The following is a 62,055-nucleotide window of genomic DNA, read 5'->3' on the forward strand; positions in this document are numbered from 1 at the left end:
CTAACAGATGCTGAAGCAGACTCTAAAATGCAAGGAGGGTTCAGGTTCAGATAAGATATTTGAATTTGCTGTTATATTTCCTTGTGAAAACAGTCTCATCAGCTTTGAGGATCATGTGTCAGCTTATCTAAGCTGAGGAATCCAGAGCTGAATTTAGACTGAGGTTAAAGACTTTTACCTCTTCAAACCCCCCCCCCCCCCCCCCCCCCCCTCCATAAAATACGCTGAGTCACCATGGGTGCAAGTCCGGCTACCGAATCCTGTTTGACCTGATTCGTCTCCCTGTGCACTGGAGAGGAATGGAGGACAATGTTTTACATTCCTTCTCCATTTAGAACATTTAGATGTGGGGCAGTCTGGATATCTAAATAAAGGAATCATTTATCAGCTCCAACGCTTACATAAACGCAGCGTATGCTGGAATATCAGATCACAAATTACAACTAAGATGGTCCGGGCAGCAACATGATCCAAGAACATAAAATTTATGATTCAAATTCCATTTTATCAAACAAACCAGAGATGAAATATCAAAATCATAAACAAGCTTCATATAAACAAACTGACAAAGCTTGAAAAATGACATTAATTTGTCTCATGCTAAAACTTTACCCTCTGAGTCAGTCATTTTGATTGGTTAAATAACCCTCTTATAAATATAACAAGGAGCCATATCCTCCATTCTAAAAGTGCTCAGGAGAACATAAGTGAGCAAGATGAGGAGGGAGAGAAGGAAATGGAAGACAGAAGAAATGGAGAGGGAGAGAAAAAAAGAAGGGCAGATAGCACGCTGCATACTATGTGTTAAGTGCAGACGCTGGCCAGACAATCGTCAGTCAGATGTTCGTCTGAGGCTGGAGCTGAGGGAAAGGCATCTCTCACTCTATTTTAAGGCCAACGCATCTAGACAAGTGACCCAGTTAGGTAACAGATAATATATATATATATACGTGTGAGTTCTTAGCCATATTAAAATGAATGAACTCATAATATCAGTTATGTCACTCTGAAAAAGATTCTTGTTACAGACATTCAAGGTACAGAACATTATTCAGTGAAACAAAAGCTCAAAAACACTCCAAAACACTATCAAAATTTGCTGATACCAAAAATGTTGAAACAGATGAGGTGTATGGCGTGTTGGTCCATTACGTTTGCATTCTCAAATCAGTGTATTAAGAAATATGCCACTAAAATGTTAAAATATCAAACTGGTAGGAGAGCAAAATATCTTCATTTAAAAATGAAAAATAATTAACAGAAATCTCAGTGACATTTTCCTTTAGCAACTGAGTCAGTCAGGAAGAAAGATGCAAACTACGGACATTGAGACTACGTTTATCAAAAGCATCAGGACCACTGGGGGTGGGGGGGTGGGGGGATTAGAGTAGGCATTGAGTGTGAATATCGATGAATCTGAGCCATAAATCACAGTTGGGGAAGAGATATAAAAAAATCTAAATCTAAATTCTTCTTCTTCTTCTTCTTCTTCTTCTTCTTCTTCTCCTCCCCCTTCATTTCAAGCCAGTGGCATAGTATGTCAGCCTCATGTCTGATAAGGTTTGTTTTCAGAGAACTTTAACCATTGTAAACACTTTGGTTGTAAACAGTCAGCAAAAGGAATCAGAAGTACAGTAGCATGCTTGACCTAGTTTGTTCCTGTGCACTTAAAGGTAGAATAAGGACATTAGTGGCATGACACCCTGATCACTCACAACTGTTATTGTTTATCTGTATCCAGGTAACCAGGTTCATCACTTGCAACCAGCGTGAGAAAAATTGCCACAGCAGTGCTGCCGTGTGAAAACAGAGGTCAGATTAATTAAACTGAGACGGGACAAAACACTTTGGCTGAGAGACATCAAATCAGGACTTTTTATGCTCCGGCTTTGTGAGGGCTTTTCATTTGTCAATCTTTTCTCTCCACGTTGAGATCCACTTTATAGGGTTGTATTTCCAAAAAAAGAAGTAACATTTGTTTTCACAGCTTCACAGAGGTCAGGCTAAAATTCTGTACAGTGAGCTCTCTTCAGCAACGTTCAATCATTTTAATAATATGGAGCAGTATGATGATTTGTGAAGGTACAGCTCCACAACACAAAGACACTCTCCTTAGACACATTCTCTGAGTGTTCACAGAGAGTGTCTTTTCTCTCAGATGACACTTATGTGTTTGTGTGCATGTCCCAGCCACGTGTTCCGCACAGGAGAACTGAGATGATCACAGAGTTTTGCTCTCCGACAAGTCCTCTGGCTCTACATTCAGGTCAGTTAAACAGCAGTAACACATGATCTGAGTGTATTTGGTGACAGCAGCTGGCAAGGGACAAGAGACAAAGAGAAAGAGAGAGAGAGAGAGAGAGAGGGAGAGGGAGAGGGAGAGGAATACAGAGAGAGAGAGAGAGAGAGTCAGGGTCAGGGCACAGATAACTAAAGTAATCAGAGTCGCACTATGTTGAGATCTGTGTTTCCTCTGAAGAGGTGATATTTGCAGTCAGTCACATAGTGTTCCTCTCTTTCTTAGGACCTGAGATTGAGTGAGTGAGTGAGTGAGTGAATGAGTGAGTGAAACTGAGGACGTGAGCACTGGGGTATGTGTCTGTAACGCTCCCCTCACTCTATCAACACGCTAAGTACACTTAACCATCACCACACATAATACTCTGTACTTCCATGAAAAAAAAAATCTGGATTCAATGTGGTCTAACAGTGTTTGTCATGGCTTCAAAGACCTCATCTCGTGACTCACAACACTGACTAATCGATAGAAGTTGAGATAATGCTGTAAAAGGCTCTTCAGTTCTTTAAAATCTTGTCTCTGTTCCCTAGACACCATGACAGATCAATACCTCATTCTTTCAATGTGAGATTCATGAACCATCCTTAATAAGAGCAGACATATCCTTTGGCTGAACTTTACTTCTGAGGTATTACCTCACACTTTATAAGTCAGTGTTAAATTAACGTAATTAAATTAACTCAGTGTGTTGATATTGTCCGTTTCTGGACCTGTTAGACACAACACACTCACTCTCAGAATTAATCTAACACTGGTCAATTTGCTGTATAAAAAACACACTGACTCACTCATTATCTAAGCCGCTTATCCTTGTATAATAAACAATCTGGTTAAATTCACCCACATCAGACACTAATGTTAAAGAAACCCTGATACAGGACAAATCTATGTGAGAGGTGTCGGGGATCTTGTAATATGTGTCCTCTGGTGAAAAATATGTACCCAAAAAATTTAGTATTTTTTATGACTCAGCAAAGCTATACTTGACTTGATGTCTTCTTGGGATATTCATATTTATTTATTTTGTAAAAGTAATTATGTCTGCTGTGTATAATAAAACAATAAATTCCATTGAGGAATAGCTTATTTTCACTATATACAGTATCTTTCTTTTTGAGCAAATACTGGAAAACTTGTAACAACTAACTGCAAAAAAATCCAATTACACAGGAAAAGTTCTTGTTGTGTGATGTGCTGTATTGCTGAATGGAGTAACTTGTTTTCACTGTAAAACATTCATTTTGAGCAAAAACAAATTTGTGTATAAGTACCACCGGTACTACCACTACTACTACTGCTTCTACTACTACTCCTACTAATAATAATAAATCAATATGCTCACCATTTATATGACTCATAAATTTGGGTCGTCTGTCCTCTGGGAGGTAAATACAGATGTAGTAGACAGGCACACCAGACAGAGCAATGGCTATGCCAATAAGTGAGTTAATGGTGTCACCATAGAGAGGCACAATGACCAGGAACAGGCTGAGAATGCAGTAGATGAATGGGAACAGGAGTGTGAGCTTAAAGAGAGAGGAGAGAGAGCACATTTCATCAGATTAATGAGAACTACGATTTTGGCCCTAGTGTGACAAAGTGTCCCCAGCAAAATGTTATGTTTTCATAAAATTTTCCTCCTAGCTCAAACACACACACACACACACACACACACACACACACACAGACACACAGAGGAGAATAATGCATGATGGTGTACAATAGGATACCTTCACAGGTCTATGTCTGTCAGGCTGGGTGATACGCAGGTATATGAGGCCGGCTACAGACAGACCCACATACAGCCAGTAACTGAAGCTGAAGTAATTGATGAGCTGGAACACGTCTTCCACACACAGGAAAATCAGACCCATCACACACTTCAGACAAAAAACACACATTCGCCAATCAGGACACGAGATCTGGCAAATCACATCATTTCAAGGAAACATGTACATTCAGTCTACTGTAGTAAAGGCAATTGTGTAATAACGGACAAAACCTTAGCATCAAGCGTAGAGCGTAAGTAACCTTAGTCAATATTTGCTTCTCTGTTTTTGAATGTCACTGGATAACATTACGCACTAGAGACTAAGAAAGCATGCTTCAGTCTGACTGTATAAAACAGACCTGAGGTCAGTGTGGGGGAGTTGATACTCACGTTAAAGAGGAGTGCAGGAACGGGAGTGTAACGGTGAGCATGGATCAGACTCAAACTATCAGGGAGGTGTCCCTCTCTTGCCCCAACAAAAAACAATCTGTCACGAGAGACTCCCTGTATTAATAACCAGAGCTGGGTCCAACTCTCAAATACTCAGAAAATTCATGAAGAAATTGCACAATTAAGGAATGACAAAATTTGGTTTCAGTTTACTGTTGAATCAGTTTAGCCTGAAGTGACATTGCTCTTCTGAGTAATATAGTAACAGTAACTGGCATTGTTCATGTATGAGCCATGTAAACAAACTGGAGTACCTGGAAGCTGCAATAATAGACGCGTTGAGTCCTCCATAGCAGGACATTGCCACAGAGATGGGAATGATCCAGCTGAAGGGCCCTAGCACCTGATTCCCAAAAGTCTGCAAACAGGAAATAATTAACATCCCTTATAAACTTATTCCAAAACAGTGGATATCTGTCTATGTATCTATCTATTAATCTATCTATATATGTATCTATATATCTATCTATCTATCTATGCTAATGTTGAAACAGAAAATGAATCACTCTGAAACACAGCCTCACCACAGCGACAGCATCACTGGCCAGCAGTGATGGCATGTCCAGCACTACATAGTACGCCACGTTAGTCAGCAGGTAGATAATGGTTACTATGGGCATGGAGACAGCGATGGCTATAGGCAGGTTCCTAAAGTGAAACAAAAAATAGTCACTTAAATGATCAGGTCTGAGCTGTTGAAACACAGTCAAAATTTATGCAAAGAATATTACTGAGCAATGAAATATTGAGGTCTGCTGGTTTTCACATCAACCAACCACGATAATATCTAACTGCCTGAGGAGTAAACAAAAACCTGCTCCCCTGGTAAAAGTAGGACAAAACAAAACAAAACAAAACAGCAGGACTTTCACCTGTTACAGCTGCATTTGGGAATCCTTGATATTCTTAAATAATTACTAATAGATTGTAATATTATATATGGTGGGAGTGTATGTGAAAAAGAAAGAGTAAAAGATAAAGTGTGTTGAGTTGGTAGGACCTCTCTGGATTCTTGATCTCTTCAGTGACAAAGTTCAGGGTGTCCCAGCCAGAGTAGGAGAACAATGCAGAGTACAGGGCCAGAGCAATACTCCCAGGCTCAGTAGAAGAACCTTCAAATGGGTTCTCAAAATTCTGTGTGTCCCCTGTAGGCAGGCAGTAGGAACAAACAAACAAATATATATAGTGATATATATATATATATATATATATGTATAAGTATATAAGTGATTTCAACTCTGATGTACCAAAATTTACCATGTCTTATTTGTAATCATGACAAATATTACAGCTACTTTCACATACTGAATAATCCTCACTCACTGAATATAAAAACAACATTCAGAGTTCAGTGAGTCACAATGAATAACAGCCACACCCATTATTGAATCTAGTTTCTATGTAGACGTCATGCGTCACACTGTTATGGCTTCCTTGTTTACCGCTAACGATCTTTATAATGCCCACTGCTATGACCAAGAACAGGGACATGAGCTTGGCGTAGGTGAAGATATCCTGGACCAATGTTCCCCACTTCACATATGCACAGTTTATAAAGATCAGTATACCTGAGGAAAGACAAAGAGTTAGGACACATACAGTGTAAACTAAATGCTAACGTCTGTTATATAGAGGAAGTCCTTAGCCATTTTTGAATCCCTGTTTTGCCAGGGAACTGAAACTGAAAGTTCTTTTGAATGAAAACTAAGCCATATAGCAGGAGAGGGGAGCAGTTCATACAAGGATAATGCCAATTATCATGTTTATTAAAAGACTCAAATGCTCTGGTCAAATCTGTCATTCTGTGGTACTTTCATCAGATCACCATGAAAGTTTGGCGGTGGTAGTTTGGGGCGGGTAACCACAGTGCTCTATCCTTCCACTGTACAAAGACACGCATGTTCTGGGAAGTGCTGCGTTCGTCCCCAGAGAAACTTGGCCTGGAACACATTTCATTCCTATTGGAATAGCAGCCTACACTGTAAGACTAATCTAAGCGCAGAGGGTTCAAGCACAGTTGTCTGTCAGCAATCAAGACAGAAAAAAAGCTCACAATTACAGCAGGGTAAGTGGTAGACTCAAGGAAGAAATATTACGTCAGTAATTGTATGAGCTTCCGCAACCTCCTTTACTAGCCTTACAAAAGTTGCATTTATGTGGATGTGTTTTTCTTTCTTGCTTCTGTCATGATTAGGTGTTGACAGAAATTGCGGTCAGCTATCATTTGTTCATACTTGGGATTTTCCCCTTTCAGGGTTCTGGTTTATTTGGAAGGATTGCTAATTTGGAAAAAAAATCCAATCTTTCCTATTCTCAGACTGCGCCACGTGCACTGAGGCCAAAAGAAGCTCAGCATAACTGTCGGCAAGCTCCAGAAATAGTCTGCTTAGTTTAGATAAGAACAATGTATTAGCTGGTGCCAGCAAAGTGGAGTCTGCACACAATACTGATTCACAGAGGAAATCAATTCTTAGATACGTAGGAGAAATGACTGACCACAATGACGTTAGCAGAATAGCACAGTGGCAAAATAACAAGGTTGATTTATTCCAGCTGTCCTCACATGCCTCTTATCTTTGCTTTGCTCCATGCTTAAACACCCCAAGTTTTTTTCCCTTCTCTCTTTCTTTATCTCTTCATGGACTCTTTTTCTGTGCTATCGTTACAAAAAAAAAAAAAAATCACAAGTTCAGGACCTATGACCACTTCTTGAATCACCCATTTCATCCTAGATTCTTCTCCCAGACACACAGGACTCACATAAACAGACAGCAGCTATGAGCCTCACAGCATCATATGGTGGCTGGCAGGTGGGGTAGAGTGCCTCCACCAGGTAGTTGGCAAAAGTGAGAGAGATGATGGCTTGACTGGCCGGTTCAACCAGCAGGATGGAGGTCCACAAACGAATGAAAGCCAGGAAGCTGCCGAATGCCTCCAGGATGTAGGCATAGCTGGCACCAGACTTGGTGATGGTGGTGCCAAGCTCAGCATAACAGAGTGCACCAAACACGGAGAATATACCACCTAACGCCCAGATGACCAGCGACAGGCCGTAGGAGCCACTGAACAACAGGACGCCTTTGGGCGAGACAAAGATGCCTGAGCCAATCATATTGCCCACAATCAGACAGATGCCGTTGGCCAAAGAGATCTCACGCTTCATAACCATCCTCTCCCGTGGGCCGGATGAATCAGTAGTGGTACTTCCAGTAGGTGGTTTCAGGTCTGGCTCAGACTCAGCTCTAGAGCCAGGACAAAGCACCTGACCCATTGCAACCAACTTCTGCCTCATGACAACACTGTAAGAGGTGAAGAATTTCATATTTAATTTTGTTTTCAAAGTAAACATTTACAACTTCATGAATGAACATTTTCACTTCACAGATTGTAAAGACGATGTTGTTCACATTATTGTTCACATTTTCTGCTGAACTATCTAGTTTAGTAATATTTTCGCAGCTTTACTCAGATAAATAACAATTTCATTGGCTATGTTCTCCATGTTTTGACAACATCCTTATACAGTATATTGCTTAATACAGCGTTTGTTAACAACAGTTACCATGTCATAGTGAAACTCTACATTTCCCGCTGCTAAAATTCGAATCCATCAGTCCTTGTTTACGGACAATAATATCATTTGATAATCTGTACCGACACACTGAGCAAACGTGAAATGTCAGGGATTCCTAGAGGAGAGACTGGGGAAACACTGGTCAAAGTAATAGGAGAACGTGTTTTTGACAGCGTGATATCGTTAACTGGGTTGTTGTTCGCTCAGACTGAACATCCAGCTCAGTGAGCAGTGATGACTGACTGCAACTAAGAAGAACTGAGATGGAATATATCATAAAGCTATGACTTATTTCATTATTTTTGGAAGCAAAACATTGACCAAAAAACAGAATGAAGATTAAGCTTAATCATTGACAAACTGAACATGAAAAATGAACTTAAGACATTTTCTATCACGCAACTCAAAATAAAAGATTTAGTTCCTTATTACATACAGCATAGCAACGGTGACTTTACAGCCCATTGGAAATTGATCCAAAGTGTAGGCTCAGTCAATAGTTATGAGCTTCATAATGTACCGTAAATGGCCACTGTGGAACACCAGATCAATGTATAGAACATAGAAAAACAGAACAGCACGAACATACCTTCAAGTCTCTGTGGTGATATACAGAAGGAAAAAAGTGAGAAATGTTTTAAAAAAAAGATCTAACTTCTCCCTTGTGAGACACACGGTTTGCTCAGGATGGAGACAGTGCTTGAGCTAATGACTGAGAGATGGTAACAGAGCGAGTGGTGTTGCAATCTGGGTGGCAGCGAGTTTCAGAGCTGTTTTCCACCAGCTGGCCTCTCGAGTTGCTCTAGTTATTTTTGGAGGCCTGTGTTCAGGGAATGATTCCCCCTCCTCTTTGTAACAGCAAGAGGGTCAAGTGCAGAACTGAAGCTCATTTAATCCAAGCAGGGAAGTATTCCACTAAGGAATACTTTTCAGTTAGCTGGACAAGTCATGTCTTCAGTCAGGACCGTCCAGTCAGAATGTTCCTTAGCCGATCTCCTGTTGGACAGATATGACCTTTAACTCAAGTCACCTTGGTATGTTAGAAACCCTTTTTGGTGTAATACCTCCCAGTTCTCTCATCTCATTTCTGCCATAACTGAAAAAATGCAGTAACTGCTCAATGACACTTGTGATTACTGGCAGCAGAAAATGTCTGTAGTTCTGAAAAGGTTTTCACATTTCATTATAATTTGTTGACAAAAGTATAAATTTATTGCATACTAACGATACGCAAAGCTTTGTCACAAACAAGAGGAAACGTCTGATTTTTCAAACAGATCAACATAATGAACCAGAGACGAAAGACAAGCAAAAGGAATTCTGCACAATTTTAATAACACTGGCTGCAAGGTAAACCTTGGCTCGAATGTCCTCACCACAAACATGTACAAACCCAGATTCCTGCTACATTGCTACTTGTACATGTGTATAGTTATGACATATGAGGAGAGAAAGGATTCCAAACAGAATGGCTGAATGAATCTGAATGTCAATGAGATAATAAGCTTTATTCAAATTCACATCACGTTTTTCATAAAAGAAATGAAATGAAAAGAATGATCCTCATAGGGTGAAATCGTTTGATAAAACATCTCCTAATAACATCTGCAGATCAGTTATTACAAATTTCACTTTGGTACATCAGTGTACTTATCTCTCGTCTACATGTATTTGTATCTCTCATGGAAAAACACTTGGGAGAATGAAAATATAAATGAACGTACATAATCAATGTCTATGAATTATTCATGCAATGTTTGTGAGGAGATGTGATGCTCTATGCAAATCGGTAAAAGGAAGGGAAAATCCAGAAGCTCCCGTTCTGGACTACATAGCATCATGTTACTGATAGTACTAACAATTACAACCAGAATAGTTTGTTGAACTCTAAACCTACTGAAGAAGAACTCAACATTTCATCATGTCTACCACAACGGATTCTCTTCAACACAAGAAAAATAGCTATTTACCTCAAGTACATCAACATGACGAAATACAGAACTAAGACCTATTGTACTGTCCAGTCATCCCCAGTTGTAGTCCTGAGAAGCCAAAAGACAATAAGTTTTCCACTGAACCTCTGTGATAGCAAACAGAATGGGACTTCTCATGTTGAAATGTCTGACAGACTAAATCCAACTGACTGATGAGAACTCTAAATTAGTTTATCAGACTGAGAAACAAACGCTCTTCCAGGCTGATTTGCTCATTAAGGGACAATAACAACAAAAGTGAGCTATTAGAGCTCCAGGGCTACAATAGGATACTGAAGCCAAGGTAGACTAGATTGAGCCTCAGATGTCTACAGAACTGCAGCAATGGTAAGGCCTGTAAGAGATTCAGTTTACTCTAGGTTCCTGCTAGATAGATTCAACATACACACATCATTACAGGAAGAAACTATTCCATCAGACCAGAGTCTGTGAAACAAAAACAAAAAGGCAGAGAAAAAGACACTTCCCCCTTATCAGAAACTGTCTAAACAAAAGCACGTATTGATATATAGTTATTTGTTTTCCTTATTGCGTCTGACTCAAAGTGAGACCATCAGAGAAATCCCAGCATCAAATATCAGCTGCAACCAAATGAGAATTCTCATAAGTAAATGCAATTTGCATGTTTTCTACCCTTTTTTTTTTAAGTGTACAATCTTAATTATTTGTCAGGCCAGAAGACTTCACCGCTCCATCCACACAGTGTGCAGATTAGTCATCTGTGTAGCAGTTCTACCTGTGGCCTTGTCAAATTTTGAATTCACAAGGCCATTTTAGAGAGCGTGGACACCCCCCCCCCTCCCCCCGAAAAAAAACCAAACAAACAAACACACAAAAACCCCTGAAGTCTAACTAAAGTGATAGAACGGAGATGCCAAAGAAAGGAAAATTGTGTGCAGTCTCAAAAGTGGTTTTAGAATATCTAGAGGAAAGTACCTTTGTATGTTCAGGTATTGCAAAAAAAAAAAATCATGACACAACAGCTGATGTTGCAAAACATTTTGGAGAAGTTTGAGAATGAGGTTGGTATAACGCCATTCAACTATCAAAGAAAGTGCAGATGTACCTCTTAAGTAAACATGAATGAAAATGAACACAAACACACACACGCATGCACGCACACATGCACACACACACACATGCACACACACAATCTCTTCAAAACATGTACAGTAAATGCACAATACAGCCAGACTTTGACACTGCACAAAAATATGGCACATCACGATTCCATAACAGCCAGTTAACATGGGTTTCCAAGACTACCAGACACATTCCATTAATTCAACGAGATGTCCACTTGAATATTCTCCAAACAAACTGAACCTCCCTCTGACCAGGCAAATGAAAGCCACAGAGTCCCACTCTCAACACTTAAACTGATGAGTTTGTCCAAAAAAATGCTTGGGGATTTTTCTTGTTAGCCAGTCTGTTTTTCAAAAATCCCTCAGTCAAATCCACATATACAGGTTAAACCCTCTGTACGTGTCCTTTTCTTCCATCTAGGAACTTTATGGAGTTTTAACAAGGCTGTATCAATTCCATAGTGTCAATCAGAAACACAGCTGGTTTATTTACATTCAAGCATCTGGAAGAAGGCTACAGTTTATTAAGGCTTTCCCACCATTTTTTCACTCCATACACACACTTCTCAAACAAACAAATGATAGGGAGCAGATAAACGCAGTTTGTCAGATTTCTATTGCATGTGAGCAGGATGTGAATGTAGCTACGTATCAGTGCATACTAAAATACAGCAGATGACCAGGTCTGAAAGTTCTGTCGGATTACAGCTTGATCGTTTGCCCTGCTAAATCAATAATTACTCTTCTAGCTCATTCTAAAAGGCTGGTGCCATGGCAACAGAAAGGCTATTCAGTTTTTGGCCCCTTTGCGATCAAAATAAATAACAACTCAATGAATTAGAGAAAAAGAGCAAATAAAAGTATGTGTTTAATACATACATTTAAAAACTAATGATATAAAACAAGTACTGTAGGCAAAATCAAGGCAAATAGAAATAAAAATACTGTAACATTAAAAGTAACATTGATAACAAGCTCAAAACTTGTCCACTAAACCGGTACCTAAAGTTTGTGGTTTGGCATGTACTCAGCCAAAGATTACAGGTAAGGGACAACAATGACATAATGATAATGATGGCTGATCTATTGAACATGTTGTAAAAAGCAGCATCCATTTTAGGAGAGCTCTCAACAATGATATGACTACAGAATCCAGTTCAACCAACTGATTCCTTATTGGGCAAACAAGAAGCAGTGGATTTTCACAAACTGGAAGAGTACACATGCATTCATAAGCCAAACTGTTTCTAAACAGTTTGCTTACAAGTGGAAGACGAATTCTTAATTTTTCTGCGGACCCTCTACCCTTTCAGGCCTCAGAAAAGGGTGCAAGTCTGTCCTGGTGCTAGAGGCTTTCGTTCCTCTATTTTTAACTAATGACATCAAGTACTTCAGTTCCTGAAGAGCAATCAAACAGGATTCGATGAAGCCTCCACTCTCTGAATGGAGATTTCAGTGTTTGAGCGGAAGACCTGAATGTACGCTGACCCTCCAGGACCAAGGCTGGCTATTCTCCATGGTACACAAATAGTTGTGATGTCAGTCTATGTCTGGGGCACAAATATGCACTAAGTGTAAAATGGAAACTTCCAACATCTGGACTATAAAAGTGAATAACAACAATCCAGGATCAAAAATCACTGACTACAAGTCCAACGAAAACCAGGAACTCAGGGTATTCCTCCACTATGGCAGTACAAAAGCTGTCCACGCCAGCCTCTGGAGAAGTCAGAAGATGTTACGGGTGTAGTTGTTGTAGGAACTGGAGAGAGAGGGAGCGCTAGGTACGGCTGGTGGGGGGCTAGGAGAGCTCAGGTCTGGGTAAGGCTGCAGACCCATCTGCTTGTTATCCTGCAGCTTACGCACCACCACGCGGCAGAACTCCTCACTGTGCCTATCACAGGTGTCAAGCAGCTGGCGGACTTTGGCAGTGCGAGTGGGCTTGTTAACCACCAGCTCATAGTCTTCACGCATGAGCAACTCGCGGGCCAGCAGAGCATCCAGGCTTTGGTTCAGGCAGGCTTCCGTCATCTGCTGTACCACTTCCTCCCGCCGGGCAGCGATCCAACGTGCTGCTGGTCCCTGACTGTCCAATGACATGGAGAAGTCTGCAGATGGAGGGTGGGACAAAGAGGTCAATAAGCAAATCAGAGGAAATCATAGGGCAAAGAACCATAGAGAACCAAGCGATGCTCAAGTGGAGATGAGATGAAATAATCATTTTTCTGCTACCTCCAACACCTCCTATGCATTAACACTTACTTTGTGCTTGTGGCTGCAAGGTAAGAGTGCTTATTGGCACTTCACTGTTGTTCAGAGATGGTTGGGGTTTGAAGGGGATGTTGTAGTCTGCCGTTTGGTGGCATACTGGGTTCACTGGATTCAGGTCATTTGGAGTGCTCTGGTCAACCAGGGGTTTAGGGGGGTCCAAAGTCAGGGACATGACTGATGACTGAGGCACAACTGAGAAGAAAAGCTTACTGTGAACAATCCTAAAAATACTAAGAATGCGACATAGTGCAGGAAGTTCTTTGTCTGATACATTTCACTCGTCATCCCAACTCTGGTCTACTCAACTACACCAGTCTGTGCTGGTCTCATAAGCACACAACACAGCCCTATAAAGGGCACTGCAGATCCTCTATTCAATGGTCTGAGAGGTGATGGGGGGGGGGGGGGGGGGAGGAGACAATGTAGGACATATAACAAAGGAGATGTGAAAAGCCTACCTTTAGAAGGTGGGGAAGAGATGGTAAGGAAACCTGGCTGAGAAATATCAGTGTCTTGGGAGGAACAGGAACCAGATCCAGAGGTGGAACTGTTATCCTGTCATGAAAAAAACAAAATAAAAACAAAAACACATACATGTCACCCAAATATCAAACTCATCTTAGGCCTTTCAAAGGAAAAAAAAAAGGATCCATTGAGTAACCGAGTGCAACAGCTAACCATGTTCCAGACTAGGAAGGATGGGTTGGGTTTTTCTTACTATTTGAGGATGTGAATATAATAGACTGTATGGACAGAGACTGTGTGGAGGCAGCAGGCTGGGGAAGTGGCAAGTGGTAACTGACCGGCCAGGGTACATTGTGCTCCTTTAAGCTTTTCTTTTCACACGTGGTCATTGACGAGCAGCAGACTGTGCGTCGCCTCAGCTAAGGGGGGAAGGGAGGGGAGGGGGTGGTCATACAGATGCCACAGACAAACACATAACTGAATCAATAACAGGTTGTAACAACTTAAAGCTAGCTGATGGTTTTCACAGAACTTTTTACCGAAGTAGTCTGTCTGGTCAGGTTTAGTGAAAGCTTTAGTGAAAGCTTTAGTGAGTTAGGGTGTTTTGTGCCAACATCTCATTTCAAGATAATGGAGACATGACCACCATTTTAACGTAAAGAAAGTCACATTCACTGATAAGTCCATATGCATGACTGAAAAAAATAACATTCTCCTCGAGCCTAACCTTTGACTTTTTGACCTCCAATACTGCCTCCAAGAGGTCGACTTCATCAAACCTCCTTAACATAGGTTCCAGTTCAATCAAACAGTCTGTGGACAAAACAAAAGGGAGACAGCAGGACATTATAAAGCCAACCAGTGAAAAGCCTGTATTTCACAGGTGTTTGTGCTGTGAGGACAGGTGAATTTACATTGAAAGCACAGTAAGAGGAACTCAGTGACTGTCAGTGGAAGTTAAGCAACCATAGTGAATTATGTAGGCCACTTGGGAGAGAAAATTAGACAGAAGTAGCGTGGGCTACTGTGACGAGATTCAGTAAAAGTCATGTAAAGCTTGGGGTAAGTGGGCCAAACATTTGAATCAGCTTATTTACTGGTGAGAATTAATCATAATTTGGGTCATAACTTATACATGAGTCAAGACACATAAATTCACATAATGATCCACACCTACAGTGAATACAGATAAGGAAATCTAAACTGCTGCATTAGCTGCATTGGTGATGAGGTCAGACGCCCACGGCACCGACCGGGTAAAATGTGCTAACTGATGACAAATCAGGAAAGTAGTCTTGCTCAAGTGTTAAAAGGTCAGAGGTTCTGGCTAAGGACTCGGCACTCACTGAGGAAGGAGGGTCGGTCATCGGGGTTAGAGGTCCAGCCACAGGTCATGAGGTTGATGAGGGTTTCTCGGTTGGGGATGTCTTCGGGCAGACTGTCAAAGCCCGTGTCAGGACGCACCCCACGCAGTACACTAAACATAATCTGCATGGGATTGACAGCCTCTGAGACAGGGAAAGAAAGAAAGAAAGAAAGAGAGAAAGAAAGAAAGAAAGAAAGAAAGAAAGAAAGAAAGAAAGAAAGAAAGAAAGAAAGAAAGAAAGAAAGAAAGAGAAAATTGTAACATATTAGAGGAAAGTGACCACTGATATCTTAAGGACTGTGAATGATTTGCCACGTTGATCAATACTTCTCATTCTTTGAGAAAAGGAGAGTGACAGCACAGAAAAGAGATGTGACTACTGTGTGGTGAGCAGTAAAAGAAGAAGGAAACAGCGTGCGGATGAGGGTTATGATTTGTGCTGAGAGTGATTTTGCTGTGTCATGTTTGTAAGGCCATCACTTTACACTGGAAGGCAAATGCTGATGAGTGCTAAACTGAGATTACTCCGGGTCACACCTAATGCAGCATTAATGTGGACAACTCAGACAAGGTCATGGGGTTTTGCTTCTAATCATATGTCAAAGACTAGCTGTGCAACACTAATGAAAGGACAGAAATGCTGCTATTTTCTAAGTCTACATGAATGCACAGGCAAATGGGTAAATGAGCAGACAAATACAAGAGTAGTTGAAGAGCCAGGCAGGGATGTGGATGAGGAAAATTACAAATGGGTAGACAGGTATACATGACAGCTGACAGAGTTTAGTCCTGCATTACCAGAACTGAATGTGTGAGATGAGTACAATGGTTTAAAAGAAATAAAGTTACAAAAAACCCTCACTCTACCTTCGAAGGGGATCCTACGTGACAGCACTTCCCACATGATAATGGCGTAACTGAAAGAGGAACCAAAAGTGAAGGAATAAATTGAGGGAAGATAGTTTCAGGGATGCCACACAAACCCACAGACAGAGCTGGCAATCCCCTGCAACAGGAAGATGTCAACTCTCACATCATTATGACTGTTTCAACAGTCCCCCAGTGACTAATCCGCTCAATCGGCTCCAAGTGTCGCAATCGCACACAGTCAGCTTTTGGTGAACCAGTCAAGCTAGAGGAAATTCATCATCTCATATCACTTGAGCAGATCCATTCTTATACAAAAAGCTTCTTTCATTAAGCCATTACTTTACAGTGGGCCAGCAAACACGGTGTAACGAAAGACCATTTAAGCTATGTAGGGTCAAGTTCAGAGTAACCTCAGTCTTCAGTCTCAGTTCTAGGAATGAAATTCAAATTTACTGGAGGCCAAAGTGAAAATATGTGAACCAGCTCAAGCTGAATGTAATCTCTGAGTAGGATATCTGAGAGAAAAAACTCCCACACTTGCAAGACTGTTAATAACTTTGAGGGCTGAAGAATATTCCGGCGATAAGCATTTGTTTTTGTTTTTTTCTGTCAGGCACAAGCAAGGATGTGTGTCCTGAGGGTATGTTCAGGACGATGAGAATGAGGGAAGAAATCTTATAATAATGTTTAACATGAGGGGAAATCCCTTGAACAAAGGGAAAATTCTCACTCACGTAGCCCGAGTTTGTAACTATGCAGTGTTTGTGGTAATGTGTAAGACATCAAGGCACGGCCCCACAATAAGGACACTTTTGTCTCATCAAGAACTTAATTTCAAATGAAAAGTGATTACATAACTAAAGGAGTGTCTCAAGAACAACTTGTTTAAAAATGACTGACAATCTTTGGTTGGTCGACTGACCTGTACATGTCGTGTTTGACGTCAGCGCGTCGGCTCTTGGAGGGTTCGTACTCCTCGGGAGGCATGTAGATGACTGTGCCGCCCATCTCGGACGGCTTAGAACCGGATCCTTTACTGATGGAGAGCTGACGCCACTTTGACAGCCCAAAATCTGCTATCTGTGCATGAACACGTTGGTTCGGAATTAGAAACTCGAGAGGGTGAAGAGATCCATGTTTACAAAGATAACGGAAAAACTCAGATAACAGGATCAGTTCTTGTCGAATGAAATGGAATACAAGAATTTGGTTGGATTCATCCAGTTAAAAGAATCTAAAATGCAATCATACATAAGGTGGTTTCTCCAGTTTAATAACAGCACTTTCTCAAGGGCTTACTCACGTGAAAAAACAAAGCTCATTTACCACAACTCTTAATGACTACATGCGAAACCAGGGTTGGTTTCATTAAACTCCAGCTTCCAGCCAAAAGAGGTCTATGATACATTGTTTCACTATTTCTTTCTAAATGGATACATATAAGGAAGTATTTGTAGCTGAATAATGAAGAGAAGAGAAGAGATCCTGTTTTCCCACAAATCCTTTTTCACATTCCCACTATGAACAGTTTCATTTGGCCTGTCTGAAATTTTCCCTCTCTGAACATTGACTTAAATATGATGATGCCAGTGATTAGGATAACAGAAGTTTAGCAGACAATAAAATGACACTCCAAATAACATAACATTCTGCAGCATTAATGAACACACTGAACCTAATTAACTCCTTATCCTTGGTAAAATTCATTTCATTAGAAAAAAAAAAAACGACACAGTCCATGTTTACATAGCATATAACAAAGAATATTGTGAAAAGTCACCTAAAATGTTCTAGGAATGTTTCACAACCATTTCAAAACAGCAGTGTATTAACACAAAGACCTCACAAACCTTGACATGGTACTCGCTATCCAACAGGATGTTCTGGGTTTTCAAATCATGATGAAGCAGTGGTGGGGACATGTTATGGAGGAAGTTAACCCCGAGTGCAATTTCATAGAGAATGCGCAGTCTCAGGGACCAGGCTAACACTGGATACATGTTTTTCTGTCATAAACAGAGAGAGGGGCAGGGAAGTGAGACAAGAAAACACAGAGAACATTAAATGAAAGTAGTAACTGTGCATTTTTGCAACAGTGAAGGGGTAACGAACAGGTCAGAGGACCAGCATTTGTCCTTGGGCCTCAGTCATACCTCATGCAGTAGCTCATCCAGAGAGCCATTACTCATGTATTCAGTAACTATACAGAAGAACTCAGGCTCATTGCACACACCGAAGATCTGGATGATGTAGTTGAATCTAGCTTTGTGAAGGACCTCTGCTTCTTTCAGTAAACTGTTCCTTTCTCTGTAAAGGAAGTCAAAGATTGGGTAAGACCTGAGGGAATCCCCTTAAAAACACCTTTATACTGAGTTTGCCGGATTGACTGAGCCGATGTAAGCAAGATCATAAAAAAAGACATGTAAAGCCATTAATTGCACATTTTATTGTCTCCTGCATGCAGTTTCTTTCAGCAAACTGAATTTTAGTCTATTTTTCAGTCAGACAGTAACTTGTGAATTTTTTGTGAAAAACAGTTTAGGTTACTAGAACATGACAGTGAGGGCTTCTGTGACGTTAAATTAATGATTTCATTAAGACATCTTTCTGTTATGGAAGCGAAAATTCCGCTATTAGAGATTTCAGCAATTTTGCAAAGTCATTGTGTCATTCATTTTCATCTCAAACCTTGTGATTGCTTTGTATGTCGTTTGTTTTTCTCACATCACACGTGTTAGATAGAGTATCATTCCTAAAATTAACATAAGATACTACCATGCATAAAAAGAGTGTCACAAATCTGATGCGAGAAAACCAGTGCGTAACACTGTACTGTACCTTTCACCGACTGGGGAATCCAGTTTCAAGCACTTAATGGCAACGGTTGTGCGCCAGTCACTGTGTTGTGCCTTGAACACAGTTCCAAAGCCTCCTTTGCTCAGATAATGTAAATCCGTAAGTTTTCGATAGGGGATCACTGGCAATGTGCTAGTGAGACTACAAATATTGACACAGCCTGTATGTTCCATGGTTACCGATATGATAACACAAAGGGCCTGACCAGCACCGTTATGTTGAAAACGAGAAAGAAACTTCAAGCTCGGGCAGCTGATTAGCCCAGAGCATCGTAGCATTCAAAATAATATATGTCCTACGACAGACAGGGATCTGATGCTTTGAATTGGCTCCGGTTAAATAGATCGACTTAGGTGTCGGATGAGTTAACTATCTTCCTCTCAAACGTCAGACTTCAAGAGAGCGAAAACAAAGTCAAAGGCTACACACAAAGCGATTCGTCTCAGTTACCCGCTGTCACACCCCCAAAAGAGGCAAAAACCACAGCACATCAGCGTCCACAAAATGATTCCAACTATGCCAGATCGCCTCGACACACTCTTTCAGAACACCGCGAACTGTAGATTTCTCGTCCAAAATACAGCAATATGTAGTTCCTGTCGAACGGTGGGACGCTGCAGGTCTAGCCCCTTGCTTCTCGGATTTTTGGCAGGTGGCTGGTCAGGGAAATCCAGATAAAACAAGAAAACCCAGTACTACATCGTTTCCGGGTTTAACAAGCGTAGGTTCAAAACCGTCGACACTTTATGACGTTTGTAATGCATGATTCCGGGTTCAAATAGCAAAACAGAAACGGCACGTTTGTCTGGCAGTTCTCTTATGTGTGAGGCCGAAAATAGAGTAGCCTGTTTGCTGAAGCGCACCTCTTGAGTTTAACATTCCGATAGGTCTCCTGTCAGTATGAACATAGTCAACGTGTGTTAATTACTAAAAGAATAAAGTTTTCCACATCCGTGTACGTAAGACATACAACGGTACAGTTTGAATGTATTGCTGTGCATGAATCAGACGACAAACAAGCACACCCCACGCTGTTGGTTTGGGTATTGTAATCTCTCACTGACTACTCGTTTTAGAATTGCACGTGAGTGAAAGTGTTGGTTTATAAACGTACCAGGATCTTAACGCAAGCACTCCATCTCTAAGCATAAACTTAACATGCTGCCGTCTTAATAAAACTTGTCTATCAAATATATATTAGGGAAACAAGTTATCTTATCTACCGCAGTACCACAACAGTGCAGTAAACATTTTTATATGGCGTTCTCGAAATGTCTTGTTGCAAAGACTCGGGGATTTCCCCAGGTTTCTGGGGGATTCAGCAGTTTTAATTCTTCAGCGTTTGTGGATGGCTGTCTGTGGAGGCAATGTTGTTTTGTTGTGGAGCTAAGGGTGCATCAAGCTGATGTTTTTTTTTTTTTTTATCAGTTTTTCTTTTACAAGGACAACTGAAAATTGAGTCTGATTTCGACATTTTAAAATGCTCTTTATATCAGCGCGTAGTTCTTCTATAATCTGTAAGTTCTGTGAGTGGCTAAGAAACGAATAGCTCATACATTGTATTTATTTTCCTTTCGTTTTATTATTTATTTTTGTTTGAGCCTGAGATATGTCTTTGCACTGATTTCAGTTGTTGCATGAGATACGGACAGAATCTTTTCAATCCCTCAAATAAGAACGCGTGTCTGTAAATAACATCATATCTTCTAAATTTGGGCATTGCGTACGTTGGTAAACGCTCTTTCCTCTTGCTGGTTAGGTTTTGAAGAGAGCCATCTTGTGGTAATATATTTTGATCGGGTAGTGACACAAGTAGTTTCACTGCCGCATTTCGCACCATCCTACGGCAAAGAGGAAAGAACAAAGTCTGAGACAGAAGTCTGAGTGAAGGAGAAAGGGAAAACTGGATTGCCTCTATTTGAAATAATTTTGTAGAGTCATCGGAAATACTTGAATCCTAGTACTTTTGTTGTTGTTGTTGTTGTTGTTGTTGTTGTTGCTGCTGCGGGTCCTCCCCCGTTTATTCTAAATGCTGACGTAAGCAATCTTGTGAATGTGAGTGTGAAATGCCTGCGACTTTATCAGCTGATTATAGAGTCCATCTCCTGCACCCTACTGGTTTTGACTTTAACCTACTGTATTAATCTCGTCCTGTTGCTCTGTTCCCTAGGTTTCCACATACGAATAAATCCACATAGGTAAGTAATTTGCTGAAAGCTAATCTGTTCATTGGTTAAATGTCTAAATAATATTTGTTATTTTATTGTTATCTTATCCCATTGGTTCTAGTAATACACACACAGCCAAAAGAAAAACGGTTTTGGATTTTACTGCTCGCACTAATTCGCAGTGATTCACAGACACTGATGACGTTTTTTTTTTTCTTTTGAGCAGCTTAAAATTTTTTTTTTAAATGTTTCAGTGTGAATTAGCATTTGCGCTATGAACCTAGAGTAATGTCAAACGTTATTTACGATTTTCAGCTGATATTCTGGAGTCCTTACATATCCTTCAAACTTAATATTTAAAATCGTATTGCAAAACTGACCGGGACAGTCATCTGTATAAACTTTAAATTAACATTAGTGACGCAACGGATTTAAGAAGATGTTATCAGGCTTTAGGCATGTGACTCAATAATATACCGTTGTAGGAGAGTTGTTTACGCCTAAGCACTTGGTAATGCGCGCTATTCAGGAGATTTTGCAACGTGACTGTTGCAGAGTGGGAAAATCATGGAGAAAATGAGCCTACTGTGGTTGTTCTACTGTTCACTGGCCAGGCACATTTGCAGATTCTCCTGACCAGTGTTTTTGTCTCCAATGACAGTAATTAAAGCTTTTGTTAAAGTCACATTCTGAAACTCAGCTGTTAATATAATGTTCACATAAGCCAAGTCACATGGCAGATCTTGCATTCTAAGTGTATCAAATGGATCTGTGCCAGAATGTGTGAGACATTGGCTTCATCCAGATATTAATTATGATGTATTTCAAATCTCTTTATCACTGGGAAAGAAGATTTGCTAGATTCTATGAAAGGGCTTGTTTCTTTGAGAGACATTTTTAGAGTGTGACCAGTTCTACCTATGTTTTTAATATTTTGCCACTGAAGTGTAATTGAGACCTAGTAGTTGTACCAATATGAGCAAGTCTATTCATTAGCTTGTTCCATCTGTAGACCAGTTAGTCTTAGTTGATTCACTTGTCAGAATGAGCTGGATTTTTCAGCAGGTTTTTAATATTATTCTTTCTCTCTACAGGTGTCATAGAGGGAGAGGACATGGCGTGTCCCTTTGTCCCAGTCTCTGTCCCTATGCAAAGGACCCTGTCAGATCACAAAAAGACTCAATCTGAGTGGACCTCTTCTCTGGACAGTCTGTCTGAAAGTCCAGACTCCACCTTTAGGAACTCATGGGTGAGAAGAGGTCCAGCCAGAACTTATTACCATCAGGATCCAGAGTTACCCATGAGAATGAACGGGGAAGAGTACGACAACTGCCTGGCCAGTGACGCTTTGAGCCATGACTCAGAAGAAAGACCACCTGTCCTCACTCTACTGGGCTATGAGATTATGGAGGAAAGAGCAAAGTTCACAGTAAAGGAGACATTTTGTCACTAAATCCAGGATCAGATGTTACCTTAAGTTATAACATATTTGGCACCAGTAACTGAGAAGAGTATGTTGAGTCAAGTTGTCCTACTGATTTGTTGAAGAGGAAATAAGTTAATAAACCTCTCCATTGTCTTTTAAGAAGTGTTTGAAAATAGCATGTGAGCGTGTGGTTTCCACTGAGATCTTTTTTTAAATTCCATAAAAAATGATGCATTTTTGCCCCCAAATTATCAGTTTTTAAGAGGGATGAGACTGTTGGCTTTTAAAAGAATGATAATAAGACAGTTGATTTGTTTTGGACCTTACATTCCATGCAATTCATGTAAGTTTTTTTTTTAACTGTAGATGTCCATGACATTATTTTCAGAGCCGATAATTCAAGAAGAAATTGATTATTAAAGACTTCAGAAGTACGTCTGCAGGCTTCAAAGGCATTGCTTAAGTCATACTCAGATGTTATCTCCAACAGTCTTTTTTCATTCCAGTCTGTCTCTGTTTCAGGCCTATAAGATCTTGGTGAGGAGGGTGCCCAATGAGAGTTGGGTGATTTTCAGACGATACACAGACTTTTCCAGGCTTCACGATAAGGTGACTCACTGACGGAGCAGTGACAGATCCTTATTCATACTCTCCCATTCTAGTCATGCATATCCAGCCCCTGAGTTGTCAGCGGTCTAGTATATTCTGGTATATTCGGTTTGTGCGGGAAAGGAGTTCTTTTTAAGGAATGCAGTTTTTAGAAATCATCTGACAGTTGTCATAGCCAATGACTGAATAACATAACCAATTAGCAGACAATTTAATAGGTCAACAGATATTGTTAATTCCATTGACAGAATTAAGTCTACATAGTTGTGAGATAATAATCTGTCATTTTATTGTGCGGTTTATGGGGTTGCTGCGTTATTCTTTCCTAAGGAAAACTAATCAGTGAAATAATCAGTGAAACTTGGGTGGCTACGTTTACATGATGCTGACTGGGTTAAAGGAGAACACTCTCTCTCTCTCTCTCTCTCTCTCTCTCTCCCTCTCTCTCTGGTTCCTGTGCCCTGCGGCCATAGCTGAAGGAGGTGTTTCCCAGATTTCGTCTCTCCCTGCCACCCAAGCGCTGGTTCCGAGACAACTATGATGTGGAGTTTTTGGAGGAGAGACAGTTTGGCCTGCAGGCCTTCCTGCACAGTCTCATGGCTCATACAGACATAACAGACAGGTACTTTGTGGAGGTTTAGCTTAATGATGATGAATGGAGACAATTTTTTTACCAGTCTCTCTCTTGTTGAGATGTGCAAACATGTGCAGTTCTTTCAAAGATACTTTCACTTACAACCTCACACAAAGACACTAAAAACATATTTTTGAAGCTCTTTATCAAAACTACAAACACTTCAAATATAAATGCAATGTATTTTTATATGTACAGGCATTTTTTTTTGGTTTTATTGTGGGGGTTGCTGATCTCAAGGGATTAATGTTTTAAATGAAAGAGTACTGTACCTTCTCTCTCTTGTGACCCTGACTATGAATTCTTTCCCAGCGAAGCAGTCAGACGGTTTCTGTGTCTGGATGATCCGCCTGGTCCCTTTGACAGTTTGGAAGAGAGTCGGGTGAGAATTTAAATTTACCCACTGAGAGTGTAGGAAAAAAGAAGAACTGTTTGAGAAAATACAGAGTATTGTGGCCATGTCGTATGATCATGAGTCATAAATGATGTGATATCGCTTTGTCTGTGACTTTGGTCGTCTCCTGATACAAAGTTGTTTTGTTGCTGATTATTATGAAGGCTTTTTGTGAAACCCTGGAGGAGACTAATCATCGTCTCCAGAGGGAACTGGGAGACAAACAGAGAGAAATTGTATCACTCAGGAAAGTGTTAGAAGATAGAGAGCTTCAAATCGGCATTCTTCAGAAAACACTTAAGTAATGTTATCTATGCCTTTCTGCTCTGTTGTTCATGTGTAGGACGCTAGAATTTTTCATAATTTATTTGAAACACAAATGTTCTGAAAGACTTTTTAAAGACACATTGCGTTGTATTACTGACATACATTGTTCCTCACAGCACTTGCATAGATGGAGAGAACATCAGCAGACAGTCAGCTCTGAACTGTGAAAGCAATGCTGGCATTTGTGCAGTCGCTTGTGCGGACGCTTGTGCAGACGAAGACGAGGGACTAAGAGGAGAAGAAGCTGATGATCAATCACCATTAGAGAGAAGGTTCCTATTCCTTATACTGCATCCTTGATGTGAACCACAGCTTTCAGAGAAACAGAAATGTCATATTTCTGTACTTTAGTAGATGTTTTTTTTTTGTACATACTAAAAGCATGAGAGACAGAGCCCAGAGAGCCAGGTAATGTGAAACTGACATTGTTTGTCAATAACCTTCTTTCATCAGGTGTGAGATCCAGCTACCAAAGAGGAGTTATGCAGCCTGCTGGTGTGGTCCAGCGACTCATAGCCACCCATCTAACCACATCTCAGTGTCCAAGGTCGTTGAAGACAAGGTTTAGAACTTTGGGGCAGGAGGCACAGAGCCTTCTCCTTCCAAGAGTTCTGAATCAGTCACCAGAGTCATCAACTACATGCTTCTCAACTCCATAGTAGCTTACATAGTAGCTCAGTCACATCACATTATGTGCAGAAACACTGCTGTGGTATATGAATGTATGTTGGGACTGACAGCTTTTTTTATATAATCCCCCTCTTTATACTTTTAAGTGGATCAAATCTATGTGATTGTGCATGTAAGTTTGTAATCCAAAGAGTTTCGTACATTCTGAAAGTCCAACGCTTCCTAGTTCTGTTTAAGATAGAAAGGTTGTAGCTAGCTTGATCAACTATGAACCCATTACGTATGTTTCTAAAATCAGGCCTGTGTGTCGTTCTACCTCAGTTTCACCTCCTATGTAAAACTTTCAGTAATACAGAGCAGGCGCATGCTCTTCCTCCTTTTTTGAATAATATGTGTAATGACATGATGATATGATAATGGTATCATTATCAGATGTCAAAGAGAAATGTTTCTTCTTATATGAAGGCTAAAAAACACATCCCAACCAAACATATGGAGTGGAGTATATATTTTGGGCTGAATGATTTCTATTCAGTGTTTGTAGTCAATTTTTTTTTCTCAGAAAAGTGTGTGAGTTCACAGGACTCTAACAATGTGAAAGTGTGAAAACTGATGAACCAGATGTAAATTTTGAAGAGAAATTTGAATTTTAATCCCAAACTTCAGCATTGTTTTTCTTTTTAGGCTCTCTTAACAGAAACGTTGATGCAACAGAAATATAGTGCATTCCAGGAAAGGAGAAACTTTAGGCCTATTCTAGCCTCTGCAATGTGACATTACACAATCAAAACAAAGTATTTCTGGTCCTCTAGATATCTCATCCTGTGTTATTTAAATAACCCCATATCTGACCGTGAATCTTATCTTTGGCATACCCATCTGTAAATTTATGCACCATTCTTTTCTGCAGCATTGACCAAAATATAATAGTATTATCATGCAAACTGTGCATCACATGCACGTGCATGAGTACATCACAACTGCCTTCACATTTTTTGATATATATAAATATATGTGTGTGTGTGTGTGTGTGTGTTTATGTTATTAAGTCTACTGAAAATATACTAAAAAATGAAAATTAAGTTAATTAAGAAAACTAAGAAAATTTTTACATATCTTTTTTTAAAGATTTGACATAGAAGTCACAACATTACATTATGATATGTTTATACAAATGTGATTGATTTTAATGCAATGAATTAAAAGCTCCTTGTCTTGTGGAGCATCTTACTTACAAATGAATCTCATTTGTTCAAGTCCTGAGGACTGTGAAAGAAACAGAACTTTCCATGGTATGGAAAAAATGAGTAACACTCTAGATTACTCAGTTTGACCATTTGGTGGCGCATTGTACCAATTTAGAGTGTTTAGAGTGTTTCAGCTTAGTGTGACTGTCATGTTTGTACTTTATGCTCTAAACATGCTCCATTGAATTGATTGGCTAAAAGAACTTTACAGAAGTAAGAAAATGGCTGTTCTCAAAGGTGCTCCTCTGCTCTGCAAGAAGTTACAGGACATTTTTTCACAAGGTTTTAGAACATGAGAAAGTCTCTCTCTTTCATGAGATTTGAGAATTTTTAATCGATGTCTCTGATAAAGACCTTTTAATTGAAATTGGAACAATTAAATGATTATGGGATTTTCTGTCTAAAACTAGAATTTAAAACTAGAACTTGAATTTTTATTTATTTTCATCCTTTTTTTCTTTTAGTATTTTAACCCAAATGATCTAAAATGCACTAAAGACTACATTGATATGCCATGTCCTTAATGGCTGTGGCTTTAAGTTTTCTGAGTGATGTGTAATCGTGTTGAAACTGTTCTGATTCGTTCTGACTAGAGAAAGGGCGAAACAGCATATTTTCTTATTGCTCTTTATGACAGGATGTAAAGCTCTCTTTACTTAGACAGCCTCATCTGCTTACTGCATACTAAAACATACACAACAGATACCCTTGGTAAACACTGATATATTAATGTAACATTAGAATTATTTCACTGATGATTTAATGACCATGAGGCAGTTGTCAAAATGAGTCTTTATGCCATGAAGAGTGAAGTGCCCCTTTAAGCCAGCACTAATGCAGCTAATGTAGATTTAACCTCCAACGCAGTCTTACTCAATCTGAGTGTTGTTCAGCCTGGGTTCCTGAGCTGATGATGACAAATCTCCTTCTGAGATTTTCTCCAAAATAGCAAAGAAAATGGAAATAATCCCTCTGAGCCAGTGATTACGTGTAGATCTTATGTAGGCAGGCAGACAGGAGACAGGAGTGAACCTGCTGATTACTTAAAATTAAACATAAATATATATAGATATAATATGTAAATATATGTGCAGTTGCAATATAACAGGTGGTATAAACTAACCTTATCACCACATGAGTACATACTTAAGGTGTTAAATATGAAAATTAAGGGATCATCACTGCATGTGCTTTTTTCTTGGTGGTTTTTAAGAAAACTGAGTAAGAAAAACACTGACATTTCTATTCTATCCAATATAGCATGTAATCACACTTATATTATTATGGTGATTAAAAAATATAAATATAAGAACAATATGTACTCTCTGCGTTAAAAAGGAGTACAACAATTTGAAAAAAAAAAACAAAAACACGGAAAAATAACATGAGATGTGCATCACAGCATGTAGCAGTGTCTTACTGTTTTCCCATATTAGTATGTCTCAGTGAGCATGGGAAGCAAAGATTTTACTGTGTGTCATAAAAGCTGGACAGCAGTTCAGTTGCTGTGCCCAAGGGATTCCATGAGGGATCCACCACAGAGGAAGAACACTGAAGTCAATGTGCCCCTGTCCATGTGAGTTTGAGTGCCTCTTTCTCTCTCTCTCTCTCTCTCTCTCTCTGCTTGTGCGAATGTGTGCCTGTTCATGTGGAAGTGGATGGGTCTTTAAGTTGAGAGAGTATGAGGCCATCCATATGTAATGTCTTAGAAAAAATAAATAAACAAGAGGATGAGAGAAGCCTTTAACATTTAATCTTCACTTGTGCAGAAAACTTCTCTTTAAAATGAACAGGCTCTCTTTTAAATAGATGTCTCCATGAGATGTTGACCTTATTGTAAAGTGCAGGTTATTCACGGGGCAAATTAATTACTACCGAGGAAAACAACCTCCTGAGCAAGGCGCACTCAATACAAGTGAGCCAACATTTGGGAATCGTCAAGGCTCATTTGTGTATCTGTGTGTGCGTGTGTGCACACATGCATATTTCAAGATACTCCAATCACAATTTCTGTATGACAGAGAAAGCTGCCCTTGAAGAATTACTGCTTTTGTCTGCAACAGCACTGCCTGCATAACTGTTCCCCTTAATGCCTGTGTTACAATTCCCTTGACACAAGTGGTTTGAACATTTGTTGTTGCAGTTCCTCAAGTGACCAATCAAAAATCAAGAAAACTTTCCTAGAATTTTGGGATATTTGGAACCTCTTGTCTGATCATTTTGTACGCAAAAGGATCTTATAAAAACTAAACTAATCATTGATAATTTTCACATATTTAAAATCTTAAGTACCCTGTCATTGTTTATTGTGGTGGCAATATTCTTGCTTGTATCCAGACTAATAAATGTTTCTGTCTGGTTTTTAATAGACAAGTACAGAGCTTTATTTCAGATATATAACAGATTTTACACATGGCATTTAATCATTATGTCTCAACTAAGATTAGATCAGTTACTCAGCTAAAATGAATATGCTTCCAAATACGTAAACAAATAAAGAAAACAAGGTAAAACCCGTTGTGAGAAATAAGGAAATATGTAGTATTGTTTGGTCTCAGTACACAGAAATTTAGTTTTATTTCAAAGATATTTTTTTAGACACACTAACCCCAAAGTAAGTATTGTGCTGTTTGAGGTTTATCCACCTGGTTTAACCTGTGGCTTAACCACGATGCAAAGTCTTGTACTGGGCATGGGGATTTTGTAGAACAAAGGGAACACATCTTTTATTTTAGAAAAACGTGTTCGGTTGATGTTTTGCCTCTGGAGTGCTTTTCAGATCAGCTAGCCTGATTGCCCTTGTGAAAGTATAGTGAAGTCAGTGACTGATGAACTCACAGCACAACCCGATACCTTGCGTCCCAACTGCGAAGTGGACAACTATGGAACTGATAGTAGAGTTACTTAGTCCGAATTTAGACAGGTTTAGAGCTGTTATTCTGACAGTTTAAGAATTTATGATTCGGTAACAGAAAACCTGAAATGCTATATAAAGGCGGGTACACGATGCTATGTGGCTCGCTGGAGCTCTGGGTTATTCACAGGATGGAAACAAACTCCAACATGGAAGCGAAATATGGTATTAATATACAAAGTCAGAGCATTAAACCATATGCTATGTATATATGCTCTCAGCTAGATCTCTCGCATTCGTATGATCTCAGCATGAGTTTGGGAATAAACACTCGTTTCACGGACTGGCATCAACAGGAGGATTGATGAGGCAAATAAATAAATAAATAAATAAGTGCATGTCCAAAATGAGATAAGACAGAGTTCCGTAGCACAGTGCCAGCAGAACTTCTCCAAAGATATATGCTCCGATAAGCCATACATGCAAAGTTTACACAGTCTTAAACACTTACCCCGACAGTCTCCGCGGGATCCTTCTTCTCGCTCTCTGAGGAACGCGGTTGACCCTCTCTTAGCAGAGAAGAAACAACATGTACCGGCCATACATTAAAATATTCTCACATGCTGTGTTCCGAGCCTGCAGATGATAGATAGCAGACTGAATGTCGGCCTTTTCACGCTGAGTTTGAATTGGTTGTGTCCAGCCTGAGGAGAGAAAACACATTGTGGGAACACTCGAAGAGATAAATTGTCCTCAGAGCTGGTGGTGAGTTTTTTTTTTTTTAAACATCTTATTCGTTGAATGATAAGAATACATCGTATTCACAATATGTTTTTGAGCTTCCCAATCTGCACCACATAGAAAAGAACAGACCTCTCACATGCTCTGTCCGGTCAAGCGCTCCCATAGGAAACCAAGAGGGAAAGCTCTGCAGTGGTAGAACCAAAGGTAATAGTTTTGAGGAAAGACCAGACAAACAAAACAAAAGCGGTTGCTTGAGGAAAGATAGGGTAAGCAGCTCACTTATTAAAAGCATTAAGTTTGGGTTTGCTCTGTGTTCTTTTAGAAAGTAGAACGATTAAACAAATGCAGCAAGACCAAACTGTCTTTTCTCATCGTGAAAATCTGTCCAAAATATGATACAGTTCAGAAGAAAAACAGACTGAAGAGACTGAACCATAACCATCGCTTGTCATTCCCTCTTTGCTTTGTTACATTGTTTTTGGAATGAACTGCATTCCAAAGGCTACAAGAATCAAACCATCACTTGGGATTTGAACCTGAGTCTGCTGAGTCAGTCTTAGTCCTGACTTTCTGTCTTAAATGGTTGACTCCAAGGCACTCATTTAAAATCTGTATACATCAATAAACACATTGTATTCCATACCAGTAAATGTTACTGAAACTTACAACTGACCATTCTTCTCTCTCCTGCACTGGTCATACTGCAAAGTGAATAAAACCAGCTTCCCACTTACCTGTCTAAGAATGAGGTGAGGTTATTTATTTTAATTTATTTTTTATTGGGTTTTTTTTATGTGAACTGAAATGATACTGATCTGCTAAAAAAAGATCTTTTGCCAACTGGGTAAGATGTCACACGAGCTCACCATAGGGAACAGTTTGGATTCTCTCAAAGAGGATGTCCTGTTGTTGCCACTGAGAACAAAAAACCCATCTACACATCTGCTCATGCTTACACACATCAGTAGTATAAGGTCTCTGGTCAGTAAGTGGTCAAGATGTGAATTCTTCAGTGAGGGTTGGGTTCTGTGTGGACCACCATGACAATGTGTGTGTGTGTGTGTGTGTGTGTGTGTGTGTGTGTGTGTGTGTGTGTGTGCGCGCGCGCATGCATGATGTTAGGAGTCAGCTGAAAGGTTGGCACCAAGCTTTGCTTGAGAGATGTATAGGCCATTAGTGGTAGTGATGGTCAAAATCACAACTCAAAAAGGTGTTGCACGATTTTTAGAGATTGTAAGTGAATGTTTTGTCTTGGATCAGGGTTGACCTCCTTTAAGTGCTTAAATTTTTAAGTTTTTGATACAAATATTATATTGATTAGAGCACATAATAAATTAAATGGAATGTATCAGTAGACAATAGCAACAATTTTATTTCTTGAGAATATCCACAATCAGAAACATTAATTTCATTGCAGGACAGAAAAAAGGCATATTTGTAAGGTTCTGGAAACAATTTTTTGGGGTGTTCCAAGAATGTCATAACCTTTAAAGCACTTCACAGCAGCATTCTGTACAAAACGTTTTATTGTTTATTTTATTGTTTTAATAAGGCACTCAAACATTGTTAAGTGTTCCTGGCATACTGTTTGGCATCAACTTCACATATGAGAGTCATGATGGGGCTGTAGGAACATTTATTATTTGGGTTGAGGAGAACCCCTTAGCTATTGATATTTTCTGCTTGACTGACATAGAAAGAACATCAGGGAGGTATTCCAGAAAGTGGGTTTAGTGAAAACTCAGAGTTTGTTAACTCAGAACAAGTAGTAAACCTCCTAATAGAAGAGCTCAATGGCTTTGTTTTGCTAGGAGAATGAATAACTCTGAGTTTTCACTAAACCTGCCTTCTCCAATACCTCTCAGGTGTCAAGAGTCACTACTGATTATAGCTCTGTTTTTAAACAACTTGAGAGACTTCCTTCAACCCAAAGGCATAATGTCTGAGATTCCATGTCTCATGTTCATGTAGAGCACCCCATATTAAGGCAATTATCTTGAAACATGACTTAGCCATTCACTTTATCAGGGCTACAGTTCTTGCAGTAATGTAAGCTGTAAGTGAAGTGTTTATGACAGCTTGAGCTGAATTTAATATGTGCGTTTCCCTTTGATCTCTCAGCCCTTCCAGTTCGTCACTGTCAACTTTCAGTAAGTATAATCCAAGTCTTGTGATGCTAATGTGTTGCAGTTATAGCCATGAGTTTCATTTGCAGTATTGCTGCAGCTGTGATACAGTGTTACACACGACACTGGACTGATCTAGCTGATGCACTGAAGAGAGTTACTGTTTACAATCCACAGAGGTCTGAGGTCTTTTGTCTCAGATGGACAAATTGCTCCAGCTGCACATATGGGCACTTACATGAAATGTTTTGTCTGGAACAAGGCAGAGGAGCAAACAGAAAAAAATAAAAATAAAAAACTTTAAAAAATTCTTATACTTATTTGTATAACATTATGGTTTGCAAACTATTTGTAAGCTTATTTGAAAGGCCAGGCTAGTTGATCTCATGGGGACAGAAACAATATCTGGAGTCCTCCAGTACATGTTAACTGCTGTAACCCTCTTTTAGAACTGCAACTCAAACACACCCGATGCGACTAAATGGGGTCCTTATGAGCCTCTGAATAGCATTTGGTGTGTCATAATTAGTGCTGAATTAAAATTCCAGCAGATGTCCATGTCTCAGGAAGAATGCTGCTTAGCCACATGGTAAGTGCATGTGAGTGAATCCAAGAAGTACGTCATTGGCAACTGGACTGTGACCCAGTAATGTCCCCCATAAGGGCACAAAATGTACTCTTACAATGTGTTTTTTGTGGAGTGAGCAAAAACATTTCTTTGCACAAAGATGTATTATCATATATATGAAAGTTTTTTCATGTGATTGCTTACATATTGATATTGTGCTTTTGCTGAAACTCTTGGGTAGCTTTTTGATAATGTGTCACTGTTCGCAAACTCATAATTACGGGGCAGTTTTGACATGGCTTAATATTTACTGACCTGTATTAAAAATCACTAAGTAATGTTTATGTAACCTACCGTATAGTGGGAGTAGGTGCTTTGAATTAATGAGGCTAAATGCCAGTATGTTGAGTGCACTTCTGGCTGACCTTAAAACATATCCCAAAGTCCTCACTACACCTCCCTAAAAATCTCACTACTCGGGGTTCTTTAGTCAAGCATTCAGGGGAAATGTCTTTCCAAGAATTTCCATTGACTGAAACTGATAGTGGCTTTATTTTTAAAGATGTAAACTCAGATCACTCAGATGAAGTCAAGATGTTTCTCTCAAGAAACTGTAACTGCACACCAAATGTGTTATTTACAGAGAACTTGATGTGAGGTGAGCGTATTTCATATTTTGCATGTGACAGTGTGCAGTTCATTCTTTAGATATTTGTGTTATGTAAGTGCTTTTATACCTTAATGTCTATCAAACAATTAAACGTCACATCAAATCAGTGTTTACTCCCAACTGTTACTTTGAATGAACTCCAGTTTGGATGCCTTGGTGAAGGAATTTACACACAGGAATTTATGTAATGATGACATCTGTGGAATTTACCTGAACTGTCCCCTGTAAGAAATCAGAGTGCAAATCAAACTTGCAAATCAGTCAGACTAGACATGAGTAATTCAATACTAAATCACTTAATCTGTGTGGCTCTATCACAAACCAACTGCTTTGACCTGACCATAACCTCGTCAGTAAACCAGACAGCAACCAACAGGCAAAGTATGAACCTTTTCAAACAGCCAAATGCCTTTTTTTAATTTAGCCCCTAACATCAAGCCAATGCAATAAAAAAATCCAAACATATCAGTATAATAAATCAGGATACAGGGATGAACAACATACAAGAAATCTACAGCCCTGTCTTTTTTTTAAAAGTATTTCAGCAATGTAACCTTCTATTGGATTATCTAAGAGAAATCAGTAAGTTCATTATGTCTCTCTATGGATAAAATACAGAAAGATTAAAAACATACTGAATTAAGCTGTAAAAGGGGTACATCTTTTAAGCAACACTGGATATGTGACGATATATTGACTCTACTCTGAATCTGAATGTCATTTATATTCATATATTAACAGGCGTATAATAGTATTTATGTTATTTTATGTATGCAATATGTAAAGACGAGTACGTGTACAGGAATTTAAACAGCTTCTGAGCTCATCTATATATTATTTCCTCAAAAGTCAGTTTGTAGGACTCATTGTTTTGTCAGCTGCATTGAAGATTTTGTCCATCCATCTACCATCTATGGACGTTGAAGGCGTTCGTCGGTGCCCCATCGGACAGCTCGTCTTCATGTTGTAACTGTCATCGTAAAATAGACTGGAGAGCTACATATCATCTCAGTTCATTATGAGAAAATAAATTCAGGTGGTAACAAAATGTAGCCCAGTTCTTAAAAAAAATCCGCAAATTGATCCAAAGCCCATTAATACACCAGAGTGGAAACTATGGGGAAAGGAGTTGAGATCATTGAATTGTATACAAGTTGAGCGTAGTGGGCGTGGGTAAATTTTGCGGTCAATAAAAGCGGCAATGGCAGACCCGAATCCAGACAGCGCGTATCTCAAAGACCCTCAGTCAACGCGCGCACTCTATATACATATATTTTTTTGGAAGTTTCGGACCACATTGAAAGTATTCATTTGTTTTATTTCATTTTCTAGTGGTGGTAGTGCAAGGTGCACGGCTAAAAATGAATATGACGTGGAAATTCTTGCTCTGTATTTGCATACTATTTGTCGCAACTCAAACAGCTCTGGCTGATAGAAATAGACTTGATCTGCACAGAAAGCATGAAAATGATGTCTCAAACGCTCCCGCTACCGGTAAGACAAAACCTATTTTCTGTTACAAGCAGCACTACTAATTGCAGTGTTTGCTGTGGTTATCGGTGATTTTTAGCCCAAATAGCAATTTTGGTTTTGCTGTAGATTGTTGGACTAATATCCTATCCAATTTCTCGGTGAAAGGAAAGTTACCTTAAAGGTGTATGAAGCACCCATGAAATCCACTGCCTAATATCTAACACTGAGTGAAATGCAGGGTTTGTACCCCCTATAAACCTTCATTCTTTAAAACACCAAGGTGTTGCTGTTTCCACAGCCCTGCTTGCCCCACATAGAGAGTGACTGTTCTTTATTTTTTTTATTTTATTTTTTTGTCGGTCACCCACACAATTATTTAGTGGAAGTTCCCAAGGGCTAATTCAATGACACAGACATAGATAGATAGTTATTTGATTTATGAAAGACTCTTGTATTATACCAAGAGAGACTCGATTATTTATATGAATGTGAGGTCTGTCGTTCCCGGTTTAAATTTTATTTCCTCTGGCGTAGACCTATTGTCAGTGTCTTTTTTCATGGTACAAGGAGCACATCAAAGGCCTTAACCCTGTTCTAGAGGTCAGAGCGATATCAGATCGACAGTTCGGCGTATTCAAAACACTATTTTGATCATTCTGTGTTTGGCTGTGGGGTCACCTAACCTATATCACTCAAAAAATAAATTCGTTTTTTTGATAGGCTATTATCGGGTACACAGCGTGTGATGGAGGTAAGAATTCACTCCGGTACTTTCTGTAAAACTGGTGAAAGCACTTCACCATGGAAACAGAATGTATGGTCAGAGTGATGCATTAGGCCTATGTTCAAAGTAGTGAGCGTCACGTGACCGAGGACTTTAATTCGGAGCGGATGCCTGATAATTAGTCCAAAGCTACGCCACCTCTGAAGGGAGAAGGCTGTGGGTTACAGAGATTACGCATATTCTCTCAAGAATTCAAAGGTCCTATTCTTCGTAAGGATTTTCATCTGCTACGTCATCATTTATCCTTTTCGCCTAAGCTTGTGACGAGGCTGATTTACGGGATATTAATGCTTAAAAACAATCAGACCTTTCAAGACTGTTTTGACTGAGACACCAGGGAATCAAAGAACCAAAATGTCTAGATTTTAGCGTAACTCTGAGAAATTTTAATGAGAGCAGATGTCACTGCAAGTCTCGGTCCAAATGCCTGAGGATCTTGGGTGCCTCCCAAATGGGTCAGTGTTGCGGGCGCTGTTCAGTTTACAGTGACTCATGCGAGACAGACAACAAGTACTTTATCTAGTTGTTGCTTATCACATAAATTTAGCAATAATAACCATTCATTTCAGTAAACTGCACGATCTAATCCATCAGTTCCGTCAATAGCGACAGTCCAAGGTTGTCTACATACCCTGAACTGGCGCTCTCTCGTATTGCAATATGTATGTTTGTGGCCTTCTGCTTTTGGATAATATATAATCTGAAAAACATAGTGCAAATCCGATTGAATTTGTCATATAATGGCTTTTAATCAACCATTAAGGCAAGGATTTGAAAACTACTCTTGATTCCACATTTTGCCGGCTTTTTTCTTTTCTGCAGGAGTCTTCAATCAGGATAAGCCCAAGAGGTTGTTTGCCAGAACCCGGTATCTCTCTCACCAGAGGCCCCACATGACAGTATGTTTTGCAGTGTGAAAGTGATGATGGGAAATAAGGCAAAACTGAGTCAAAACTTGCATCTTCCCGTTTCAAACATCATTAGAATGACGAAATAACTGGTTCTTTGTCAGGACTACGAATGTAACTTGGATGTCCATTTTGTGCCTTTTTGGGTGTACTGAGAAGACAGCATTAGTGACAGCAACATAAATTAAAATGTAATGAAATGCTCTGTTTAAGTCTAATAGCGCTTGGATCTTTCCATTCAGTTTGTAATCCAGATGGTCAAGAATATTTGCCATTTAAATATATATTGGATCCAGGTGCTAAACATAGAGCTCAGAGTGTACTATTTCTCCAGCTAAGAATTTCCGTCATAGACTTGACCCAAATTCTCAGCGTGTTTTCTTTTTTTCTTGCTTTCGTTTATAAGGATGTGTGAATGTTCAGATAGTGTGGGTGTAATCAGAGTTGTCGTTTGTTTTCCTCCAGAGGCCCAAGCCTGAGCCAGCAGCCCCAGCACGGCAGTGTGCTGGTTTGATGGAGAGCTGCTCTGCACACACGCCGTGCTGCGACCCCTGTGCCTTCTGCCACTGCCGGCTCTTCAACACCATCTGCCACTGCTGGAGACTGGGCCATTCCTGTCTGAAAAAGACCTGAAAACCTCAGATTCTCAGATATACAGTAGACTGTACTGAAACAGACACACACACACACACACGCTCATATTCGTCCATATATCCATATCAACTATACTGATATGTTCATAAAACACTGAAGTCTTTAGGGATATGAAAAATGTCCCCACAAGGTCAGCTTTGTTATTTTCATATTTTCACTATCCATGCATTTCCGCGAGTTCTGTAAAACTTAGACACACATTCATTCATCACATGTAGACTATACACTCGCGCCACCCCAGACTATTCATAGAGTTTTCACTTTCAGGCACTTAATTCAGCTCATATTCATGATTTGCAGCAGATACTGAGAGGGCAGGCTGACCTTGATGAGTAAAGGAGAAACATGGCAGAACACAGTTACGGTCACATTGAATACAAACACACACATAGTGTTGTCTCACTAATGATGACTCCACAGTAGCTATTGTGGAAGTTGCTCATTTTGACATGTTCCAGACAAAAAGATTCCAAAAAAAAGCATAATTGGTTGTATGATTTATTAGAATTCTGTTAAAAGTAAGATTATTAAATGTAAGTCCAGCAGTTGCTCAATCCTCTGTTGACACAGTTTGAGTGGATGAGATGGTAGTTAATCAAGCTGCAAAAAACTGTGTGTTCTTTCTCAAGTCAAATACTTAACCTCCATTCACTTGTACATATGTTTTATGAACAATGTTGTACAGTTGCCATAGCAAACCTGTCACAGATAAAATACTCTGATACATACATGACACACACTATTTGTGAAATCCGAGTCATTGACTTGATACCATGCAAACTTGTTACCTAGACCAAATCAAGAAAGTTTTTTTTAGTTTTGTAGTGATAGTTTTTTCATACCGTGTTGTCCGGTTAGGTTTTCCTAGTACAAATATGACGCAGAATTACAGACTCAGATTACAGACTACAAACAAATACACACACACACAGGCACACATACAAAAATGTTAAAGAAACATTCAAAATTTGAGGAATTTTTGAGTATCTGTATAGGCTTTCTTTGTACCATGCATGCTTTTTTTAAGTGACTTAAAGCTCTGTGTTTTTCTTTGTTAATATTTTGACCATCTTTGATGCTGGAGGTTGGGTTGCAAACTCTGAGGATTATGAGTGTAGCATATTGTTTCTTTGGAATGGTTTTGATATCCTAAGTTGTATTAACTGCTCACGTGCAGGTTACTTGGTTTAGCACCACACTGTAAAAGCTCTAGGTTGACTTTGTTTGAAAACATTATACGAACACGTGGCCCTGACTGAGTGAAGAAAATGATCATTCATAATTAGTTTTTGCAAAACATAGACATAACATCATTATGATTACACTTTGACCGAGTAAAGTAAATCAGTTTGTATAATGTTTCCAAGTAATATTTACTTTTAAATTTGACAATGTAAGCTCATTGTAGATTTTTCAATGTGGTACGTAAATATTTGTCTGCAGGATTTATTTACATACTGATTTTGACAGTGTAACAGTGTACGTGCAGTGTAACATTGTGGAAATGCTGGAATTTCCTTATAAACGAAATTATGATGGTACTATCTGTAAGATCCTCTGAGATATAATTCAATAAACCACAAAGGCGTATCAAATAACATAACCAGCCTTTAGTAGCTTCCAGTGTTAAAGATGCAACATGTTAGAATCTATTACTACACAGTCATAACAGAATATTGTTGCATCCATTGAACTGATTTAGTATCAGCTGTAAAAATATTAATCCTGAGTACATTATTGACGTCTTGCATCTGTCTCTTGTTTTCAGTGATGCCACATAGTGGTTCACTTAGAGCCATTAAACATATTTCCTGTTGGAAAAACTAGGACAGGAAAGTATACTGTAAGGCATCTATGTGACAGTTTAAATTAAAACAAGTTCCCTTTTACTTTGTTATCCCTTTATTCTGCCAAAACAGAATTATCCAATGGTTATCCAATGAAACAGTTATAACTCTGGGTCCTAAACTGTGGAGAAGTGTTATTCCTGTCTTGTTAACTGTCAGGTCATATTGACTGAATAATTACAAACTGAATCCATTGGGTCACTGTTCTCTTTCTTTACTTCTTGTAATTACTTTTTTTCAAATAAACTGGTAAAGGTCTTGTCTTTCCATTCGCATAAGAGTCTCATTATGTAGATGCTCTCATGGCTAGTGGCACAAATTCCTTTGGGACAGTAAATTTTATGGAATGATGCAGTATTACATCAGTGTCTGTGAGGGGAAAGGGAGCTGGAGGCATTCCTCATGTTGATAGATGAGATGAAGGCAGGAATGGGCATGTCAACGTAGGGATTTGCTAAGGGAGGGGGGCGGGGGGGGGTATTCATGGGTACAGGTTGTACTCATGTCAGCTTATGTGGCTGTAGTGTATGATGGTTTGCCTTTTTGTCTATATGTCTATAAAACTTCATGTTGTTTGTGAAGTGGACGGTATATCACAGGAGACATTCATGCATCTGATATCTGCACGTGTCCATATGTAGGCTTTGCAATGCATGTTTTACTATATGTTTGTTTTTTGTAGGGTTTTTTTTTTTGTAGTTTAACTGAGGTTAAGTGAACATTCATACATGCATCAAAGTCCTCTTGAGATAATCCTCTGTTCTTTGTGCAGGCCAAAAAGAAAAAAGCCAGTACAAAATCGGCATGGAGCACTCAGATTACAAATTACACTGTGAAACATTTTTATACACAACTGATTCAGCTAATCAAGCCTTTGATAAGCATCTGAATTGTGGTGTTTCAGTAGAGTTGGAATAAAAGCGTGCACATGCTGCAGCTGTAAAGACTGTCACAATGCTCCTCAAGAAGCATGTGATTCATTATGAGGGCAAAGAGGTACTGTTTGTTTGTATGAATCCAGCTAATGATAAGGATAAAGATAAGCAATGTTTTTATTATCATTCCAGAACATGTTGTACATGAAAGGGAATGAAATGAGCTACTCAGGTCCCAGTCTAGGTAATAACTATAATAAAGTCAAGAAGAAAGCACACAATTACACACCATTAAAAATAAAATAGGTCATAAATATATAAAGATATAAACATAAGTGTAATGTATACAGTGAGCAGAGTGTTGGGATAGGAATAGACTATGAAAATCTAAAAGATAAACGAGGTGACCATGTGGGCCCAAATTGCAGCAATGCCTTGATATGAAACGATGGTAATAGTAGCATCAAATTGTTCAATGAGAACGAGCAATTGTTCAATGACAGCAGCAAAATACAGTAGAGATTGCAGAATTGATCAGTCTCCAACTGCAGCAGTGACCTGATATGGAATAATAGTAATAACAGCAGCAACTGATCGGTGAGATGCAGAATTTGTCAGTCTCACAGTATCCTAGGGGAAGAAGCTGTTCCTCAGCCTGGTGGTTCTGGCCTTGCTGCTGCGTGGCCTCCTGCCTGAATGGAGGAGGGGGTAAACAGTCCTCTAGCAGGGTGGATGGAGTCCCTCATGATGCAAGAGGCCCTTTTCCTGCACCTACCGTAATAAATGTCACTGGTGATGGGCAGGCTGCTGCCAGTGATCCCCTGTGCAGTCTTTACCACCTGCTGCAGTGCCTGTCTGCAGTTACTGTACCACACAGTGATGCAGGAAGTGAGGATGCTCTCCACCACACACCTGTAGAAGGAAATGAGGGACTGAAGTGCCAAGGCCAGCGCGCTTCAACCTCCTCAAGAAGTACAGGTGTTGACGATAAAAAAAAACAATAAAAAACAACAAAAAAAAACAGTGTTGCTATGGTAGTTTTTGAAATGTTGATCATGTGGGTAAAATCACATTAGAGGTTTCATGTGAAACAAATTAACTTGAGATGCTGTTCTTTACTAGGACAACATTAACATGTGTGTAGTTTCAATGCCTTATGTAACGCTGATTTTCATCATGCAGACAAATAAGTAAAGCTGCTAGCTGTTGTTGTTTGAAATGAATGTTGAGTGATGATCTATGTGGTGATTCACCCCAGTTAACACTATCTGCCACTGGGATAAAAAGCAGAATCCATCTTAAAAGAGGATAATATTCCCCTGTTCTTAAAAGAGCCTCACAGATAAAATTTGTTTTGGAAAGCGTGAGAGTACATTTAAACAGCTGTTCTTATCATCGCTGTTAGAATTACTGCTCATGTTTCAGGTGGGGCTCACTCAGTGCCTCTTTACAGCCCATCTACCACATCCTGTAACTATTAAATGTGTTTGTGTTTACAAGTGGATAATTACAAGTTTATTTATTTCCCTGTAAATATCTGCTAATAAAATAAAATTAGGGATGGCACCTGTTCCACAATTCTTTGAGTGAAGTGAGGTTAATTGGTACTTATGTAACACTTCAAGCTGTTGTTTTTCTACATTCAGTAATTTTCTATTTATTGTGAAAATTGTGGTTTGAAGAGTTTCAGAGGTTAAGAGTAAACTCAGGCAGTGAAGCCCCACAAATTGATAGCAAAGAACAAAATGTCTATAACGCCAATATCCTAACATAATTTAGTTTAATGTAGATTTTTCTAACACTTAAGGTGATAAACTACTACCTGAAAACAAAGAGGAAGCTCAACATATTTGCCACAGTTTCCGCCACAGTAAATGTAACAGTTTAGCTCTAGGACCTCTCACTATATTTCACAGCCTGGACAGCTTTTACTGCCCACAATTTTTATCCATATTATCTTTGGCTGAATACCAAGTCAGAGAAATGGTACATGTTAATTAATTTACATCACCGCCCACTGACAGGAAAATCAGATAGTCAGCGTGAGAATTTGATTTAAGATAAGAAAGAACATCTACAGATGACCATGCTGTCATTATGTTTGGTAGTTCAGCTTCCCTTGGACATTTCTGCGATACAGTTTGTTTTGGGGTGGTGATCGTGAGGGGTCACGGTTACTATCCACGTACATCAACGTTCTAGAACAATCTCTCTCTTTCTTGTTCTCTCCTCCAATCTGTCATATGGTTACTGTATCATATTGTGGATAGACAATTTTTTCAGAGAGAAAAATAAATCAATCACACAACAGCCTGGTTCTTCATTTTAATAACACTGCAGTATAAAACGGAAATGAAAAATTCCACTTTAAAGTCTATTACAAGATATTTTTTTTTATCATAATATGTTATAAATTCTCTGTAACTCATGAAACAATAGCACAAATGAAACTAAGCCCCTTTGGCAAAATTAAAATAACAAAATTATGTTTCTTTTTTCAGTATAATACCACTGAATCATATTTGACCTGATCTACTTTTTCATTATCTTCAATATCTCATTTTCAGACAGAATGGAAAAAGAAAGAGAAGAGCTAAATAAAAAGAGAAGAAAAAAGTTTTCTATTCTGAGCCAAAGAAACACATTAAATTTACTGACAAAAAGGTGAAGAGTACACAAGAAGACACAGAACCCAGTTAAAAAAGAACCTGCATTGTATTTACTCATACTATGAAAAGTCTTGTATCCAGTCAGGAAGCTTTCTAGTCAGTCTGTTACAATATCCTCTGGTGGGGCCTCTTGGTCTTTGACCACACAACACAGAGACCGTATGACTGGAGAAACGCTAACCACACTGAATGGGAACCTCCAGTGGAACATAGTTCCTGCGACAAAGATGGAGGTAGGCAAATGCCAGTCTGCAGGAAACAATATTAGGCCTGACCGTGGAATCACACAGGCTACTGCTACACACTGCGAGGAACTGTGCAGGATCCACCTAACAGAAAAGGAAAACAAGTCATCCTGAAGGCTGAATAAAAAAATACAAAATTAAATCCTCTTAGGGCTAAACTGAACATTTACTGTACACTTGTTCACAGTTTTGTTTTTACCAAAATTAGATATACTTAAGTCAGGACTCAGGTCATATAGTGGCTATTAAATCAAGCACACACACACACACACACACGCACACGCACACGCACGCACACGCACACGCACATACATGTACACACACACACACACACACACACACACACACGCGCGCACACGCACGCACACGCACGCGCACGCACGCACACGCACACGCGCACACATGCACACGCGCGCGCACGCACGCACACACACACACGCACACACGCGCGCGCACGCACACACACGCACGCACACACACGCGCACACACACGCACGCACGCACACGCACACACACACACGCGTACGCACACGCACGCACACGCGCACACACACACGCGCACGCACGCACACGCACACACACGCACACGTACGCACACGCACACACACGCACACACACACACACTTATCTAGTAATTTAAAATAGCAAAAACCATGGAAAGCTGTGAGACTAGACTCATTGGAGCACCCTCCAGCGTATTGTATTGGTACTGCATTAGGCTTCATGGTTCAACAAAGGTTTAACATGGAGGACATGCTGTGTAACGTTATGAGAGGGTAAAGCTGCAAGACAACTGGGACTCCATAGTAATTACCACTCTAAAGCAGGGGCTGAGAGGAGAGTTTGGAGAAGAGAAGAGGGGGGCACAGAGCAGAGAGTCTGTGACCTCTGTCTGACACTGCTCAGCTCTCTGGGGTCCATCACTATCACACTGATTGTCCACCTACAAGTAGAGACAGACACAACAGTAATCATACACTGTTGTATACAAGAATGACCAAAAGAAACAGAATGACCAAAAACAGTGAGGAAGATGATTCAGGAGTTAATGATTGTAACATCAAACAACTTTCACAGGTGATTCTGTAGTAAATCTATTGTATCTGAATTTACTTTGTTCTGTAGGGCAGTATGATTTGTATGTATAGCACTTTTAAGCACAATCAGAAACACACAAACACACACATAAACACAGACACAGACACACACACACAAACTGTAATAAAACACCAATACACCCAAAATAAGGAAGAGAATGATACATCCTGAAACTAATCTGGGTTTGTGCTTAGATAACATGTCCTGCTGTGTTGGTTACTGTGTTACGTAATCAGGCAGGTGGTGCTCAGTCACCCATTAGCTGGCCTCCTACCTGCCAGCTGTGTGTAAACTCAGCCAGGCTATTCGCCTGCCAGCCACCTGGGAGAGGAAGCTCATTACCCTCCTCATTATCATTGGTGCCTAAGAGCCCACGGCAGACGCCTGGAGAGCACAGATAAAACAAGTGTTTGGGAAAAACACGGGTTACGCATACACATGTACTCCAACAGATGTAACTCCTCACTGTCACCGTGGTAACATAAACTGTTATTTTATTTCTAATCAGTTAGTGTTAGAAGAGTTCAGTTTTTACAAAAAAAAAAAAAGACTTATATACATTAGCACTGAGTTCTCCTGGTCCAGACCAATGAGACCACGTGATCAGTGAACTTTTGACCTCTTTGTCCTATTCTCTGGTTGAAGTAAGTCGTTCTGTTCTACCCTCTGTGCATGGTCAAATTACTGTGGTCTTGTGATTCCCCAAGAGAGGAGGCAGGGTATTTTACCATGTAACCATCCATCCATAGTCACTGTGCAAACGCTGGATGATGGAAAACAGGACACATGGAGTCCTCCTTTATCAGTCACCTCAACGACATTCAGGTCCTTCCTCACTGTTATATCATTGTTAGAGTAAGGAGTGGGCAGGGACCTGCAATTAACCTCCACCTGTGACAGCATATAGAAAACACCTTTTTAATTCGTCACACACTATTTTAACACATTCTTTTTTATATTTGGTGAAAATGTGGGTAATTAAGCTACAGATATTAAGAGGGTGTTCTTTAAAGAAAGTCACACAGGAAACTCTGAGAAGGCCTGGCCAGGAATGAAGAACATGGCAGCCATTGACCAGGCGGGAAAACTTTGCTAAGCAAGAAATGTCTCCCCTGTTAACTCAGTTCTTTTTATGTATGGCTTGGAAATTAACAAGAAATCATGCAAAATTATCAGCAGCCTAACTTAAACTGATGGTTTGACCAATGATCAATCAAAGACCACAAGGCTTTCAGTAAACAGAGACATGGGTCCATATAGTATATGTGATTGTACACTGAAATAGTCCTGGTACTATCTTGTCTAAAGTACCAAACCAACATGAGGGAAGCCAGTTTCACACAAGATGCAGTTTGCTTCCTGAGACGCACACTCCATTCATAACCCCCATTCATAAGTTATTTCTACCTCTCCATTAGAGTGGATAGTAACAGTGGTGTTTTTCATCCGCATCACCAGAGAGCGCTGTTGAGGTGATTCAGAACCCAGTGTAATGGTGAAGGAGTCTTTAACGATGTCTGTGACTAAGACAACGCTGCAGGCATCTGGAAGTCTGAACAGACGTCCATCAAAGGAAACAGCAAACTGATCTGCCACCAAAACTGCTTGATCTGACAGAAGACAAGAAGAGGCAGAGAGTCATTTCACATGATGATTCTCAAGCAGTTAAGATTAATGGTTTGGGTTTTTCGGTGTCTGTATATTTTGAGCCTGAACCTGCTAAAGAACTGCAGGTGTGAACCTCTAAGATTCACAGATGAAGTTACTGTGAAGACTCACAGATAAAGATGCACTGAAGACTCACAGATAAACACATAGTAAAGACTCACAGATAAAGATGCTGTCTCATTGGTGAAAATATAGTATCTTACAGTTGAAGGGACTTTGACTCAGCACTACAGGGACTCTCTTTCAAAGGCAGAATGACTCATTTTAAAGGACAGTGACTCACGGTTAAAAGGGCTGTCCATAAGCTTCCTCTTCAGGTAATAGAGCTCAGCGGCAGGGCTCAAGGAGCTTAAATCCAACAGAGGCTTGAGGAGAAACTCCTCCAGCAGAACCTCCACAATTCCAGCCTCCTTCACCTTTAACCACGGCCCCTGCGGCAGGGGCACCCGCACCATCACCTCACTGTTACTGTAGCGACACACGTACCCCAAGGTCATTTTAACTTAGACACCGGGGACATCACAAGGTCAGGTGAGATACAGTCAGAGCATCACAGACATCTACACCTAAGCCCTACAGAATTCATGACTGACAAAAAAGTGGATATATGATGTAATATGTATGTAACTCTAGGACAAGTGGCCTAGGACACGAACCAGTACTTGAATAGTACCTGTCAGAGAGCTTATAGATTGACGCCAGACGTCTTCTGATGCCAGCTAAACTTGCTGCCAGCCGAGCCTCTGTCCAATGGACGGTGTGCTGACTCACCTGGGGAAAAATAAAGACATGTTTTCTGTTCTTTTAAATGAGACTCAGGTTGGTTATTGATAAGGAGTGGTGTCTGCAACCAAATTGTTTGCTCCTATGTGATGTTTCATTCTCTGTCTCACTAAGTTCAGGATGGTGATCAGATTTTGCATTGCAGTCTGTGATGGCGCCATCTGGTGGTGATCCTCCAATACAGCAGGCAGAAGTTCAGCTAGCCTTTTTATCCACAGGTCCATGCCTTGCCGCCACATGGTATCCAGCCTCTGTCCTGTCACATCATGGTAAGCACCAGCAAGTGTGGCCAATGGCTCTGTAAAATAACAGACACAAAGCCCTCAGTGCTCAGATACTAACACTAAAGCAAACAACCACAAAGCTGTTTTCCTGTTACACACACAAAGAATAACATCTTAAATGTAAATACATTGGATTTCGCTCAGAGCAAAGGGCCTCTTTTTGGTGCTGTGCTTAAAATTTCAACCATCACAGTAATTTACATCAGATAGATTGCAATAAATATCAGTGCGGAGACTTAAAAGATGAACCCTCAACTGACTCTTGAGTTCCTGTTGGACTAGCTGGGTCATGTGATGCAGAAACTGCAGGAAGTGTGGCAAGGTTTTAGTGAGGCTGTAACGGAGTGAGCCAGTCTTCCAAGCGGCCCACAAGGCCCCTGCTCTCTGGAGCAGCAGGACTTGAGCTCTCTGGGTCAGGCTGAGTGGTCCTGCAGTCAGCTCCTGTAGGAATACGCTGTCCAAGGACTGAAAAAAGTAGAGTTAAAACTTATGGACACACTATACTTTTGCCTCATCCTTATGTGTACCCCAAAACTCACGAAGAAATCATGCAGATATGGGTCTTATGCACTGGCAAAGCTTAAAACAAAACTTGATTCTTGATTTGACCCTTGGATTGGACTATGTGTCTGATATACCTGTGTTTTATTGACTCTTTATATCGTCCTTAAGCAAAAGCACAGAATCTTACAATATAATTCATTCAATTCATATATCTGGATATTTAGATCTAACCTGTCGTTTGAATTCCATTAGCAGATGCTGTAACTTCTGGACTCTTTCCAACGCCTTGTTCCTAAGCCGAGATCCTAACTGCTCTACGCGAGCCTAAAGAGAAATCCCAGCAAGAGTGAGTATGAATGAATCGGAATCAGAATCAGAATCAGAATCTAGTTTATAATAATTTAATTTAATTTTAATTTAGTTTATCATATATTGAGAATCATGTTTGGTAGTTTGTGCCACCTGACAGATCAAATAACATTTCCCATTTGTTCATGACATTACATTTGGTGTGTCTCACCTCTGTAGCCCACAAGCACTCTTGACATCCCTTTGCTTTAAATAGCAAGCTCTGATTGGCTACATTCATAGAGACCAAAAAGACTGTCTCATTTTGAATTCCATTTCCTTGTCTTATTGCTTCCAAAACGAATTGATGGTGCCCCTCTAAGCAAGCCGCCACGGTGATGTCATCAGTTGTTTCAAGTCCTGCAAAAATGTGGCCGCACAGAGATTCTTCAAAAGGGAATTCACATTGACAGACTAACGTCAATAAAAGGATCTCATCAAATCAGGTGTGGATTTGCTTTAATATAGGCTGTTGCACTGATGAAAAGTAACCCCTATGCCAACTACAAACTTTATGCATGAGGACATGACACAGATAATAACGCAACCAACCGACCATTATCATAACCAACTGTAGCCTGCAGACAGCGTCTTGTCAGCGCCCCCTGCAGCCAGACACGATCACTGCGGTCCAGTTTGGCCTGCAGCAGCAGCCCAGGGCCACGGCTAGATGAGACTGCTCTTCCCCCCAGCTCCACAGTCCAGTTCCCCACCTGCCACTACATTATGTGCGGACACACATACACACACACACATAAACACACACCCCAACCCCAAAACAAAATCTCTTCCATGATATGTATTTTGTGGCTTATGGCTTATGGCTTATGGGCTTATGGGTTCTAGAAACGTTGTGAGAAAGGATCAGAAGAAAGAGGCCACAGCTGTTGGAAAATGGCTTCACCCTTCATCAGGACAACATGCTAGCATACTCAGTGAAGCAGTTTTTGGCAGAGAAACGCATCGCAGTACTTGACCGCCCTCCCTATTCACCTGATCTAGCACCATGCAACTTTTTTCTTTTCCCTAAAATCAAGTCTGCACTCATCATCTGATGTATATGTTCACTTGATTATCTGTTTATATTAAATTATTATTCCACTATGTCTTATATTTATGGGTACGTCTATAACTAGTTCTAAACTTAAGTCTCAGGTATACACTCAAGATTTCCCTGTTTAAACTAGTTCACTTCACATCAGACCTCATTTTTCATTTTGAGCCGTTACCTCAGTGACAATTGAGTAGTTAGTTCGCTGACTTGTGGAGGTGTTGGTTAGAGCCAGGGTGAAGGTGCTGATCCGTGCCTGTCCAGAGACTGACACCCCAGTCTGACTGTAAAATAACTCTTTCCCTGAGCTGACTCTGTGGTGGCCAGACCAAACTAGAGCCTATGACAAACACACACACACACACACACACAAAAATACAGGCATAATTACAAAAACAATATGTGATTGATGGGGAAAAGAGACGAGTTGTTAGAAAGCCCTGGGATGTCATGTCATAATTGCCTCATGGACGATAAAGTAAGGCATAGATTCAATCAACGAAACCCTCAGACAAATTACCACTCCATACCTAAAACAGATCATATGACATCTCTAATGCATTATTCCCAGGCAAGCAAGGTTGTTACAAAAGAGAGAAAGAAAGAAAGAGAGAGACAGACAGACAGACAGACAGAGGGAGAAACCTGAGGCAACAGTGTGAACTCACTGGATGTGGAGGACAAACACCCAACAGTATGTGGTGCTCCAGGCTGTTCCGGCAGTTGGTGTGTATCTGGGCCAGGAGTGTGTGAGAGGGACAAGGAGAGGGGGAAACATTGTGCGCTCCCACCTCTACCTGAAGGGTGTGCATGCCCCGCGTACCTCTCTGTGAAACACAAAGACATAAACACAGGATAACGTAAACAGAATTGCCTTAAAATAGCTTCCTCAGTGGACTGATGGTCAGTTGGTAACATTAATAAGGTCTGCAAGACCGTCTTGCAGTAGAGAAAAGACCCGAAATAGAGCTTGGACAACATAGAGCTTGAATTGTTAACAAATATGTTTGATTGCCAACGGATTATTGTCCATCCCTGTATGATTCATCAGCTGTGATGGCCGAGTGGTTAAGGCGTTGGACTTGAAATCCAATGGGGTTTCCCCTCGCAGGTTCGAATCCTGCTCACAGCGAGTTTATTATATCACATGAGAGACTGCTAAGCACAAATATTCTATCATCAGTGATACTGTGAACAGCAAATAGTGGGACAAAGGAGAAAATGCTCAGATATGTACCAGATAAGTTGCATCTGTGATGAGTTCCTCTATGCAACAGTAAATCATGTCCATCAAAGCAGGGGTTGAATTGTAAGTGAGTATGACTCTAAACTGGTCATTATCTAATATTGCAGCACCCTGTCATAAACAGGCAAGGGGTAAATCAATGACATCTTTTAAACATTTTTTATTTTCCTCATATTCTTTATCAATCATCTATGTAACCCCCACCCACAGATACAACTTAATGCCAGTTTCATAGTCAGGACAGAGTCAGGCTAAAGCATACCTGGTATTTCATGTTCTGTGTGAGCCTCTTGTCACTCCACTTCAGCTCAGCATTTTGTGAGTATGAATTTCCCTCCTGTGCTGCAGAGATGCAGCCCTCCATGTCGACCAGCAGGGGGAGCATGGCCTGCATCTGAGAGATGATTTATTCATTATCCAAAATTCACCCTTGATTTATACTAGACTTCAGATATAATCCAGAACTCATAATGGTATAGTCCTTTGAAATTAAAAGATAGAGCAGTGTTAAACCAGTAAATGTTGATTATGATATAATCTGTAAGAAGATGGGAAGTAGCAAATGAGGTTAAGCATAGTGAAGTCTTGCACTTTAAATTGTAACACAGAATAACCATGATGATCTGTATTGTATGTAACTTGCAGGTATGTTGACTAATTTTCCAGGCATCTATGAGCTTGAGTTTCTCTTAACCAGCCAGACCCCTGAAGACCCAAGACTCAAGCTGTACCGTAAGAGAGTGAGAGTGCAGTACCTGGCCAGGTGAGAGGTGGACACACGCCTGCCCCCTAGTGGAATTAGTCTGCCCTTGTTTGCTTATTGTAAGGGATACATTCACAGGCCTTCCATGGTCCCATGAAAACTGGAACTAATGACAAACAACTCAAAATCCATGTTGTGAATGAATCCACATTTCCATTCACAATTTGAATTATGTTTCCTTCTTTTTGTTTGTTCTTTTTGTTCTGTCATATCTACACAGCATCAACCATTCACACAGCTGCGATGGCCGAGTGGTTAAGGCGTTGGACTCGAAATCCAATGGGGTTTCCCCGCGCAGGTTCGAATCCTGCTCGCAGCGAGCTCTTGTTTAAAAACATATCTAATGGCTTACAGGGAAAATACACCCTCAATTATCTACTAAAGAAGAGGCTGTGATGAATGGATAAAAAAGGAGCAATGTTGTGTGAATATCTGTGACAGGGTGTTTATTTCTCTGTACCTGGTTGCTTCTCCCATGTCCCTGAGAATGAATGTGTGAAAGTGTGTGTAGATGCAGGTGGGAGACAGTGGAAGTGAAGGGCTGTATCAGTTCTATGGTGGCCTCAGTGTCTTTGTCCTCAATACTCCAAGAACCAAGACCTCTGACCTGAGGAAACATGGAATATTCTTCAACCATTTGATGAGGGGGAGTTAAAATTTACTTGACCAAATCATGCAAATGCTATGGGCCAAGGGGGTCCAACTTGCAGCCCACAAGATAACTTCAATTTATGGCTCCCAGTCAAAGTAACCGGGGCACCCTCGCTATAGACATTACATGGCTGGGGCAGGCACAGAGCCGAAGCAATTAAGGGTCATGATAATGGTAAACATGTGACTCTCTTACCCCTCAAACACTGTGATAACACAATGATAGCAGTCAATCATAACACAATGATAACAGTCAATTATAACACCATGATAACAGTCAATTCTGTATTTGTTTGTCGGCACTGTTACCGTGAGTGTATGATATATTTATCATTCATGTTCTGAAAAGTGATTAGTGGATTGAAATGACTGCAGATATTTAATCTGTGCCGAGTCCTGCCGTACCTCCTTGTGCATTCCACGCAATGTCCAGTCTACCAGAACATTCCCTAGTCTCTTGTGAGCATCTCTGATCAGCTTCATCTCCAAGCCCCAACCTTCAGACAAAGAATCACAAACTAAGCCAAGAAAACCGGTTGAGATTTCATTGTTCTTGCTCCCTGGGGTAATTCCTCCTTTGATACTAAATATTAAAAGTGTTCCAAGACGACATGTAAGAGATGGATTGTTTAATTTTTAGTCAATAGGCAAACATTAATCTGCTTGTGTTATTCCTTGTTGCATTAGTGCATGATTACATTATAAAGATGTTTATTGCATTTTCTACATCTTTTCTATTTCAGTTCTTTGACTAAATATTAAGATCTACAGCGTGCATGTACTGTAATTCCTACCTTCTGGTTTTGAGTCTTCCAGGTGTTTCTCTGGATGGTCAGTGCTCCTGTTTAGAAGAACTGTTTGCTGCCTGATCCACTGAGCTCTGTGTTCTAGCATGTGTGATCCGTTCTGCCCACTATATACTGATCTCACCAAAATATTGCTTGGAACTGACCACAGCTATGACAAAGAAACAGCAACATATAATGATAATAAATAACAGCTGTTGTGTAAGTGACCATTTAGGTACTGTGTGTGTTTGACTTCTGTCTGTTGTACTGAGGTTACCTGGGGGAAAGAGTGGTTTAACTCCAGCACTTGCTTGTAGCCTGTCTCTGAAGTAGCAAACTCTCCCTGACAGTGCAGCTTCTTCCTGTCTACCTCCAAATCTACCACTCCCTCCACTGCAGAGCCCGCGTAAGTCAACTGCATAGTCGTAAAGTGAGAAAAGGCCCAATAAAGCAATTTTCTCTCACATGCAGGCACACACAGACACACACAGACACACACACGTACACATACACATACACAGGTTTGACAATACCTGGGTTTTGGAGTAAAACTGGGAGGGCAGGTATGGTTGTAACAAAGAGATGTTGTGGCTAACATGGACCATCAAACACACACTACAGATGGAAGATAAAACATGTTAGGACATGACCACTACATCCACACATAATTACCAAAAAATTGTAGTCAGTGTACCTGGAGGACTGACGGTGCCCCCGAAGAACAAAAGACAGATATGAGCTCGACTCAGGGTTAACCGACGTGATGTTGCTTGAGTTAGTCAGATTGGTCCAGACCTCCATCTTCATACACAAACACAACAACTTAACATTTTTTACCTTCTAAACCGTTTTGATCTTCCTGTTAATTGCAGTGTAATGAAAATGGATATCTACTGACCAAAATATCTTTTAGATTTGATAAACAACATATCTTCCATACTCCTCTTTTCTATTAACCCCTGACCAGTCAAAATCCCCAGAACCTTGTGGGTCGGGTCCAGCGTGTGTCCAGAGCAGTGGCACAGGAGGTGGTCCATCTCACTTTCCTCGGTGCAATTCACCTGTCAAAACAAGACCACATCCCGTCAGTTTATTTTCCAAGCAGGAGAAAAATGTGGAATCAGAGGCATTTCCCTCTAATAACATTTCACTTGACCTGGTGAGTCCAAGGGTCTCCTGGACAACCAAAGGAATACAACTTTGATGTCTGTTTATTTCTCTGAAAGTGATTATTGTATGTGCTTGATTTGTGCTGTCATAATGCCTACACTGCAAAGCAAAACCTAAGAAACATATAACTGCATATCATAAATAATGGCATATAAATAATAATATCTACTGGTTCTAAAAGCTTCTTAATCTAATGATTACATGATTATAATTATTGTGTGAGAGGCTCTTATATAAAGCCTACAAAATCTAAAGATAAAATGAGAACAACAAAATCAGAATAACAGAAGTACTGAGAGGTTTCATAAGTGAAAAGGGGTAAAATATGACATTTATCCACTTAAAGAGGTTGTGGCACATCCAGTCCTGCTAGAGAATTCACATGGAGCTGATTGTACCACTAACCTTAAAATGTCCAGTGGTTTCCATGGCACCAGGGATTCCTTTTTCCTCTGTGTTTCTCAGGTTTTGTGTTCCTGTCTGTAGCTTGACCCCTGTAGATAGGTTTCCTTCACTCAAACACCAGTGCACATCAACACTGCTACTGAACGGCTGTCCTGACCGAACTGAAATACACAGGAATTCGCTTTGGTGTATAAAACCCTTCCAGCTTATTGCTCTTATGTGATACATGTAATATCATTAAATGATCAAAAGATGACCAGAGGTAAAGGATGAGAGGGAAAGGCCTGAGATGTGAGGCTTATATCGCCTCAGTGGAGAGAGGGATTTTGCTTAAGAAAACAAAGAAATCAGAGAAACCAAGGAGAAACGGAAAAGAAGGATATCTCAAAGGACAGATGGTGTGAGAGTACCTGATGACAGAAACCGTGGGACAGAATGAGAAAGCTGGGCACGGGCACCTCCCTGACCCTGACATGTTAATGTGCTGCTAATGTTCACACAGAGTGACTGCTCCACAGCCAGCACACAGATCCAAGTATGAGTACCATTCAGAGCTTCTCCATTCATGACACCCTCCTCCACCATCTGATGGCTCAGCTCCACACCATACACAGCATTATCCACCATCACTGTCAGTTCACCTGGACCACATGACATTTCACAGCGAAATATATGTCAGGTTCTATTAAAAGATAGTGTCTAAAAAAAATAGACTGAATGCCAAGATCACAAATACCTATAGGTGTGAAGAGACACTAAGTGTTTCATTAAGAACAATCGTGTTTAAGCCCACTCAGTGTGCAGAGTTGAAAGCAGTGTGAAATATCCACAAAAAAATGGAACGTTTCTTTGTTGCAAAGCCATGTGTTCTGAGCCATTGTTTGCATCTGACCTTTTTTCATGAAAAAAGGTCAGTTGAGCATTTATTTCAACGTTTTTTCTCAACATTTTTTCTGCAGTGCATTGCACATGATGTATTCTCCTGTCCTGATGTATTCTGTATCCACACATTCAAATGTACTTAAATGTTCTGTATTATTGACCTGATATGATATAGGTCAGCTCATGAGTTAAGAAATTTCAGTGACTGTTGAAGTCACCCACTCGCTGGCTTGTACATTACTCGCTCACAACAGAAGCTAATTTTGACATGTAATTTTAAAGTTGTAAATGTGTAATTAAGCACACTTGCTTATTAGATAGTTAAGGCAACGCTTTACCCTCTGTGAGTCCTCCTGTCTGAGTCAGAATCCCGTCCAGGCTGGATGACTCAGGTAAGACTCTGAGAGCAGCCAATGAATTTCTCAGGTTCCCTGTCAGAGATGCCCTGAGTCCAAAACTGTGCTCCAAAGACCCAGTTAACTCTGCCCTAAAAGTCTCTCTGTCCAGCTCTAGAGCACACAGAACAGAGACACTGCAAAGAGACAAGAGAGAAATAAACAAAGAAAGAAAGATAGACAGAGGAGGAGCATCGCTGAGAAAAAAAAAAAAAAAAAAGCTTGTCTTCATCTTGTCAGTTCTTAAATTTCCTTTAGTGTCTCAAAAGTCAATAGTAGTCACACGTTCTATGCTCACGTTCACGTACCTGTCTGAGGAAGAATTAGCAGATAGCTGTAGATTAGCATCTGAAGTTACAGCAGGTAACATGGTCTGATGTAAGCCGATATGGATGCTCACTGCATGAACACCCTTGTGCTGAGTGATTGCTAACAACGCATTCAGCTTAGCCTTTTCCAGTTCATCAGCTGTCCAACAGAGAGAACCAATCACGCTACCAGCAGGATGCAGCTTCAGTGTTGCATTTGTCTTTGGAGGGACATAACAACAAAACAAAAACACTCTGAAACATGTTATGTTGAAAACTAAAGTCATCATTATTTTTAGCATGCAAAACATTCATGGTTTTCATTTTGGGAAAAAAAGGGAAATCTGGTGATAACTAACCTGTAATTTTTTAGGGACTGTGGAGTTATATGGATGGCTAAGCAATGAATGAAGACTGATTCCATTTGAGGATGTATTCAGATGAACTAAAAACTAAAAGGAGAAAGAACACTACTTTACAAAAATTACAAATAGTGAGAAAACACTGTGAAAATTGGTGGAAGGTGTGTAGATGGGAGAGCATGTTTAGCTGATTACTTGAAATTCTTTGAGGTTAACTGTGGCTTTTGTTTTAATGAGGTATTCCGTTTCCCTTTTGCCACTGTGACTCCAGGATACATTCCCCTCGAGGCTGATAGAGATGGGGAGCTGCAGCTAGGCCACAAAAACAAAACAAAACAAAAAAAACAGTAAACCGCTTCAGGTTAGGGTGGAGAAGCTAATGTTTTAGCGAGCAGGTTAGCAGCCAGCCAGCAGGAAAAACAAAGCAAGGATGACAAACAGCCAAGATCGTCAATGACCTCCGAAAAACAGATTATCCTATAACTTATTATCCTATTCTGGAGGAAAACAGATTATATATAAACTGTTATGTATAAACTGAAAAAGTGAAATAACTCTTAGTATTCCAGAGGAAACTTCTGTAAATACCATTGCTTTACCTGCAGTAGCTGAGTTATGTTGGCTTTAATTGTGATACCCTGCAGAGGTGAAGCTGGACCATGAAAGTTCACCTGCCCTAGCATAACCAGTTTTTCTTTTTTACCAATCCTCAGCTTTCCCTGCAGTTCTTTGAGTTTCTGTGGTAAAAGGAAATTCAACAATGTATTGCTAATGTGTTTATCTCAAAAATTAAAACATCTTTGATGAACATTTTCAATATTTTGAAAAATGATTATGTCAGCTTTAACGTGCTTACCTGGCTGCTGTGGATAGTGACACACATCTCTGAGTCCTGGGGAATAATCTCAGAGCTAAATGCATGGGTCAGGGAGGAACAGACCTGTGTAGCATATGCAGACACATAACAGCCCACATACATATTCAAAATAACCGGTAATATGTATATTTAATGGGTTTCTTGCTTATAAAGGCCATCATGCAAAAATCTCACTCAAGCTGGTGTTAGTATGATTAGCATAAGAGTGAGCCCTGAGAAATTCTTATCTGAGCTCACAAAAGGTTGCCGATTGCCCAAGGTGAGGGTGTGAAGGACTTTTTTGTTTCCATGCAGCAAAGCTCTGGACTCAAGGATGTAGACTCCTTGGTGGAGATCTACAGTAAACGTCTCCTGGAGAAGCAGACTCTGAGGGAGGAAATGGAATGGCTGTCTGCAGGAAAGAGTATCACCCCAACTGTCACCATTATTCATGTTAAAGCCGTTTTTTTACTCATGGTCCCATTGTTTAATAGGAACCGCATGATGTGGATATTGTCCTGTTATTGTCCATATGGTACTCAAACACTAATGCTTAGATAATGATGTGAACATCAAAAGACCTGAAGCGCAGCATCCATCGTTTTTTATATGTCCTCCTGTCCTTCTTTTGTTCCTCCACTCCACCTTCCATCTCGAGCTCTACATAATGACTCCTCTGTTCTGACAGCACCATCCTCATCATTACTAGCCTCTTCTTCAGCTTCTGAACACAAGATGAGACATGAACCTTTGAAAACTATAGTCCAAACTATAGGACATAGTGATGCGCTCACAAAATAATAAACACCTTGGGTAAAATAACAAGGGCTCATATGTTGAATGCGTTTATCAATTTTAACCTTATCCAGAGTGGTAAAATTAGCAGAGATGTTGAGGTTCTGTTTGCCGTAACTGGTGGTCAGCACCAGGGACTTCAGTTCCCTGCCACTGACTACAAGGATCTCGCCTAGCAGCCCAGGGGTCCACGCTGTGCTGAGAGAATAGGAGGCTTTTATGCTCCGTTTCCCCAACATGCCCCGACTACCAACCTGGAACAGAGACATCACAACTACAGTAAACCAAAGTACGTCACGCTTTCAGTTTTTTCAGCAGTAATGCTACCACTTTACTACCACTGTGACATCACAGCGCTGACAACAATAAGCCAAGAAACAGACATCTGTGAACCTACAGAGGCAATGAACCTAAAACCAAAGCAGAGCAGGTCATTTTACCTGTTCTTGGGCATAATTGAGAAGCACTGTTGCATTCAGGCAGCACGTAGACTTGCATTACAGTTCAACATCATTTCATAACTTTAAGACTCTACGAGAGATCAGTAAAATGATACCTTTAAATAAGTGACTGTTGGTGTGAAGATGTGTAAGTGGCCTTCCCTGATTCTGCTTCTTTCTCTGTAGAGGGTCTCTAGGACCAGGCTCCGTATTGTCACCCATTTGCGGGTGGTTAGTTCAGAGGTGAAATGAGTTATTCCATGCTGGGGTTGGCTTAGCTTATGGACCAAGTAGATATACAGCCAGGGGGTGTCCATGTTGAATGTGACTAGGAGCACAGTGAAAGAGATACTGATTTGGCAAATTTATATCTATCTTTATCTATACGTATATCCATATCTACATCTATTTGTTTGTAGAAATCTGCATATATGTATGTACCAACCTACATCAGCTTTATAAAACAAATTACTACATGTCTCTTAAAGGTATTTTATTCTGTGAATTAAACAAAATCTTTCGTTCATGAGGCACCTTCCCATTTTTTCAGTGAGGATTTTGAGGACAGATCTCTCCAGTGGAGTCCAGCCACCAAAGGCATCTGGTCATTATAGTTGACCTTCAGATGGGTGCTGCTCTCTGCTTTAATTCCTCTCACATGAGAGTGTAGAAGCTGAGTCCTATAGTTCAGCCCCTTTTCTGGGACTTGAAGGGTAATCTAACGTAAACAGGGAAAAGAGGAATTAATCCTTTTTCGATCCATTTGATGCTGTCCACACAATAAGATGGGAGTGGACACTTCATTCTTTGACATGATTTGATGCAAGTTTACTCATAATGGTTCTAAATCAAAGACTGTGAAAAAATGAATCCTAGTACTGAGTACCTAAAAAAGCAATATCTGCTTCTCCAAGCATACTGCGATTCTAGTAGGAGTAGAATTTCTACTAATTGGTCACATACAGGCTTCAAAGTCCTGATAAGTGTGAATGAACGTTACTTTTGAGCAAGCAGATCTGAAATGTTCCTCTTTTTACAGGGATTGCATATTTTTGCTAATTGATTACAAAATCTGTGATAAGGGTTTCACCTCCAGGGTGTAACTGGTGAGGTTTTGCCTGGACTGGTTTCTTATTGACTGACTCAGGAGGATCTTGTGGTTATTGCTGCCTTGGTCCCAGTGCTTTCCATAACTCAAGTCAAGTGAGGACTGGACATGAACGGGACTTTTCTCATGCCTAAGCTGAATCTGTAGTAAAAAGGATGAAAACCAACATCAGTTTTCAATATCAGTCAAGTTTAAGACTTCAGTTATGTCTGAGAAGAAGTAGCTAAGAGTAACCATTCATGGTACGAATCTTTAGATTCTTCTGAATAGCACAGTGCCTATTGTACCTTGTGGTTGAGGGAACTGATCTGAGAACAGTGAAGCTCATGCTGAGCTCTCATGTGGTATGTCTGAACTGGCTTCATTTCAGTCCTCAGGCTCTGAGACATGTGACACTCTTGCATGCGCTGTGTCTCCTCTGAAAAAAACACAGAACTGTCATTGTATCCCGTGTAATGCTCTCAGAGGCCCTTTTTACCCATGACAGAATGTTTTACCTGTCATGCTGTATCTAAGCCTGAAGGCGGAGCTCCACTCTGGGCCCCTATGATCCAGCAGACCAAGGATCTTGCCACGTAGTAAACCAGGTAGCAGAAATCCTGCATCCACAGAGTACTGTCTCTGGCCATCATCTTGCCTCCGCTCTAGCTGTACTGAGTATCAATGGGCAGACCTCACAGTTTAAGCCTCACTTTCGCAGTTCATTTTCTTCTACAGTGATGTATAGTTTCCAAAGATAGACCCAAACTACAAATCTGTCTGTTCTGTCTTACTATGTAGTGCTTTAATCATTATACACAATCACAAGAGAAAACAGCTCTGCTATTGCTCAGTATATGGTGGCAAATGGTGCCTTTTAAGTTAATACCTGAGAAGGAAGCAGGTTTGTTGAAAACATTTTGGAGCATTGCAGAAATGCCGATCTTCCTGCTGAGCCCATGGGTGACATTAACAGAGAGGATGATGGGATGCCCATTCAGTGCTACTTTACCCTCTAAGTGAAACTGCACTCTCTTCTCTGTCGGAAGATTTAGTGTTTCCATCAGTCCCTGAGGCACAATGGGAAATATATCAGTGAAAATTTTTAAGAAATATAAATAGCTTGTATTTTTTTTCAGTCTTTGTGAAATTCTGTTTTCAGCCAAGAGGTAGCTACCTTGAGATAATAGTGGTGAATATTGTCTATCAGAAGTTGAAGTCTCCCTGAGTACAAGCCCTTTAGTTGCTCAAGCTGTCCTGTGAAAACAACACCATGAACATTGTCAGTAGAGCTTGGCCAGCCAAAAGGCTTCAGTATAGTTCAGCTCTGCAATGTCACAAACTGAAATTTCCTCATTACTATCTTTGGACTGGCAACCAAAACGTGTATTACATGTCCTATAACCAGAAATAAGACCTTGGATGAGAATGGTTTTCAGTGGATGAGTCAATTTCAGGAGGAGCCTCTGAGGACTGAAGCTGAAGTCTATGGACACATCACGGGGAATGGTGGACTGAGGTGTGCCAAGGAACAGGAGCAGAGTGGCCTCAAGGGGTATCCAAGAATTCCTCTGAGATACACATCAGGGAGAAGAACTGGATACAAATCCAACACATTCTCATTCCCAACTCGTCAAAGATGGCAGCTTTTAGGTCAGACCCTTCCCTGATTTTGGAGTCCACTGGGCCTGAGTCAACTTTTAAGTTGCATTGGTGGTTCAGTGGTAGAATTCTCGCCTGCCACGCGGGAGGCCCGGGTTCGATTCCCGGCCAATGCATCAAGTTTTTGTGCAATAGCAAAACTGATACTAGAGGGGTACCTAGGGAGTGTCACAGTTTGAAATGTAGGGCCACTGACCAAGCTGCCGTATTTGACAAGTTGGGAATGAGAACGTGTTGACAGATCGTAATATGAACTTATTTCTTAAAGACAAGAGATCGAGTTATAATTTAAATAAGCATTAACTCTTTATCTTGGTCACTAGTATGTTTTAAGCAAAGCAAAAGTCCTTTGACTATGGTGCAGATGTGAAGTTGACCTGGATTACCTGAGGAACAAAAGCATAGGCAGCTTCCAAGAGGTACTGGTGGAGTCCTCTGTCAAGTTTCAGAAGCCTGAGAGAAAACAACACTGGGCCTGGTGGTGGAAAACCTTTTCCCATCAATGAGAGAGGGTAGGACATGTCAGAGCACAGCTGCCAACCGACCATCTTAGACCCTGGTGGATGGATAAAAAAAGTACTAATCTTGTACAGTTTTTAACTAGCCCCTTGTATTTCTTAATGCTCATAAGTATATTTTTAATGTATTATTTCAACATTACAGTTTAAGTTACATCTTTTTTGCCCTCCGGTTAAGTCTCTCGTTTCAATTTACCCCATCACTTAAACAACCTACATTACAGATGGTGAACTTACAAATTACCACATGTAGTCGGTGACTCAGCATGTCTCTTCTGATATATGTGGAGCCATCGACCATATCTGAGCCCTTTTCTGGGAAGTCATAATGTGTGCACCGCTTCATGCTATTTGTCCCTGGACTGTTCACCTCTAATCTTGCAACAGCACACTACTGGGATGTGAACCCAGGTCTCTCTATAGTTGTGCACTAGTGTCTTTACCATCGCACCATGGTATTTCTTGATGCTTGCATGGTTAGTAATTTCCGGTTAGATTCCTTGATATGCTTTGAAAATAACAGCTAATTACCGTAAAAACAAACATTTTGACTACTTTGACAAAGAGATTTATCTTGACTATCCAGAATTAAGCATTTTTTTCCATAATCTACTGTATTTAAAGAATACAGTAGATTACTGCAAGAATTTCACTGTAAATTTACATTAGTTGGTAACAGTGTTTTTTTTTTTATCTTGATGCAACAGAAACTCCGACATAAATACTATGAAATTGTTAAACCATTACCCTTCCGAGGTTAACTCACATGTCTTTGGAGTACAGGTGGTCTTCTCCATGCGGTTCCTTGTACCCACAAACTCTTCTCTGCTATCTCCATTCACACAATACATCCTTGAGCTGTTTGAGAAAAGTAAATTTTGTCATTTGTTGAGACTTAAGAACAGACTGTCACTCCCATAAATTCTCTTATATAAACCTTTTTTTTTCAAACCTGAGAGACACAATATCCATAGTATCCTCTGGTGTGTTGAGGACCACCCTTATGCTTTGACCATGCTGCATTTGTACACTTCCGTCCAAACTGGTTGCCGTCCTGAACTGTGTGACCCAATCCAAACCAGCCCGTCCAAAAGCTCCATCTACAGCAATTCTCACTGAGATACTCACAAGAGCACTA

The 62,055-nt window shown here is 40.2% G+C and overlaps 4 protein-coding genes and 3 non-coding genes across 7 annotated transcripts; 5 read left to right on the forward strand and 2 right to left on the reverse strand.

The window, feature by feature from the left end:
• Positions 1 to 2,221: 2,221 nt before the first annotated feature.
• LOC115812261 (Y+L amino acid transporter 2) lies at positions 2,222 to 7,812 on the reverse strand. The gene is made up of 9 exons (XM_030774747.1): positions 7,281 to 7,812; positions 5,963 to 6,088; positions 5,521 to 5,665; positions 5,045 to 5,168; positions 4,775 to 4,878; positions 4,461 to 4,557; positions 4,030 to 4,179; positions 3,642 to 3,825; positions 2,222 to 2,316 (listed from the first exon to the last, which is right to left on the reverse strand). Exons 1-9 carry the CDS (start codon positions 7,810 to 7,812, stop codon positions 2,222 to 2,224), a joined length of 1,557 nt encoding a protein of 518 aa, XP_030630607.1.
• A 5,035-nt stretch (positions 7,813 to 12,847) lies between these two features.
• On the reverse strand, positions 12,848 to 19,180 carry ripk2 (receptor-interacting serine-threonine kinase 2). The gene is made up of 11 exons (XM_030773243.1): positions 18,984 to 19,180; positions 18,299 to 18,452; positions 17,996 to 18,151; positions 17,068 to 17,225; positions 16,143 to 16,192; positions 15,256 to 15,417; positions 14,637 to 14,722; positions 14,248 to 14,328; positions 13,903 to 13,999; positions 13,436 to 13,636; positions 12,848 to 13,281 (listed from the first exon to the last, which is right to left on the reverse strand). Exons 1-11 carry the CDS (start codon positions 19,172 to 19,174, stop codon positions 12,902 to 12,904), a joined length of 1,716 nt encoding a protein of 571 aa, XP_030629103.1. The 5' UTR covers positions 19,175 to 19,180; the 3' UTR covers positions 12,848 to 12,901.
• Positions 19,181 to 22,283: 3,103 nt separating this feature from the next.
• Positions 22,284 to 25,127, forward strand: LOC115812262 (sorting nexin-16). The gene is made up of 6 exons (XM_030774748.1): positions 22,284 to 22,598; positions 23,118 to 23,204; positions 23,678 to 23,826; positions 24,151 to 24,220; positions 24,397 to 24,533; positions 25,013 to 25,127. The coding sequence occupies exons 1-6, from the start codon at positions 22,284 to 22,286 to the stop codon at positions 25,125 to 25,127; spliced, it is 873 nt and encodes a 290-aa protein (XP_030630608.1).
• Positions 25,128 to 34,765: 9,638 nt separating this feature from the next.
• On the forward strand, positions 34,766 to 37,196 carry asip2b (agouti signaling protein, nonagouti homolog (mouse) 2b). The gene is made up of 3 exons (XM_030774750.1): positions 34,766 to 34,892; positions 36,478 to 36,554; positions 37,029 to 37,196. Exons 1-3 carry the CDS (start codon positions 34,766 to 34,768, stop codon positions 37,194 to 37,196), a joined length of 372 nt encoding a protein of 123 aa, XP_030630610.1.
• Positions 37,197 to 49,639: 12,443 nt separating this feature from the next.
• trnas-uga (transfer RNA serine (anticodon UGA)) lies at positions 49,640 to 49,721 on the forward strand. Its single transcript has one exon. It is a non-coding gene; the product is annotated as a tRNA-Ser (tRNA).
• A 1,114-nt stretch (positions 49,722 to 50,835) lies between these two features.
• trnas-cga (transfer RNA serine (anticodon CGA)) lies at positions 50,836 to 50,917 on the forward strand. Its single transcript has one exon. It is a non-coding gene; the product is annotated as a tRNA-Ser (tRNA).
• A 9,527-nt stretch (positions 50,918 to 60,444) lies between these two features.
• Positions 60,445 to 60,515, forward strand: trnag-gcc (transfer RNA glycine (anticodon GCC)). The gene has a single exon. It is a non-coding gene; the product is annotated as a tRNA-Gly (tRNA).
• The last annotated feature ends 1,540 nt before the right edge of the window (positions 60,516 to 62,055 follow it).

Source organism: Chanos chanos, chromosome 5 (assembly GCF_902362185.1).
Source record: "Chanos chanos chromosome 5, fChaCha1.1, whole genome shotgun sequence".
Taxonomy (NCBI): domain Eukaryota; kingdom Metazoa; phylum Chordata; class Actinopteri; order Gonorynchiformes; family Chanidae; genus Chanos; species Chanos chanos.

Coding starts and splice junctions, on each gene's coding strand:
- LOC115812262 (XM_030774748.1), top strand. CDS start 22,284: ATGGCGTGTCCCTTTGTCCCAGTCTCTGTCCCTATGCAAAGGACCCTG. Junction 23,205..23,677: donor TTTCCAGGCTTCACGATAAG/GTGACTCACTGA, acceptor CTGCGGCCATAG/CTGAAGGAGGTGTTTCCCAG. Junction 24,534..25,012: donor ATTCTTCAGAAAACACTTAA/GTAATGTTATCT, acceptor TTCTTTCATCAG/GTGTGAGATCCAGCTACCAA.
- asip2b (XM_030774750.1), top strand. CDS start 34,766: ATGACGTGGAAATTCTTGCTCTGTATTTGCATACTATTTGTCGCAACT. Junction 34,893..36,477: donor CTCAAACGCTCCCGCTACCG/GTAAGACAAAAC, acceptor TCTTTTCTGCAG/GAGTCTTCAATCAGGATAAG. Junction 36,555..37,028: donor ACCAGAGGCCCCACATGACA/GTATGTTTTGCA, acceptor GTTTTCCTCCAG/AGGCCCAAGCCTGAGCCAGC.
- LOC115812261 (XM_030774747.1), bottom strand. CDS start 7,812: ATGAGGCAGAAGTTGGTTGCAATGGGTCAGGTGCTTTGTCCTGGCTCT. Junction 5,666..5,962: donor CATTATAAAGATCGTTAGCG/GTAAACAAGGAA, acceptor GCCTGCCTACAG/GGGACACACAGAATTTTGAG. Junction 2,317..3,641: donor ATTTATGAGTCATATAAATG/GTGAGCATATTG, acceptor GTCCCTTGCCAG/CTGCTGTCACCAAATACACT.
- ripk2 (XM_030773243.1), bottom strand. CDS start 19,174: ATGGAACATACAGGCTGTGTCAATATTTGTAGTCTCACTAGCACATTG. Junction 18,453..18,983: donor GATTCCCCAGTCGGTGAAAG/GTACAGTACAGT, acceptor CTTCCTTTACAG/AGAAAGGAACAGTTTACTGA. Junction 13,637..13,902: donor CTCTTCCCCACCTTCTAAAG/GTAGGCTTTTCA, acceptor TTTTCTTCTCAG/TTGTGCCTCAGTCATCAGTC.